We start from the raw sequence: 57,334 nt of genomic DNA, 5'->3' as shown, positions 1-57,334 counted from the left end.
AGTGGGCTTCATCCCACAGATGCGAGGCTGGTTTAACATTCGCAAATCAATGTAATACATCACATTAATAGAGCTAAGGATAAGAATCATATAATAATTTATCTGGACATGGAGAAGGCATTTGACAAAATACAACATCCATTCATGTTGAAAGCATTAGAAAAAATAGGAATAAGAGGTACATTCCTTAAAATAATTAAAGCCATATATGACAAACCTACAGCCAGTATTATACTAAATGGTGAAAGACTGGAACCATCTACCTTAAAATCAGGAACTAGACAGGGATGCCTACTCTCTCTACTTCTCTTCAATATAGTGCTGAAACCCTTGGCTAGAGCAATAAGGCAAGAGAAGGACATCAAAGGGATCCACATAGGGAAAGAAGGAATTAAACTATCCCTATTCGCAGATGTCATGATCCTCTACTTGAGTGACCCAATAAGCTCCACTCCCAAACTCCTAGAATTAATAAACCACTTTAGCAAAGTGGCAGGATACAAAATTAATATTCAAAAGTCAGTAGCCTTCTTGTACATCAACAATACATAAACAGAAGGCCAAATCAAGAAAATGATCTCATTTGCAATAGCCCACAAAAGAATAAAATACTTAGGAATTAACTTAACCAAAGATGTAAAGGAATTATTTAATGAAGACTATAAAAGCCTAACAAAAGAAATTAAAGAGGACACCATGAAATGGTGTCCCATGCTCACGAGGGTAGGAAGAATCAATATAGTGAAAACGGCCATACTGCCAAAATTGATATACAAATTCAATGCAATCCCCATCAAAATACCAAAGACATTCTTTACTGAAATAGAAGATATAATACAAAAGTTCATATGGAATAAGAAAAGACCTAGAATAGCCAAAATAATTCTAGGCAAAAAGAGCATTGCAGGTGGTATTACAATACCAGACTTCAAACACTACTATAGTGCCATACCAAAATAGCATGGTATTGGCACAACAATAGACCAGAAGATCAATGGAACAGAATAGAAGATCCAGAAATAGAACCACATACCTATAGTCAACTTGCATTTGACAAAGGAGCCAAAGATGTACAATGGAATAAACACAGCCTATTCAATTATTGGTGCTGGCAAAACTGGGCAGCCACATGCAGAAAACTAAAAATTGACCCTAGCCTTTCGCCATGCACAAGCATTGACTCAAAATGGATCAAAGACCTCAATGTCAGACCAGAAACCATGAAACTGCTACATGATAGAGTAGGAGAGACACTAGAACCCATAGGCACAGGCAAAAGACTCCTGAACAGAATCCCAGGGTCACAACAGATTGGAGAGAGACTCGATAAATGGGACTACCTAAAAATAAAGTTTCTGCACAGATAAAAGCATAGACACAAAAGTAGAGACAGCCAACTGAATGGGAAAAGATATTTACTAATAATACATCAGACAAATGCTTAATATCCAGTACCTACAGGGAACTCAAGAAACTAATCCCCCCAAACCCAACAAAGCATTCACTAAAATGGGCAAGGGAACTAACAAGAGACTTATCAAAAGAAGAGATTAAAATGGCAGAAAAGCATATGAGAAAATGTTCATCATCCATGGTCATAAATGAAATGCAAATAAAAACCTTACCCCAACAAGAATGGCCAAGATTTTGAACTCAGACAATGACAGATGCTGGTGGGGTTGTGGAGAAAAAAGAACCCTATTGCACTGCTGATGGGATTGTAAACTGTTTCAGTCACTCTGAAAAGCAGTGTGGAGGTTTCTTAAAGAACTGAAAATAGACCTTCCCTACAATCCCGCCATACCACTTCTGGGCATCTACCCTGAACATCATAACCCAAGATATGATAAGGACACCTGCTCAGCTATATTCATCTCTGCACTATTGACAATAGCCAAGTGATGGAAACAATCCAGATGCCCTACTGTAGATGAATGGATACAGAAAATGTGGTATATATATACAATGGAATTCTACATAGCCAACAGACAAGATAAAATAATGGCATTTGCAGGGAAGTGGATGAATCTAGAGCAAGTCATGTTGAGTGAGACAAGTCAAGACCTAAGGAACAAAAGGCGCATGGTATCCTTAATATGCAGCTATTAGATCCAAACAGTACAAGAGCGAGGACTCAATATTTGCATACTAGACATGGTACTAGAAATATAAACATAACTACATAGACATAAAATTATGATTCTATAGACATAGTGTTTTATTACATAGATTAATATGCATCTATGACATACAAACCCTCAGCCTAATTTTGATTATGTTCTAAAATCTGAGTGCCAGTGATTGTATAGATTCCCTTCTTGAATACTTGTTTGTTAAACATATCATTTGAAATTTGATGTAAAAATCAATGTTAATAAATTCTTTAATTAAAGAAATGAAATGAAAAAAGTGTTATCATGAATCCTTGTTTCTTTGTGTTTCAATTATAGTCTTTATAACATGGCCCCAACCATAACAAGTATTATAATTCCTCTCTGTCCATTGATCACTCACCCCCTAGAAACAAACCCATGCCACCATACCTTATTTTTTCTTGCCTTTAAAATATTTTGCCTTCACTGACTGGAATGTTACTTCTCTGTTCATAATGTATCTTCTCCCCAACTTTTCTTCTTGACTGCTCATCTTCTGTACCCCACCTTAGAAAGAATTCTTTCCATGAATCTCTCTCGAAATTTCCGATCCTGATATAATCAAGATCAGGGACCCTGACTCTTCTCCAATAAGTTAGCTCATTACAGGCTAAAGATCATTGCTTTTTAATTCCTATATTTCCTTACTACAAGAAGAATACTGAACTTTTACTAAGAACCCAGTAGGAATAAAGAAGTGAAGAGATAAATCAACACTAATAAGAAATAAATTCTCTTAAAAAGTGAACTCCATTAAAATTACAAAGCTGCCTTTCAATTGTCATTGTCCATCTCATTAATTAGAAAGTAAACATTTAAATCCAAACATAAATCATCCAGTCCAGTCTGTTCTGTTTATTGAAAGAACTGCATAATGACATGACAGTGATCATTGTCCTGATTATTTCTGCAAATAAACTACACTACCATTAACAAACTATGCTTAATCTTAGAAGGATAATGTCATTGTTACTTAAACTAACTTACATAAACTAACTTTTGTTGCTGAGGAATTTGTGTGGCTGATCTCATAGATGGGACTGTCAGATTTCCTTCAAGGCACTTGCTTTACAGGTAGGCATTTTTTTCTTTCTCTCTCCATATGGCATCTCACCCTCAGAGCATCTTAGCACAAATCAGACTTCTCACACAATGGTGTCTAAGTAGTTCTCTTCTTACCTAAGACTGGTAGTGATTGTGGCCAAGATGATTAAAATCTATCTGTATAACCAGCAGTAGACATTTCCACTGTTCAAAGAAGACCCAGCTCAGATTTGAGTAGATACTACCTCCTCACAGGATGTCACAAGATAACATGAAAGGAAAGCATGCAAGGTGGAATATAATATTGTAGCCATCTTTGAAATACACCACTAGCATTATACAGTTGATAAGATCCTTGCTTTGAAAGTTGATTAAAGTTCTAGAAATGTTCAATGCCTATCAATGAGATAAGTCATTGCCCAGTGGGAGCTTTTCGTGGCCTCTCTGCCTTAGAGATTCAATTCCTCAGGAAAAATAGAGAAATCAAGCCTACTGTCTTCATCTAGATAGTTTGACCTAAAATAATACAGAATCATCATAAGGAAGAGTCAGTTCTACTATGTTGTGAATTCAGTCATACCTATGTATTCAGAGTTTCCACATCTGTAGATTCAACAGTAGATTAAAAATGTTTGAAAAATTGTATTTGTATTAAACATGTACGGACATTATTCTTGTCATCATTTCATAAATAGTACATTATAACAATTATTTATATTGCATTGGGCATTATAAGTAAATATTATTTGAAGTTTATAGGAGAAATAATGTAGTTTATATCCAAAATACTCTTTTTTTTTTGGTGGTGGTGTTGATTGTGGCGCTTGAACTCTGGGCCTGGGCATTGATCCTAAGCTCTTTATCTCAAGGCTACTGCTCTACCCATTGACCCACAGCACTACTTCCCACTGTATCATTTTATATATTAGAACTAAGTGTCCGTAGATTTGGGTTGGTAAGGGGATCCTAGAAACAATCTCCCATGGATATATGGTACCACTGGTATTAAATATTGTGATACAACTCATTTCACCGAAAGGTGGTTTTAGGTAAATTCATGGGTGATAGATCTCATGTCTTAAAGAAAAAAAGGAGTGTTAGATGTAAGTACTAACCTTTGACACTGATAGCAAATACAGAAAAGGGTTTCAAGCCGTGAATTTCTGTCCTGTTAGTGGATCATGAAATCAGTTTAGTGGGTTGAGGACAGTATTTTAAAGAAAACAAAGCAAAACAAAAACCAAAAAAATGCAGTGTTAGTTTTGTATACATTGGTATGTACAGGTGTGCTTTCGTGCATGAGCTCAGGATGAGAATTGGATTACAATGCACTCTCCACTTCTAACAGTCACCATGAGACATGTGAAAGGGTATCAATGTATGTGAATTAATGCACCTTCTATCTGGCAAATATCATGTAATCCTTCTATTAATTACAATTAAAAATATATGAAAAAAATGTTTTAATGCCACCAAGATAGAACATCTGTGTCCTCTCATGAACTCCTCTCCTGGTGCCAGTTTCAAAGGCAAGCATAAGACTGGAGGGACCGTTGGTTTGTTCCGGCATGGCATTTCTGATGTTCTTATGAAAAATATTTTGTCTGGGACCTAGAATGACAAATAGCGCTAAGCCCAATAGAAACATCATTTTGAAAGAGAAGAGATTGCTTTACAGACAGTGCAGAGCAAAATAAAGGATCTCACCTCCACAGCTCATTCTCTTTGCTGGCTATAAAGAGTTACTGTGTAAGAGTCTTTTTCCTCTCCCTCTTTTCAAACTTACATTTGGCTGAATAGGTTTCTTGAGAACTTCATTCTTCACCAATCTAAGGTTTCTGACTCTTTGGTAGGCTGCAAGTCATGGTTCATGGTCAATGCTGAAGGACTCAGGGATGCTTAGCTCTAGAGGGACAGCTGGATCTGACAGGACTCACTGATTGCACCATCTTAAATGCCAGAGTGTGCTGTCTGTGAGAGGCAGAGTTACAGAGAGGCAATGTTTAGATCCAGATCCTGCACATGCTATTTAGTCTCCTTCCTCTATACAAAATATTTCACCAGTCCTATCTTGTTCACACCTGTAAGGCAGAAAAGCTTATTCAGTGTTTATTTTTGACCCTTTGAATCTTTAAGGTGCTATGTTGTGAACCTAAAGATAGTAAACACGTGACACTAAGTTACCTGTGACTTATACTAGCATACAATATGAAGGTTGTGTTATATTGACTTAGACAAAATTCACATGCTGTCTATCAGACATATTTTCATTTTAAATTCAGAGTAGTTGAGGCTCAAAGAGGCAAATTTGCTTGCCCACAATCATGCACAGCAGGTAAGCCTCAGACTCAAGACTTGAATTTTGACACATAACCCTATTATAATAATACAGATAAACAGTAAAAAAAAGAGGCCTGAGCTAACTTCCTGGATTTATGCAGTTTTCTCGATTTTATTTAAAGTTTCTTCCTAAGGATACCTTCAGGGCATTTATCCCTTTATTGGTCCAGCTCTCAAAATCAGGACATAGTTCAAATTTTGCCCTACTTATAGAAGTCACTATCACTGTGAAAAAATAAGAGCATTACAATGGTAAAGTATCCAGTGATAGCAAGATGTATTTAATATGGTCACCTTGTGTGTCTTGGTTCTTCCAGACTCAAATCAGTTCTTGGTCCGTTTTTGTTGTTGTTGTTGTTAGCATTTTAACTGAGCCCCTTGTGGTGTTGGAATGTGATAAAAAGAAAAGTTATTATCTACTGAGATTCATGCTATGGCATGAATAAAAGAGATAAATCCACGGTCAGCCATTTTTTTGTGCTACGCATCTTAAGAATTTGACAGCTTCATATAACTATTGTATGTTAAACATAGGTCCTCTAACAGAGTCTGCCTTGTGGGGTGAAGTATATCTAGTTAACTAAATATTGAAGGTCATTAATTATAATAACAGACTGTTGTGTTTTATACCATGTTCTAGTGGTAACATGTCCTCCTTAAGAAAATGTTGGTTGACATGACCTAGAGAAATGCCTCTGTCCTCCTTTTATATACTTTTCTATTCTTGAACAATCCAATGTGAATACACATCACATTGTTATCTTGCTATGAAAATAGGAAAACCCTTCTATTATAGCCAATAACCTAATTATAACTATAACTCACACATCCCAGCCATACATAGTAGAAATCTAGACAAACTGGCACAATTGCACTATCTAAATTGTTCTGGGGAGCTCCTATCATACTTCAGTTCAGGAGCCCTAGTCTTAGACTCACTCTAGTCTTCAAACTCAGTTGACAATAAGGACTCTGACCTCCCACAGATTGGCCTCATGCTCCCTTCCAGCCTTAGCAGTATGCAAGCCAACTTTTCATTGTTGTTGCACTGAATAAGTACTAAAATAAATTAGATTAAAGGAAAACAGGTTTATTTTGGCTCATGATTTTAAAGGTTTCAGTCTAAGGTTGGCTAGCCCCATTGTTTTCTTTCTGAAAATGTTGATGGTGGAAGTGTGTGGTAGAAGAGAATGTTCAGCTCATTTTTGGCCAGGAAGAGGACAGATATGGGAGGGAAGTGAGAGAGAGAGAAGAAGGGACAGATATAGAGAGGAGGAAAGAAGAGAAGAAAGAAGAGAGAAGAAGGAAGAAGGTAGAAGAGGGAAGAGGGAAGGGAGAGAAGGGAGAAGGGAGAAGAGAGAAGAGAGATACTATGGACAAAATATATCATTCACAAGCCCATCCTCAGTAACTTACATTTTATATCCTCCAACTTGTCATCTAATATCTCAGTCAACTATGGATTTTTCAATGATTCGGTTTATACATGAGCTTATTACTCTCATGATTCAATCAGCTCTGAACAATATCACCAGATGGCAAGCAAGCCTTCAACATGTAAGCCTTCAGGTGACATTTCAGATTCAAACTATTTGCCTGTTTGGAAGTCACTTTTTGAATTTGGGTTCCTTTGTGCTCATCAGCTCCTTCTTTAATCTCCAATCTAATGTTCCTTTGTAGGTCACTCTGCTAGTGGACAAAGGCAGTATTTTGTTCTGTCCTCCACAGAGCATCCTGAGACACTTCTTCTGATGTATGGACCAGTTTCTCCAACTACCCCAAAAATGCAATTCCTAAAGATCATATACTACAGTCATATACATATACTGAGTCTCATGGTGGTCCAGTACCTTGCTGAACTTCTTTCTCTTAACTACTCTGCAAGAATCAGATTCCATTATTCTGTTTTTTTTCCTACCAATTATGAAACATCTCCAGGGGTCTCCCCACTTAAGTATTCAGATCCATCAAAAAACTCCTGATCTAAAAAGAGAGCTATTACTATCCCAAAGAAAAATGCCCTAGCTTGCTTTCCATCTGTGTAATCAAATGGGTGGGGCACAGCACTCCTGCCCAGAATTAAAGACTTCCTGCTCCAAAGGCAAACCCCATGAGAAGAAATGTTCTTTTAAGGTACCCCCTTTTAAAACAAATGGTTCCTGCTTTGCTTTTACTGAAAGGTTTCCAAGACTGTGTGAGCTCTATTTTAGGTATGTGGATTATTTGCTTGTATCTTATATCAAAAAGTAAAGGATCCATTATTCTTAAGTAAAAAATAAAAGAAAATAAAATCCCACAGGCAAAAAAAAAGATTCCCCTTTTTAAATCTCTATCACAAAAAATAGTCATTTTAGTCTCTTGTTGGATACGTACTAATACATAGAATTCCATATCTAGCCTTTTGAAATTTCCCAGAAGTACTAGAATTTCACAGCTATTCAGGAAGTTGATTTTAGATTATTGGTACTTTCAAGCTGAGTCTTTATAGTACTAGTTTCTCTAAAATTCGAGAAGTGAAGAAATGATAGATTCCTATAAACACATATGTACCGATTCTCAGCCCCTCACAATTCTGAAAACCTATTTAAATTTTCCATTTGATTTTATTTTATGCTGGTTGCCTATGCCCTCATTCCCACCATTCCACAATGAGCTAGAGTTTTTGTCATCCTACAGCCAAGGTACATTTTTATTATTTTGTTACTTCCGTTAACATTCTGGAACCGGAAGATGAACTGAAATGTTTGTGCAGTGCTCCTGACCTTAGGTCTAGAAGTCTATCAGAGGTCCGGGAGACTTGTTCAGTTGTAGACACTGATCAGATTATCCAAATAACAGCTGAATCACCCATTCATTTCTGTCAACTTCCTATCTTTCTCAGGGTAGTATGGTGCTTGGAAAAGATCCAGATTGTCTTTCCTAATGTTGATTGGGAGGGACAGCTGTGTCTATAACTTCCAAAATCCCCTCTCACTAGCTGAGCAGGTCCTGAGCGAAACTCCCGTATGCACTTACCCTACCTAGTGTTAATTTGCTGAGAGCTGACATTCTTTCTTCCCTATAAATCACTTATCATTATTTGACTAAGTGGTAGAAGGTCTTGGGAAATGAAGGAGAAAGAGACTAAGTGAGTAAAGAAGAAATTGAAATTCTGAAATCCTAGGGAAAAAAGAGCAGTAATGGAAATGACTGAATATCTGGAAGTCAATGTTTCGGTTATATTAATATATTTTCAGTGTGCCTCTTTTATTCGCATTTCTCTACACACATTTGCATGAACACATATCCATATACAATGGATAAATGATTTAAAAACCCCATTGTTATGCAAGATCTCTAAATCCACACTTAGAGTTCAGAAGACAAATTCAATATCACCACAACATCCTTACTTCCTTCCCTGGCAAGCATCCCAAACCTCATTAAGCTTGAAGCCTTTTGCGAGACTTAATAACAGGAACAAAGACTTAAAATTTCTCCCTCCCCCTCCCTTCCCTTCTCTTCCCTTTCTTTCCCTCCATTCCTCTTTTGTCTCTTCTCCCTTTATAAAAAAAAAAAAAAAGAGGCTTTGCCCTGGTGGTTCATGCCTGTAATCCTAGCTACTCAGAAGGCTGAGATCTGAAGATAGAGATTCAAAGCCAGCCTGGGCATGAAAGTCCATGAGACTCTTATCTCCAGTTAATAAAACTGGAAATGATGCTGTGGCTCAAGTGGTAGAGTAGTAGGGTTGAGCTGAAGAGCTCAGGGACAGCGCCCAGGCCCAGACCCAGTGACCGATCCTCCAAAAAAGCCTTTATCCTCCAGTATACTGAAGCCCCGGAAATTCACAAATCCACAGATTTAAATGTCAAGGAATAATGATAGCATGGTAACAATACAATTCATTTCATAATTTAGAGTAGGAACCATTAAATATCGAGAGGGAAGTAGCAGCTACCTGTGCTCAGAGCAATGAAAGCATGAGTTTGTGAAGCATATCACAGTTGTGGTGAGACCCTGATAGAAGATTTCTGAAAACATAGATTTTGGACAGATGGAAATAAGTTAAAGGGGCACTACATAGGTAGAAAAGAGCTTCCTTTCTCTTGTTATGGAAGATCTTATGACAGCGTCAGATCAGGGACCATGACTTTTAACCTTGGATGTCCAGAAAAGGGCCTAAAACCTAAGAAAGTACATTTTAGAGTAAGTGCTGAATGCAAAGGTACAAGCACAAATCCACCTCACTGACTGAAAGATACTGTGAGCTACTATTTTAGAAGATAAATATTTTAGGGAACTCTGAATGATGAAGATAGTCATAACATATTCTGCTGTGGCCACAAACAAACAAACAAAAACACCTTTAGCCTTATGGACTCCAGTTCTCTTTTAAATGAAAGTGGATCTAGATAGTATGAATGCTCATAGGTTTTCTATAAGTAAAATTCTAACTTCCACTTTTCAAGAGCTACTCATAAACTTAGAATGCACAATCAAGGGACCATAAATTAAGATAGAGTAGTTTGTACAATTCTAATTCATACTACAGCCATGAATCTGCAAGAAGAAATGGCCACAATCCTAAATCTGTTTAAGTTCCCAAATTTAAAGTTAAAAACATTGAGAAACAACCTCTGATATATTCTATTTCAGAAAAAGATTATAGTAGCTTCAAAGGAAATCAAACAATGAAATTCTCAACCACTGAAACTTTCCTTCTTGGGATGAATTGGATTCAATTTCAATGGAAGGATTGTCTTTCCTCCTTCCTACTTGGAAATAGTAATAGATAATTTTATTGGTTCAGTTGTTGATAGTTTTGTATTTCTTCCCCCAAAGCAGAGTCACACATATACCCCAAAGTTTGAGATCTTCTTGCTAATTTGCTAGATTTATTGAGTTACATTTTTTATTACATTCTTCAGGAGCAAAAGTAGAGAAAAATCCAATTTCTGATGTAGCTTTAATCTAGTGAGTGCTGCGAGGAACTAATAGAAATGTAGCCATAAATTCAAAAGGCACACAAATGTTAGATGGGTGATGGGAGAAGAAAGAAAATATATTCATGTCACTCAGACATACCCAAATGATAAACCACACAATATAACTAGCGCCACAGGAAGAGTACAAGCACTACAGCCATTGTTAGGTGAGGTTGGCCTTATGTTCTTCATGAAACTTCAGAATGCAGAATTCCCAAGGAGTATAGTTCAGGCAGGACTTGAATCAAGTGGCAGGCTATGTCTTTCTGGCCTATGATCTTATGCAGTGAGCTCTTTTCTTTGGTCCTGGATTGAGTGTGACTGTTAGTTGAAAAGATAAGTCATTTTGCTGAGGAGGTTTGCCATATTATTTTCTGTTTTTGTGCCTACAGTACCTAGATTTATTCTGGAAAAAAGAGGCCTACTGTTCATGTTTATTGAAGAAAGAACACCTTTTTATGTCAAATAAGAGCTGTTGCTTTAGCTCTATGAATTTATTAAATACACATGGACTGCATGAACTATTAGAAAATTGAAGAATACAATGATGGTTAGTTTTCATGTACAATCCTAAGTTAAACCATACCCAGGTAGGTGGTAAAACATTATTTCAGTGGATGTATATGGCAGTGTTACAGGAAGAAATTAACTTTGATTGAATGAGGAAACTATCTCAACCAACACAGGCAGACACCCTCCAATCTGTGGAAGACCCAGATGGGGTGGGAAAAGGATAAATTCTGTCTTTCTTGACAGAGCAAGGAGCTGTACCCCAGCAAACACAGGCAGGCATCTTCCAATTTATTAAGAATGTAAATGAATGCAAATGACAGAGAAAGGGTGAATTCTCTTTCCCTCTCATGCTCTTAGCTCTTAGACATTTCTGGTTCTTGGGCCTTTGAATTCAGGAACCTGGCAGGACCTGGGAGTTTCAGTTCTGCTTCTATAGTTTTGTCTTCTGGTCTTGAACTAAATTATACTCCCAGCATTTTTTCTTCTCTAGCTTGTAAATGGCGTATTATGAGACTTCTCTGCCTCTGTAATTGTGAGACAATTTCCATACTAACTCTTATATATGTTATCACTTTTCTATTGTGCTGTTTCCCAGAGGAATCCTTATAATAATAAATACTACTATAAATAATATTTAAGCTCAGATTTTCTCTAACTGGGCTGGAAAAAGCGGGAAGAAGAAAAATCTTTGTTTTCTATATGTATCCTGATGAAATACATAATCCTTAAAAATGTTTTTTTTTTGTCAATTGTGGGCTTGAACTCTGGGCCTAGGCTTTGTCCCTGAGCTTTTCAGCTCAAGGCTAGCACTCTACCTCAGTGCCTTGAGACTCAGTACCACTTCTGGATTTTTCTGTTTTATGGTACTGAGGAAACAAGCCCAGGGCTTCATGCATGCTAGGCAAACACTCTACCATTAAGCCACATTCCTAGACCTAAAATTTGAAATTCTAAACTCTTAAACTGATGCAAAAAAGTTAAATTTCAAACTAATCTCCAAAGAAACAACCATCCCATTAAAAGATGGGGCAAAGACTTAAAGAGAGTTTTCTCTGAAGAAGAATTAAGAATGGCCTATAATCACATGAAGAAATGCTCCACATCTGGCCATAAAAGAAATGCAAATCAAAACAACTTCAAGATTCCACCTCACTCCAGTTAGAATGTCCAGGATCAAGAAATCTAACAACAACAGATGCTAGAGGGGATGTGGCCAGGAGGGATCACTACTACAATGTTGGTGGGAGTGCAAACTCATCCAACCACTATGGAAAGCAGTATAGCAGTTCCTCAAAAGACTAAACATAAAACTCCCCCATGACCCAGCAATTCCACTACTTGGCATTTACCCAGTCATCCAGAAACAAAGACACACTAAATCCACTAGCACAATGATGTTAATTGCAGCACTATTTACCATAGCAAAGATATGGAACCAACCCAGATGCCCCTCAGTTGATGAGTGGATCAACAAGATGTGGTATTTATACACAATGGAATTCTATGCTGCTATCAGAAAGAAAGACCTCGCCCCATTTGTAAGGAAATGGAAAGACTTAGAAAAAATTATATTAAGTGAAGTAAGCCAGACTCAAAGGAACATAGGCTCAATGATTTCCTTCATTTGTCATCATCAACAGAAACCTTGGACTCTCCTAGTAGAGATTTGCAATAGAGCAAATCCTAGATACTTAAGGTAATATAGAATGATGCTAAATAAACGGATCTCCAGGATATAGAAACAAAAGCCATATAATGAGTGATTGTTGTCCTTAATGTGCTATGTTATCTCTCATCTCATGTCCCTTGGTTATCTCATAGTTATAATATTTCACCTGGTTATCTGATATATTGTATAAATGCGTCTTTGGTTATTTGAAGTTGGATAGGGAAGGGAGGAAAACAAGATATGGAGCAGGGGTGGGGGGAGGGAAATGGGGACCAAGACATGAGAAAGGGTATCAATGTATGTGAAGTAATACACCTTCTATCTGGTGAATATAATGCAACCCTTCTATTAATTACAATAAAAATATATGAGGATAAAAAAAGAAAAAACAGAAAAAAAAAGAAAGTTGAATTCATAACGTTCATGTCCAGCCGTCAGTTGTAAGTGGCCAGTAATGAAAACATATGTCATAGCAAGGCAGATCTCAGGACATTCCAAAATTTCCCACACCTGTGGCCTTTAGCATAAACTCTGTCTAGAGGCATAGGCTCTACTCAATACTGTCTAATAATTCCTCATCCCTCAGTCCAGGCTCATATCTTCCAGAACCAAATACGACTTTATGTGGAGACTGGAAATATTCCCTGGACATACATTGTTTCTCACTAAGAAGAAGTGAAACTGAATTTCGGAAACATTTTAGGAAGCAAATGTGTACAAAAATTTGAGCCTTCTGAGAAATTCAATGGGTAAATAACTTGAATCAAATTTTTTTACAAGACAAGAAGGTATTCATAAAATGTCTTTAATGTCTTTTAGCTGATCACATCCCTTCATATGTCCAAAATTTCAGTTTTAGGTAGAGAAATAAGGGAGACTTTTAAAAGCAAGTAGAGCATGAGTCACACTCTTTTGCAGTGCAATTAAATCCTTAAGTGCAATGTTGCTTTGGACCAACTAATGAATTCTCTGGCCTTAGTGTATTCATAGATAATTGAGGGATTATGTCTGCGGTAAGTCAAAAGGAACAATTTACCTCCCCATTTTTTCATTGCCCCGCTTAAAGGGCTATAATTACTGAACTGACCAGACCCAAAACAAAGACTGTCTCTGATGAATCCTGTATGCACAGCAGTGGAGCTGTGGACCTAGCAGAAGGAAGCTTGAAATAGCAATAAGTACAAACGAGGTGCTGCTGAGACTCCATCTTTAGCCTCATGCATAATGCTTTTGTTTTAAAAGAAGCAGAAATCTAAGAGAAGAACTGGAACAATTTGCTCTGGGCTGCTCCAAGATCCTGTGGGCTACTTCATGGCAAACGGAGTTGCTACCTCATTGTCAATCCTCTCTTCAATTTTGTGATGTGTCAGGGCAATTCAGAGTCTTTTTTTTTTAAGTTTATGTGATTCCCTATTAAATTATGACTCAGAAACCAACAGCATGCTGGGTATAGAAGAATAAATTGGGATGATGTCTCTACACTTGGGGGGGGGGGTCAAAGAAACACGTGCACACACATGTGAGAGGTAAAATGATTGTAGGTGCTGTAACACAGGTGTAGTAAGCATGGTATGTGTATCTCTGGCATCTGTTTGGTTAACCTGTATTAGACAACATGGATGGTTAATTCCAACCTCAATAGTAGGCTTTGCTAACACTATCTACAATCTTAGTCTTCAGTGGAATTTTAATTGAGCATGATGAATGCTGTCTGTAGCTCCACAAGCATCTTCAGGCTGATGCAAGCATCTACCGTAGGTCATGGGTAAAAGCATGAAGATCACTTCCCAAATAGGTCAGTTAGCTGTCTGATTCCATGTGTTTCAGAATTATCTAGAAGCTTGTTAAGCACAGACTGTGAAATTTCTACCTTGAGCCTTTGACTTACTAGGTTTGTAGTGAGGTTGTGGAACCTGCTGTTTCTACAAGTTTCATGCGGCTTCTAAGTCTGCTAGTCCAGGATGCAAGCATTGAAAACCATTACTCTTCTCTGTAATTAACTTTCCTTCCCTTCATCAGTCCACTTACATGTCATCTCTTGAATTTCCCTCAATTGCATCTGGGTTGAAAACCTTCCAACAGAGTAAGGCATCCCACACTCCCTGTTCTACTGCTTATTGTGTTCAGGGACACCTGTCTATCTCCTGTCTCTGTTTCCCAGTGAGTGATAGGCTGGGATGATGTAACACTCCTTTCTTCAGCCAGTACCAGGGTCCAGCACAGACTCACACACAGTTATGCTCAAGAGACTTTGTTTGAACCCTATTGTGTTATATGAGTACAAAGTTTCTGCTGTCACTGAGCACTAAGAGTAGAGTGATATCGCAACAGAACTGAAGTCTTCTGTAAAAAGAAATTATATTGACTTTGGGAAGGTGAAAAAATGTAAATCTTAAAAAGGGTTATACTTTTCTCAAAAGCCACATGAGGTTAAACAGAATATATACTATAATAACATAATATATAACATGATAAACAATTCACAATATACTATATTATATATTGTGTTATATAGTATAATATATTACAATTGCATAGGGTAATATGATTAGGAAAAATGTCTAAAAGGCTCCATGTGGGTTGATAATTAAAAAGGGTTGTAAGGCAAACTGTTACAGAATACAGTTTCTGTGAAACTAGATAAGATTCTTATCTCCAGTTAACCACCACAAAGCTCAGGGATTGAGCCCACTGCCAAAAGGAGGATTGCATGCTCCACTCCAGATTTTTTGCTTTGCTCACTGTGAAGGGGACAGAGACTGGCATGTAGCAGGTGCTCAATAAATATCTACTGAATAATTCATTACTCTTTTACTGCCCAATCTTATAGAATAGTCACAACACATAGCTCCTGTATAGATTCACGGTTGTTGAGTTAGGTTTATAGTCTCCCCGAGTGTGGCATATTCATGGCACTCATTGCTCATAGAGAACCACACAGCCTGAACTGAGCACTATTTGAACAGTGGAATGCCTTCCATAATAAAGGATCAATCATGCTCACTCACTGCTGGCTTGTTGAAATGTTTAACTCAGGCCCTACTCCCAATTTCCTGTGTGAGTTGCCTCCAGTCTAGAAAGAAGACGAGAGTTCTTCCATTCTTTTTTTTCATATATTTTTATTGTAATTATTAGAAGGGTTACATTATATTTACCAGATAGAAGGTGTATTACTTCACAAACATTGATACCCTTTCTCATGTCTTGGTCCCCATTTCCCTCCCCCCAACCCCACCCCTCATCTTGTTTTCCCCCCTTCCTTATCCTATTTCAAGTAACCAAATAAGCATATATACAATATATCAGATAGCAAGGTAAAATACTGTAACAACATGAGAAAACCAAGGGACAGCAAAAGAGATGAGAGATAACATAGTACATTATGGACAACATTCATTCCTTATATCTTTTCTGTTCTTTGGTTTGTTTCTTGGTCTGAGATCCTCCCATTTAAAATTGTTATCCATTGCTTTTTCACTTACTCACTGGCACTGAGCCATGCCTCCAACCGAGAGTACTTTATTCTAACTTTAGACAGCAGACCCTGATTTTGGAAGGTCCTGTTTGCCCCATAAGCGCATTGGTGAAGGACCCCCAAGAGGCTAGAAGTTGGTCAGCCCGATCAGTTTTCTGCAGGCATTACAAACTTGTACAAATTATGAGGAGCCATTGCTGAAGGCTTCTTCCAAGATTGTCATGAAACTGTGAGCGATTTCTTTTCAATTTAAAATCCAGTTATTAATATTCCTGTCATAGGTAGTAATTTCTTCTTGCTTTTTCTCCCTTAGGTGAGTTCTTTCATCTCCTTCTTTCCTTTTTTCCTTCTGTTTTATATCTTGATCTATTTCTTTTTTTTTTCCACTCCCATTCAATGTTTGTTTGCCTTGGGCAATGGTCCTGAATTATTTAATAGTTGGTCCATTTTTTTGTATTTGTGTTTACTCCATTTTCACATTTTCTTTCCTTTTGGGGTGTCAAGTTCCCTTTCACCCATGTACACAGCTCACCCAGCAATCTTCCTGTTCTAAACTGTATGTATCATGAGGAGATTGCATCTGGACATCAACCGGGGGTCTGTATCATCAGGTGTGTATGCTATGCAGGACCGTGCTACTGTAACTTCTTTTCAGGAGGTGGCCTATTTAATTTTTCCCCCAGAGAGAATAGCAGGAATCTTATAATTGGTAATGACGATTCATCACTCGATCATTTTGCTAGATGGTACAGAACTTGGGTTACTGTGTCTGCAGTTTTCAAATATTTCCACTGAGCTTATCTCCTGGCAGCTCTGCATCAAGGTAAAAGGAAAATAATTTTGTTATTTACATGTCTACCAACAGCTTCAAGAGTAGGTTTTCAAAGGAGGAAATCCTTTTACACATAGCGCTGCACAATCTCCCCTCCCTCCTTTCCCCACAGACAGACAGACAGACAGACAGACACACACACACACACACACACACACACACACACACACACACACATTTGACAACCTTAGTCTTTGATGATATTTTGGAATCTCTGGTTTTTCCTTTTAGAAGCCACTCTGAGAATGACTCCCATAGCACTCTTCATCTGGGCAAAGTGAGGGTGAATAGGATAAAGTGGTCAGAGACACAATGAGAGAGCCTTCTGAACAAGAGGGCTGAGATTGACCAGACCAAAAGAGAAAGCCTAAACCCAAAGAAAAAGGTCTACAATCTTCAGCTTCTGGCAGTCCAGTTGGGGAAAACTTTGTGAGTCATGATAGGTCACATTCATATGTGCAGAAACAGGATGCTCTTTGTTATAGCCTTTGTCAATCACTATGTAGATTGTTCTTTGTCCTCACTTTGAGATGCCATTGCATATTTATAAGAGAGTGGAAGTTAGAAGCTACTTCTGAAAACCATCTTTATGGAATGGACCTCTAGAGCTAACATTCTGTCTGGGGTCATTTGCATCTTAGTTACTCAAGGAGAGAGCTTGTTCATTCAACTAATATTTTCTCAGTTCTCATGTGCAAAGTAATGGGTAAGTGTCATCAAGTGATACAAGGAAAATAAAATCTACTCTTTTGTGCTTGCATCTATGGCCAAGTCTCTGCCTTGTAGTAGGAAAGAGAATATACCTCAGTTGCTAAATTTGAGTCACTTTACTTTACTAGTGCTATAATATGTTAAATAGGGAAAAATGAATTCCAAGATAATATGTTGGTTTCCCTACACTGGGTAGACCTAAGTTAAGGGATGTTTATTGGGGTGGGGTACTTCACAACACAGATAGTTTCAACCTGAAGATTGGCTGAAATTTTGTGTTAGTTAAAAATATGAAAGTGAAATAATGAAACAATACACTAGAATTTACCAATGGTAGGGGAAATACTTTTGTTGAATCATTGAATATGGGAAAAAGAGTTCCTCAGATTTTGAGTTCTTAGCAAAGTGACAACTATAAAATCACAGATGCCACTTTAAAAAGTCCAGATAATCCACAGACAATAAAGCAGACCCTGAGAATAGTGTTTGCTAATTCCTATGGTATAGGAACTCCTACCATGGCTAAAAATGATTCCCACTGGTCAGATGCAAGAATGGCCTGTGATCCTCCTTCTTCCTGCCACTTCTTGCAATGTGAATGAAAGAATTTCTGCTTCAAATTTTTAGCTTACATAGGCCTCTACTGGTACCATTTTTATTTGGTGCTTGAATACCTTCCATCCTGCCTGCTTTAATCTCATCACAGCAGGTTCCACTAACAGAATTTGGCTCCTGTTTGGTGTTGTTTAGTTGTTCTTTTTTCCTTATTTGGCATCAGCATGTGTAAAATAAATGAAAGATGTATTTCACGGAGAGGCACACAATTAACCTTAGGTGAAATTTCAGAATTCTGATCATGGGGGCTACTGTGATGGCATTTAAGTTCCTAAAACAAATAGTGTGCATGGAAAACTTCATCAATTCCCAGCATTACAATTAAATGATTAACAAGTAGTAAAATTTGCGTCATCAAAATGTATCCATGATTAGCAGTCACAATTCATTCTTAGGTCCCTCCTTCTAACCCATTAAAAAAAAGTGAGCAGTATCTAGAGCATATCATTATTTCTCCAACTTTGTACTTTTCTCAAACTACTTTTAGGACATGGGAAACAACACTGTCTGCTGACCTAGCACATCCCACTGATGTGAGAGTTAATTCTAAGTTGTTTGGTTTGGCTGGTTTGAATCAGGAGTGAGAATTATCTCAGGGCCTCGGGGCTATCCCTTAGCTTTTTTTGGGGGGGTAGAAAGTATACATTTAAGGCAATCAGTTCCAACATGTAAAATACAGAAACACCTACATAGTAGGTATTTGTATATTGACACACAAACATTTATACACACATATGCACATACATATGTTCTTTTTTCTTCTAAAATTTTATGAAGTTATTGACTATAACTGAATACCTTCCATTATGGATATTTAAAACAACAAAATTGAATTGGGGCTAAGAATGGAAAGCAAAAATAAACAGAAGAGTAGACCAAATTTTGGTTTCTTTGTGGTTTTGCCTCTTTTTTTTTAATCTGTGGAGTGGAGCTCTCAGTAGCAGGATTTAGCTTAAGCTTGTGCTGTGGTGAAATTGTGGATGAAATGAGATAATGCAGATAAAATGGGAAGAATGTCATCGAATCCATATCATATTTTCTAAGCACCATAGAGTTGGTGCTAAATGTCATAATTTTTATTATTTTGCTGGGAAAAATTCCAGGATGAAATGAAACATGTTATACCTTTATAAATTTTAACACATTTTCCTCCAAGGAACCTGAATAAATTTGCAGCTGAGGGTTTTTGGTAAAGGAACTTTCAGATTTTTCAGATTTTCAAATTAATGTTTGTGTTAACGTTATCTTTTATGATTATTTATCCAGTGACTCTACTGTTTAATTCCTATTTGTCACTTACAATTCTTCATTTATAAGAAGACCTATTTTTGTCCATATTGTTTGAATTGAGGAATTCATCTTTTACTAAAATGGAATTTTTGATACTTTATGTTGAAGTAAAAATATTTTAATTTATATGTAGAAATTTTAAACAGGAAGATGTTCACATTGATTAGTCTAATTGTTATTTCTCTCATTACTCATTCCACTGATGTGACTATGATATCTTTAACACCCCATGTATATTTTAAAATACATAAAAATTATCTAAAATGAATTATATGACATTGAATTCATCATAGTTTTAAAGTGGTCATAAACCAATATAAAGACAAGCTGTATTTGCTTTTTTGATCGCCACTTAAAATATGGGAGTTCAACATAGAGCCTTTTGTTTCCCTGGCAGAAAAATCCTCTTTTCCCTTAGCTTTTGTGCTCAAGGGGGGGTGCTCTATCATTTGGGCTATAGTTCCACTTCCAAGAGTTAACTCTAATTACTAGTAAAATGTAGTGACCAACAGCAATTGAACAAATGTGTCTGTCTATATCACATTTCAGTCATCATTGCCTTATTTACAGAGCACAGCAGGAATGAATTTGCTTACCACCACATGTAGGTAGAGAAAATTAGGACAAATACATGGATTGTCCTTCATCATTTTCCAGAAAAAAAAAAAGAAATACTACATTTTCTAATGTTCCTCTGAAGACATATTGGATTTTTTTTATATTTCCACAAAATAAGTAGGCTCTGATATTAGGACTTTGACATGTGATACTTCCTGTCTGCCTGAGGCACTGTATTCTCCTTGAAATTTATATCCCTGGACTGCTCTTGTCATTGAGATCGGAGCAAAAACATGGTCTTATTTTAGGAGATTCTTCTTTATCATCCCAAATATATTTTGTTTCCAACTCATCTTTCCCACATCATCCCATTGTAATTCTCTGCATAACTCTATTATTATTTGATTGCATTTATTTTATTATTTTTGTTTACTTTTTCAGAGTTGTTTATGTCAGATTGGCTTTTCTCTGAAGAGAATATAATTCAGTGGCATAAGGGAACTCAATTTCACATCCTCAGTGAAGCGCCAAGAAAGGTAACAAAAATTTGGAAATAAACAAATGCATGCAAGAAATGTAAGAGTGCTATAAACAAAGAGATACCTTGGTGATATCATATCTCCTGCCTTGCTTTCTCTCTCTCCTAGCTCCACTCCTATCATCATGATAGACATTGCCTACATCTTCCACTGCTGCTCCTCCTTTCTCTCCTTTCAGCCATTATCCCCTGGAAAAACTGCAGTGCTGGATAAATTCTCCCATCGACTGACTCTGAGCCAGGCAGCTGAATATGAATAGAGAGAAAACACACCGTCAAGCCAGCTGCTTCTTTAAACTCATGATCAGAAAGTTCATAAGTTATCCTACTACAGCCTTTGCAATTCTTCTACATTTAACCCATTTTAATATGCACAGTATTTTATGTTTTAACACCTTCGACAATCAGGATTTCAGTTACAGTTTGTGACAACCTCTGTCATCATGATAGCAGATGTAAGATGGAAATTTGATTGTGTTCCCAGGATATGGCTCAAATGTCAGGCAACTCCTCTACTTTTCAGACAAGAAATCCTGTGAGGATCCCTGGAAGAAAGATTGTGTGTCCTGCTTCTGGCTTGAAACCCTTCCATTAACACTTTCTGGTAGAAAAACATCAGTACCAAACTTTCAGGAAGACTGTCTGTATTCACACTCTCCAGTCCTTTCCTCATTCTCTAATTGTTTCCATGGAGATCTTACCAAAATACTTTGAATAAGTAATATATTCACATAAACCCCCCACTCCAAATCAAAATGAGCATGAAGCTCACAGTGAGAAGTTTTTCTGGCCTGTCTGTCCCTTTTTCTCTGCCCACCCTCAGTAGCTAGGTAATATTTTGTCAAAAATTTTATATACATGGCTCATGAATATCCCTTACTCTGAAGGTATAGGAAATGTAAACTTGTTTTATTTTACTTTTTTCATGTAGCAATGGATGGATCCCATAGAGTTTTCTCAGTTACATCTCAAACTAAAGACATTTCATTGGACAGACATTTCATTGTTCAACCCTCCTTGCTTGTAAGAGCGTGGGTTGTTTTCACTCAATTGGTACAAAAAAATCCTGTAAGAATTTTATGTGCTAATAATTTCTTGTTTTCCATCTATTTTTATTATAATTAATAGAAGGGTTACCTTAGCTGGAAATAGTGTTAAAAGATGTAATCAAGATGAAGACATATTAAATTAAGGTGGGCATTCAGCTAATAATTAGTGTACTTTAAGAAGAGGAAATATTGGATTCAGACCAACAAGGAAGAAGACTATGTATAGCTAGAGGCAGAGACTGTATTACTACAATTATAACAACTTCTAGCAAACCTAAGAAGCAGAGCAAGCGATAGGCTGGGAGAATTCTTCCTCAGTGACAACTAAATGACTATGATTGAATAGATCTTTTTGCTTTGTTTTGTTTTTAAGCTGTTATGTTTGTAACTCTTTGCTATGGCAGCCTTTGGTAAAGAAAACTGTGAGCTTTTAATTGTGGTAAAACATAAGAAAAAAACCCCTCTAGGCTTATTTAAAACATAAGAAGTTTTAAAAAAGCCTAGAGTTTGTAATTGTGGTAAATATTCTTGGATTGCCCACTATGGATTTTGCACTGCGCCTACCTCTTACCAACAGAGTATGGCAATAATTGCTATCTTTCATTTTCACCAACAAAGTGCAATTGTTTTGTATTGTTGGCAACTTGATAAGTAACAATGTCCCTTGTAGTTATCATTTCCTTTTTATATGAGTACTTGTGCATTTAAAGGCCATTAGTATCTTTGTCTATATATCTTTTGCCACTATTCTTGTTTGTTTATTGTTATTTTGTTTCCATTTATAGTATAAATTATTGGTATGCAAATATTCTTTTCTAACAACTAACATTTGTCTTTTGAAGTGCCAATTTCCTAAATGTTGATTACATTAATTTATTACTTTTGCATGGTTTCTTGACAGTAAGTGATAGAAAGCTTTTTTTCAATCGTGGGGTTTGAACCCTGGAACTGGGCACTGTTCCTGAGCTCCTAAGCTCAAGGAAACCACCCTACCCATGGGCTGGGGCGTTGTCCTTGAGATCTTCAGCTCAAGGCTACCACTTTACCCCTTGAGCCACAGTGCTGCTCCATTTTTATAGTGGTTAATTGGAGATAAGAGTCTCAGGGACTTCAGTGCCCCATTTGGCTTTGAAACACGATCCTTAGATCTCAACCTCCTGAGTAGCTAGGATTAAAGACATGAGCCACTGCACCAGGCTAAGAAAAGTCTTAAGGACATTTATGAAAGAATTCATCCATATCTTTCAGAACTTTTCTCATTCTTCATCAAGAAGTTCATTGGAAATCTTATGTGGATAAAGTAGGATCCAACTTATCTTTCTCCAGATGGTATAGAGTTATTTCAACACCATTTATTCTTGAAATGTTACCTTTATGATATGGTGAATTTTGTGTATATTTGGATCTATTTCTGGAAATCTATTCTGTTACATTGGCCTGCTAGTCTATTCATGTGCCAAGAGAAACTTGTCTTGATATTTGAAGCTCTATAATATCTCATTATGTAGACAGATTGGTCAACTTCTTCACTTAATACAATCAAGTCTCTGTCTTCACCATTTTATCCAAAATCTTTTAATAAAGATTTCCAAGGTAAGAATGCCCACAGTCTCAGATACTAAGGGGGTGGATGCAGGCGGAGCTTGACTGTTAGGGCAAAGTTTAGCAGGACACACTCTTTCTCAAAAATATGTTCACTTATGGATTATAGGCATATTCCTATATGCCTATAATGAGGGAAGACATGTAAATTGTGCTTTTTGTGGGGTTTAGCTTAGTAGAATTTTTCTGTCTTTGCATTTCCCTACAAATGATACAATACTATTTTTTTTCTGGTGGAAAAGTAGAATTTCATTGTGTATACATACCAATGTTTCTTGAACCATTAATCCATTGATGGGCATCTGGAATGATTCCATATATTGGTTATAGTAAACAGTGCTGCAATGAACATGGTTGTGCTGGTGGCTTTACTTGTGCTATTCATCGGGTAGTTATATGGTGAGTTTTTTGATGAATCTCCATACTGTTAGAGTTGTTTGACAAGCTTACATTTTCACCAAAAGTGTAATAGAGTTACCTTTTGGCTACATGCAAGTGTATACAAATGAAGGATACAAATTAAGCTGAAGGATAATAGACTCTATGGATAGTTCTAATAGTATAATTATGTAGAAAGAATAAGTCAAATCTCAATAAAACAAGTAAGGAGTAAATGAGGCCAGGGAAAGAGTAGATGAATGAAAAGGGGAAGCAGGGGGGATGCACTCAATAATTCATTGCATCTACCATAGAATTAAGAAAAATAAGGGAAGGGATGGGTGGAATGATGTCAGAAAGATGGAAGAGATCACAGATCATCCAGCATTGTACACATAAATTGCTGTGTTCAATAGCAAAAATTTCAATAGATGTCCTAAGAATTAAGAAAAGTGAAGGAAGGGATGTGACATTGATCAAGACATTTATTTATAATCTTTCTCACTATATTTTAATTTTCTGTTTATAAAACAATCATTCCAAATCTACTACCAGTGTACTATAGATCAACTGTATAATTAGAAGTAAATTCACAATGGTTCTTTAACATCATGGTCATGTTGAATGATAAAGTAAAGGAGAAAAAATAGAGAAAGCAGGACAGCATCTAAATTTTAGTGTGATAATACTCATTTGGTTTATGTAAAAATTGACTGTTAGTAGCCTTGGAATCCAAGCCTGTGCTTGTCTTTGGATGCACTGTATTTATAAATTGCCTTGTTAGATGGCAACTCCTTTGTACAACTACTTAGAGATAATACAAATACTTAAAAAGGAATGTAACTGAATAATATGTGTGTGAGTGTGAGTGTGTGTATGTGTGTGTCTGTGCATACATATGTATATACATATAAAACGAATGAAATGCCTCTCAAATGGTAGAGCACTTGCCTAGTAAGTGTGAAGTACTGGGAAAATCTCCATTACCCCACCCAAAAAGCAGTAACAGATTCCTAACGAACTCTCTAATGCTAAGTCCAATCTAACTAGATGAGTCAGTAACAGTGGGCATGGCTGAATGGTCCTGACACTATTTTTCTCAGGCATAACCCTTTCTCTTGGTTGTCTACCTACCTCTTATTTATATAAGTGTGAACAGGGGAAAAGTACAATGGAATTCCAGTGATTAAGGTCACTTTTGCCCCAAGTATGCTTTTCTGTAACAATATTTTTCACCGTTTACAGTCTGAGACATTCTAACATGATACAGACAACTGCCTGGAGACAGAATGACATCATTGTAGAGGACACTGAGAGAAAACCCTTTGTTGAAAACCCAGGCTAAAAATAAACTCTGTTTACAATGTACAAACCCTTCTTCCTGCTTCAGTATCTCAAGATGAATCAGAATTTAATCATTCCATCCTCGGATGTGAAGGCCCCAATGGTTTAATATGCACACATCACAGCTTTCAATTTTTTTTTTTTTGCTGCTGAAATTCAGTCTTCAACAAAAACCCAGCTGTCTCTTTGACTTGAAATATATTCTAAAATGTATAATAAAGGTCTATTGAAACCCATAAAGCATCTCCAGAAAAATACTGGCTTACCACACACAGCCAATTCTCTTTTTCATAAATTCAATTTGTATTATTTGGTTGAAGAGACTGTTCTCTGAGCCCTGACATAAGCAAGTGCCAAGGCTGACACTCCATCCAGGGTTTCTAGGGTGAAAATAATCTGTGGGGGGAAAAATCATGTAATTGATCTCATTTGTTAGGTTTGTCAGCCTTTGCCTGGCTCCAAATTTCTGCACAGTTTTTCTCTCCAGAGCAGAAAGCTTGACTGTAGAATTGGCTCTTACCTGATCCCTGCTGCCAAGGGACTTGCCTCCCTCTGGCTGGAGCAAGTGTGTGGAGTAGTGAGAGGGGCGTGGCCTGAGGCTATGACTGAGCCGCAGTTCTCATAATTAGACCTTTGCTGTTTGCTTCTGAGACCCTTTTCCTCTTGCAATAATGTCGTTCTGGTACTGAATTTTTAGCTCGAAATGTTTAAGCCTGACTGCCTTCCTGCCTATTTCCTCAATTCTTCAAAGAGATTGTTACATGCTCCTTATCCACAGATCCAGAATTTTTCCACTTAGGCAATAGTAAGATTTGGTACATGCTAGCATTCTGATACTGTTTGATAATGAGAGCTGGCATGTGTATGGTAGCATAGTTAGTGGTTTCTACCCACTAGATACTAGTATCACTTTGCCCTAGTCAAAGGGGACTGGTTGAGAGCTAGAATTTAATTCCCTTTAAGGATGACCACACTGTTCTAAGAAGCCAAGTATGGTTGCTAGCAACAACCACAATGCTTCATACTGTGACATCTAAGGGAAATATAATTGAGCTTCATGTGGAGGACACCAATGGATATGTGAAAAAAGCAAAAAGAAAGAGGTGAAGTTAAACTGTGTTTTATTTAGACATCCCATATGTCTGAATTATTAGTCTTATTTCTGTTATGTCTTGGCATCTGGTGTGTATATCGGTTTTCTTTTGCTTCTTTTGTGTCTGTGTGTCAGTTATGGGGCTTGAAATCTGGGCCTGGGTGCTGTCCTTGAGCTTTTCTGCTCAAGGCTACTGCCCTACCTCTTGAGCCACAGCCCCACTTCCCATTTTCTAGTGATTAATTGGAGATAAGAGTCTCAGGGACTTCAGTGCCTGGGCTGGCTTTGAACCTTGATCCTCAGATTTCAGCCTCCTGAGTAGCTAGGATTACAGGCATGTGTCACCATGCCTGGCTTGTGTATTGCTTTTCAAGATGGCTCAGGGTAGACCAGGCTAAGTTTTCAAGGGTTCAATAAGCTGCATGTCACAAGTACTCATGGTATAGACAGCACCAATCTGTATTTCAGCCTACTCTGGGAATCAGAATTTTATTTTCATTTTATTGTTGGATATCATAGTGGAGTTCCATTTATCAGGTCATGGATATATTAGTTCTTTCTTGAACATTGATACCTCTTCCCATGTTTTTCTTCCACTTTTCTTCCCCTCATCCCCTCCCATCATCTTGCTTTTCCTCTTCCCTGCCTTATTTCAAATAAACAAACATAAATACAATATACCAGGTAACAAAGTCAAGTATAGTAACAATGTGAATAACAACAAATAGAAAAAAAGAGAAGAGAAATAGCTTTACATAGCACATTAAAAACACCAATCTCAAAAAGAAACTTTTTTTTTGCTAGTCCTGGGCTTGATCTCAGGGCTGAGCACTGTCCTTGGACTTTCTCAAGGCTACAACTCTACCACTTGAGCCTCAGCACCACTTCCAGCTTTTTCTATATATGTGATACCAAGGAATCGAACTGGGTCTTCGTGCATGCAAGGCAAGCACTTTAACCACTAGGCCAAATTCCTGGCCTCTCAAAAAAAACTTTTTGCTTCCCTATCCTGGAGTTTATTTCATTTAGCCTCATCCTTTTGGCTGTATGTACATAACTTTTGAGCTGTTGTGACCTTCTGCTAGGAGAATCCTAGATATGTACTTTACAAATGAGGGAAACTATGGAGCCTATGTTCCTTTGAGTCTGGCTTACTTCACTGAATATGATTTTTTCCAAGTCTTTCCATTTCCTTACAAATGGGGTGATGTCATTCTTTCTGATGACAACATAGAATTCCATTGTGTATAAATACCACATCTTGATTCATTCATCTACTGAGGGGCATCTAGGTTGGTCCCATATCTTAGCTATGGTAAATAATGCTGCAATGAACATTGTTGTGCTAGTAGCTTTAGTATGCCCATGTTTATGGACATTTGGGTTAATTCCCAGGAGTAGCATTTCTAGGTCATATGGGAGCTCTATGTTTAGTCTTTTGAGGAATCATCATATTGTTTTCCAGAGTGATTGAATGAATTTACACTCCCACCAACAGTATAGTTGCATTCCCTTCTGGCCACATTCTCACCAGCATAACATCTGTTGTTATTAGATTTCTTGATAATGGCCAGGAATAAGAATTTTATGGTGCTACAAGCATGGTGGGATGCATAAAAGATATGCTTACTAACATAAGAAAGCCAACTCACTTAAAAGTATATGTACAGGCTGGGTACTGGTGACTCATACTTAACACCAGCTAAACAACAGGCTGCTAGCTTGGGTAGAAAAATCTGAGATACTCTTATCTTCAGTTTACTAGAAAAGAGTCAGAAGTGGAGGTGTGCCTGCAATGGTAAAGCCCTAGCCTGAAACAAAACAGCCAAGCAAGGCTACAGGGTCTCAAGTTCAAGCCATTTACACACATACAAAATATATGTATAATATGAATAATTGTTCTATACAGAACTCATACTCAGGGACTCTGTGGCCAGTTACTTAATAGGGGAAGATTAGAGCTTTTCTGTCTAGCTATTCCTCTTACTTTTCTTATTTTTGCAGGAGAATTCCTTCTCTCTGACAATCCCATTTCACTTCCTATGAAAATGTACTGTCCGACATGCTGATAATTAAAATTCTCTTAAATGCTTGAGTTGTCATTATGAAAGCCTTAAAAGGAGTAAAGTTTATTCTGTGTGAGGTCATTGGGAGAAAGCAATCAGGAGTAGCTGAGAGACATATTCCAAGTGTCCACAGTGTGTCAGACACTGAGGGTTGCCAGATGATTAAAGGGAGCTTTCTCCTCTCAAGGACTTCACAGCCACCTAGAAAGGAGCTTGAAAATAAATGATCATGAGTTGATAATGCCATTCATAACACACAGGGCTTTGGGAGCAGTTTTTCATTCATTCATACACTTACTGAGCGCTACATATTGGTTAGATAGGCTCAGGGTAGAGAGGGTAAGTGACAGTAAAAGTAAATGAAAGAGATCAATGAAAAAGACATATATTCTGCTTTTTCTCCCTTGTATTTTTGGTCCTTTTCCCAAGAAAGCAATAGAAAAGGAAACCTTTTTATCCCTGGATTCTGTTGCGTAAGTAGGTTTTAGATGTACCTTTGTAACTACTATCTTTGATTCTAAATGCATATGAATGACCAATTAAACCAGACATATTCAAAGAAATGTCTCACAGTTTCCCTGCACATTTGAAGCTATTGTAAACATTCATTTCCCCAGCCAAATTAATGGCTTGGGGCCTTCTGGTGAACAGGGGTGCTATACATTTGCAGGATATGATTAGGTGGTCAGTTTTCAGTGAGACTATAATGCAACGAACTTAAGACTAAATTAGTTTTTATCTCTTGCTACTAATCTTGTATGATCTTAGACTTGTTACTATAAATATCCATAGCAACTGCACAATAGAAATGGAGAGTTGTATATTTTTAGAGGAGATAAAATCTTTTTATATCAAGATTTTCCTTTTCAAATTTGTTTCTAATTCAGTCTCATGATAATCTTATAAGGCTGATTATACATTATGCTATTATTTTTCTCATTTACAGGTAACAACAAAATAGGGAAAATTAAGTGACTTGCCTAGGGTTATAGAGAATAGCATCCTGAGCAAAGCCTGTGCAACGTTACTGTTCCTTCAATTCTCAGCTTTTGAGTGTAATTAGAAAATGTTTATTTGGTTTACCTAAAATGTATCTAATTTTTAATGTATTTCTGTCAACAAATATATCCTTTATCTACTGTTTCATTTTAACTTACCTCTTAACTTACCAGGTTTTCCTAAAACTTGGGAGTAGTGGTACTGCCCTGTCAACTGCTTTATTTTAGCTCAGTGCGACTTTAGCTATAGAAAATTAATATCTTTCAAAGAGTTAAAAGTAAAACATTCCTATTCTGCTCCTATGAAAGATCTTAAAGAGCTGGAAAGATGGCTGAGGTCCTGAGTTCAAAACCCCAGTATCACAAAGAGGGAAAAAAAGACACTCACTTGCATTGACTCACTCTGATATTCTATCCCTAGAGAGCTCACACAATTCCATTTCACAGCTATTCATCTTATTTCAGCTAACATGCATGTCAGGTCATGAACTCTCATAGACCATCTTTACATAGTCTTCTGTAGGCACGCTTGGCATCATACATATGCACATTTTATATATGAGGTGCTCTATACATGTTTGGTAAATTAAATTAAATGGAACCATTTATCTGCACAAGAGGTGGTGACTAGCACAGACACAATCCCTCTAATGCATTCTCTTTGCCTACTTAGCAAGCTTCCCCCTGCAAAGATGCATTAATGTTAGTGGCTCTGAATAATGAGGCTGAGGTTGTTTAAAACAGCAGGCTGGCATCAGATGAAACATTTCCATATCATTCTCGATTAAATAAAACATTTACCATTTCATGCTTTCTTCCCTGGTCATTTTGCCTTGTCCTTCACATCAGTGATTCGTTCCACATGGCCACTCATTTAGGATAATAGCAGGCCAAGAGGCGTGACAAAAAGAGACAGGGCCATACCTGATCAGCAATATTCCATTATGCGCCTTTGTGCTGGGGGCCTGGTAAAGCTGTCACTATCTTAAAACAAAGGAACTGTGCTTGAGTCTGCATATTAGGAACTCAGGGACTGTAGTAGCAGTGTTGAAATTATATAGCAAAGGGAATAGAGAGGGCTATAAAGAGAGGCCATGGCTAAAAGGAGCTGCCTGTCTGTGTCCAGTCAAACCCCAAATATTTTTCAGCACTAATTATATGTACAGTCCTATGATCCCTACTGTGGGAGTTATGAGAAAGAAAAGATACATTCCTTAGACTTCAAAGGGGAATAATAAAAAGGGGGGGATAGTTACCAAAAGCATCCTAGGAAAGGGACCAGTGAATATTCAGGCCCCTGACAGAGAGGTTTTTTCACTGAGGGCTTTGGGAAACTGGTAGAAATAAAATAAGGATAACAGAGAAGCATGCAGCTCACTCCTGTAAACCTCGCTACTCAGGAGGCTGAGATATGAGGATCGCAGTTCAAAGCCAGCCTGGGCACTAAAGACTGTGAGAGTCTTATCTCCAATTAACCACTAGAAAAAACGGAACTGGCACTGAAGTTCAGGGGGTAGGATGGAAGCCTTGAGCTGAAGAGCTCAGGCACAGCACCAGGGCCCAGGATCCAAGCCCAACAACCAACAAAAACAAAAAAGAAAAGAAGAAAAGCTGAGACCGTGGTGCTGAGTATCTTACACAGGACCCCCAGGAACAATCCCAACTGCATTTGTCTAGAGACAAATGTCTTAGTGTCCAGCCCCAATGACAAATACACTCTGCATTTCCTCATTGTGAAGTCTCTTGGGCACTGTAGGATATTTGCCCTCTAAGGGGCAAAATTACCCCTAGAACCATGTCCTAGAGCAGAGATAGGCATGTGTGAGGTGTGTGTGTGTGTGTGTGTGTGTGTGTGTGTGTGTGTGTGTGTGTGTGTGTGTAGAGGGGAGTTATCTACCATACCAATGAGTTATGACTTTGAAATTGTAATCTCTATGTAATGGAAAGTTCTGCAACACTGGTGCAGACTGGAAAGTGTTTGAAGGTAATTTGAACGATGGGAAACATGCCAGAAACAATGAAGTGGGGAGGAAAGGAAGAAAGAAATCTCAAAGCCATTACAATAGTACCCAAGCTTGATGGAGGAATAAGGGGAGGGTGAGGGAGAGAGATTGAGAAAGACAGATGAACAGATAGACAGATAGACTCACTCAGGAACTGCTCCCATTCACCATGTCCTGCAACTTCCAACAATACTATATTTCAATACTGCAGTTAATCTGGTATTTGAGTGCTGCATTCACCTCTATGGAAATCAAACAGCAGAACTCTTGCACCCAGCCTGTGGGCTTCCCTGGAGGAAAGCACAGCTACCAGCAGCAGCCAACATAATCTGTAGCTTGGGAGCCTTGGCTGAGAACACTCCACATCATGGTGGTGAGAACAACAACAAAAAAAGAAGCCATGGAACAGCCCAGAATCAGGCATGTGGTGGAAATCCTTAGGGAACATCTCTCAGGTCCTCAGACAGAGAAGGTAACAGCAACTTCCAAACCTCCAGAAGCCTCCACGGCAGCAAATGCTGCTCTCCATTCTCTCTATAAATTTAAAATTTATATCTAATTATGATAAAATATGCTAGCAAGATTTATTTTTTGCCAAGTGCATTAGCAAGAAGTGAAAAGGGAGAAAAAAAACCCCATATTTGAGGCTCTTCATTTTGAAGGCAGTTTCCGAGTTTATTGGCATGTTGGATGCAAGTTAGATAGGAAATAAATATTTTAATATTTATCAGTACGTTTGGGGATTTTTTTAAAGAATATGCTGACTATTTAAAGGTGCTCCATGGGTAATCGGGTACTATGAAGAATGAACTTCTGCTTTGTTATCAACTGGTTGTAGATAATTATGTATCGCTTTGATGGCCCAGCAACCTAGGATCCTCTGCAACTCAGTAAAGATTCAGAAAAGCCAGGTCTGGAGAGACGCCTTTTCTGGGACACACTGTCTCCATGTTACAGCCATGAAATTGGTTAAGAGAATTATTATAAATTATCTGCTTTGGGATTTGGATTGGAGAGAAGTTTTAGGGTCCCGTTTGCCTTTATCACGAACAGAAGGTTGTGTCTTGGCTCAGGTGGTAGAGCTTTTATTATGTAGGAGGCCCTTGGAGTCCTAGAACAAAAGAGACTTGCAAATGTGTGACCACTTCAAAGTGTGGAGTCATCCTAGTAAATGCAAAACCAAAGAAAAACAGAAACTTCCAGTGAAGTAGTTCTTATTCTCCAATGAAAAAACGTTTCCATCTCAGTGACAATCAATACCCAAAGCATGTCTCACAATTGCCTTCATTTTTTATTAATAACATATGTCAAATGAATGGGTCTGATTCCAGTGAGCTGCAAAGCTTGCTGGAGGAAGGAACAACCTAAACAGGAGAAAGTCATGCAGTCTAATTTTTGAGGAAGAGACATGGTTTATAAGCTCATAAAGCGCTCCCTCCCTCCCTCTCTCTCTCTCTCTCTCTCTCTCTCTCTCTCTCTCTCTCTCTCTCTCTCTCTCTCTCTCTCTCTCTCTCTCTTTCTCTCTCTCTCTCACACACACACACACACACACTATAGAATGTAGACACACTGGCAAAGGATTTAAATCGATTTTATATAATCACTTTTTCTGAGCTATCGTCACTTCAACAAGATTCATATCTGTAGCTGATTTGAAAAGAATTGTGACTAAAATATCAGAGCTGCAGCTCTTATTGAAAAATTCCTCTCCATAGATTATTATTTTTTCTGACACTTAAAAGCCTAATGCCAGAAAGAAATGAAATCCCATTTTGCATCTGCCTCTTTAAATGCATGCTTTTAACTATCATAATTCCTAAGCCTAGGTTCAAATGTATCACCTTGTTCCAAAGAGAACATTGGGATTAATGGCTCAGTATTAAAAGCAGAAACAAAAAGCAATTGCTTTGGGAGACACTTAAGTACAGTAATACCTAGCAGAGTAAAGGGTTTGATGCACGGCTGGAAAGCTAGTTTTGCATTTGTTATCAAGGCAATAATGTTGAAAAGTAAAAGATTGTTCTTCCATTTACTGGCATTTTGAAACTATGGATGTAATTTATGTGTTTAACCCTTGGTAAAGTGGATGCAGTTACTGCAACATTGAAAATCAATAGAAAAGGCCAGTTCAAGTGTCTTTCCTGCTTTGTGTTTTGCAACATACTAAACTGGCTGACAACTGTGATTCCATATTATTATCCCTTCTGAGAGTCACAGCACTCAACCCATGGCAGGTCCTCTGTGTGCTCCCCATATTGCCCAGTCACTAGAGAGTGAGATGTAATCAGCTGACAGGAAATATAGATGTCTCCAAGTACAAGTAATAAAAATTACTATCTGAGTCTAGACTAGCTGGAAAGCAAGCAGAAACTGCTTGAAACTGTGACAAAAGAGATAAGGTGGTTCATGGCTTCACAAGTTTAACAAACAATAGAGAAACATTGTGAAACCTTTTTTGGAGAGATGATTTACTCTGTGGATCTATATTTGACAGTTGAAGTAGGGGAATAAGAAAAAGTGAGTAAAAATGGGGTTTGGTATATAGCAGGAATGGTTCTTTCTTCTCCCTCCCTCCCTCCCTCCCTCCCTCCCTCCTTCCTCCCTCCCTCCCTCCTTCCTCCCTCCCTCCCTCATTCTTTCTTCCTTCCTTTCCTGACTCCCTCTTCTTTGTCCCCTCCTCTCTCTGTCTCTTGTTTCTGTCTATGTCTCTGTCTCTCTCTCTTCACACTGACTTAAAGTTACAGCCTCACAATCACACTACTTGCTTGTTCAGGATCAACACACTACCACTTGAGGCAGGCCTCCAGTCTTTTTACTGGATAATTGGAGATACACTATCATAGGTTTTCTTGTCTGGTCTGGGTTCAAACTGTGTTCTTACAGGATGCAGCTTCTTGACTGAATTAGGATTGCAGCTATGAGTCACTGATACCCAGCAAGAAATAGCTTTCTAATTATGCCCTTTCCTTTTATATTTATTTAAATGGACCATCAGCTCCTTTCAAGTTGGTACTGTAGGAGAGAGATTGATCTAGTTTAGTACTAGCCAAAGGCAGGCTGTGGTGAATGTCATCAGTGCAGTGCACACCACACATGAAAAAACACGAATTCAAGAAAAATTTCCAGGTGCCAATGGCTTAAGCCTACAATGGCTTAGCTACTCAGCAAACTAATATCCAAGAAGCTTGGCTAAAAGTCACACTGGGCAGAAAATATCTGTAAGACTGCATCTCTAATTAACCAGCAAAAGACCAAGCTGAAGGTAAGAATCTGAAGGTAAAAAAAAAACCAAACCACCAGTCAGCTAAGCAAGACTCTCAGTTCAAACTCTAATACCCAGGGAAAAAAGAAAAAAAAATCTACAAACTCAGTAAGACCAGCCAGTATAACTTTTGAGTCACATCCTCAAAACACAGTGTGCTGGAAGCCATGTGCAAAAAGATATGGCTTTCCCTACAGAGTGGGAGAAGATCTTCACTAACCATACAACAGAAAAAGGCCTCATATCTAAAATATATCAACAGCTCAAAAAAATTGAATCACTTCAAAATTCATCTTCAAAGAAACAACCATCCCATTAAAAGATGGGGCAAAGACTTAAAGAGAGTTTTCTCTGAAGAAGAATTAAGAATGGCCTATAATCACATGAAGAAATGCTCAACATCTCTGGCCATAAAAGAAATGCAAATCAAAACAATTCTAAGATTCCACCTCACTTCAGTTAGAATGGCCAGGATCAAGAAATCCAATAACAACCGATGCTGAAGGGGATGTGGCCAGGAGGGATCACTACTACACTGTTGGTGGGAGTGCAAACTCATCCAACCACTATGGAAAGCAGTATGGCAGTTCCTCAAAAGACTAAACATAGAACTCCCTGTATAACCCAGCAATTTCACTACTTGGCATTTACCCAATCATCCAGAAACAAGGATGTACTAAATCTACCAGCACAACAATGTTCATTACAGCACTATTTACCATAGCAAAGATATGGAACCAACCCAGATGCCCCTCAGTTGATGAGTGGATCAACAAGATGTGGTATTTATACACAATGGAATTCTATGCTGCTGTCAGAAAGAACATTGCCCTATTTGTTAGGAAATTGAAAGACTTAGAAAAAATCATATTAAGTGAAGTAAGCCAGACTCAAAGGAACATAGACTCAATGGTTTCCCTCATTTGTCATAATCAGTAGAAACCTTGGGCTCTCCTAGCAGAGGTTTACAATAGAGCAAAACCTAGATATATAAGGCCATATAATATGATAGTAAATTAAAGGACCTCCAGGATATTGAAACAAAAACCATATAATGAGTGATTGTTGTCCTTAATATACTATATTATCTTTCATTTCTTTTGCTGTCCTTTGGTTATCTCATATTGTTACAGTATTTCACCTTGTTATTTGATATATTGTATGTGTGCTTATTTGGTTATTTGAAATTGGGTAGGGAAGGGGAAAAACAAGATGAGAGTTGGGGTAAGGGGAGGGAAATAGGGACCAAGACATGAGAAAGAATGTGTGTGAAGTAATGCACCTTCTAGCTGGTGAATATAATGTAACCCTCCTATTAATTACAATAAAAATATATGGAAAAAAGATAAGGCTTTCTCTTCTCTCAGTTCTTAGATCTGATTTGGTCCAAGGGTTAGTATTTCTCATTGTCCCTAGCTTGATGTTTTTCCAAGTTGCAGAATTTAAGTTCCTCATAAGTTTGGTTGAGGCAGAGAGGTTAAGGTGTCCATTTTACCACTGAGCTCCAACTTGGAAAGTGGTATTCTTTCCCCAGGTTTGGTAGGCAGAGAATACTATGGACCAGTTACCTTTGTACCAGTTTGTTTGTAGGGCCTACTATACCTTTGGGGAAAAATCTGTAGAAACAAGTATGCAAGGCCCTTAACATCCCGATACTAGTGTCCTAGCTAGTAAAGTTAAGGTTCTATTCCAAGAAACCAGCAACTACATGCACTTCCAGTGCCAGAGATATGGCTCCAAGATTTCTCCCAAGTAGTATTAATACAAAGGGGTCCATATGTGATAATCAAACTACTGGAAGAAAATATTTAACCTTCAAGTCCCAAGAGGAAGATCACTCCCTGTAAATGAGAAAATCTTAATAAGCTGATGTCTCTTCAAAAGCAACATTGTCCAAATACAGTAGATGCAATGGTCAAGTTCTGAAAGAGATGCACATACTTATTTTTTAAATCTGAAGCAAGCAACCAGCCTATGGTGCCAACCTAGATATAATATAGTAGTGTTTAGAAATTGACCAACTACTAGAAAAACTCATGATTTTACATAGAAAAGAATGGATTATAACTTAACATTATGTAAGACTAAACTTGAATCAAAGACCTAGATGTGTGGCAAAAGCTGAAATATGAAACTCTTAAAATAAATCATTTGAGGTGAGCTATGTAACACTGGATTTGGTAATAATTTCTTGGGTATGACATCAAAAGCACAGGAAACAAAAGGAAAAAATAGATTGTACATCACTGAAATCTAACCATTTTCTCTATTAAAAGAAAAGATCAATAGAGTGAAAGGTAGCCTATGGTATGGGAGAAAACATTTGCAAGTCATATATCTGTTGAGAGATTACTATCTAGAAAATGCACAGACTCCTAAAATTTTCCAATAATAAACAGCCCAATTTAAAAATGGGAAAACTGTTGAACATGTATTTACTCAAAGAAGATATTAAAATGGCCAATAAGCACACTAAGAAATATGTTTAACATCTTGAAATTTAAAAATATTCTAACAAAAGCAATGAAATAACATTAGATTCCTTTAGTTGAAATGTTAGAGCTCTTGGCCACCACTGGTGAGAAATGTTGCAACCCTGTGAAAAGCAGTGTGGTGCTCCTACCAAACTAAACTTACAATTGGATCTAATAATTTTATTTCTGAATATATTCACATAAGAAAACAGGACTCAGATATTTGCACACCTACTGTTTTTAGCATGTAATCACAATAGCAAAAGCTAGAACAATGCAAATGTTTGTCAGTGGAGAGATAAAATGAAGCTTATGCATAAATGAGGTATTATTCATCCTTATAAAAAGATGAAATTCTGATACATGGTTGAACCTTGGGGACATTATGTTAAATAAAATAAACCAGACACAATAGGACAAATATGGCATGAGACAAATTCTCTGAAGTGTCTGGAGTACTCAGATTCATAGAGACAGAAAATATAATAGTGGTACTGGGGGCTGGACAAAGAAAAAATGAATAGCTATTGTTTACTGAATACTAAGCATCAGTGTGGAATGGTAAGGACTGTCTGATAAAACTATATTTGGAGAAATATAATGAAGATGGCTGCACAAATGTGAAAGTTCACAATGCTACTGAACAGTTGCCAATTTTATATGATGTACATTTTACCATATTTTTTTTTGCCAGTCCTGGAACTTGAATTCAGTGCTTGAGCATTGTACTTGGATTTTTCTCAAGATTGGTGCTCTACCACTTGAGCCATAGCACCACTTCTGGCATTTTCTACATATGTGGTACCAAAGAATTGAACTGGGGTCTTTGTGTATGCTAGGTAAGCATTCTACTATTAGATCAAATTCCTGGACCTTTACCATAATTTTTTTAAAAGAAAAAAATTATATGATTTAAAATCAATAACATATAGAACATGTTTTGTAAAGACAAAGGAAAAAGTTAATCCAAATATTTAGAACATTTAGGAAGCCGAAATATCCACATTTATAAAAACAACTGAGTAACATTTTACAATCTAATATATATTGCATTGTTATAACATTTAATACTGTAGAAAAATCATGTAAATAATATTCATGGTATTCAAACAAAATATAAATTGATCATTTAGACTGGAAGTGAAAAATGTACTTACAAAAAGATCTAAGCACAAATAACTTTTTGGTTGATAATTATAGGATTTTCAAAATAAAATCCTTTTTAATGAAGATGCTAAACAGAAAAATGAAAAAGAATGCAACCTAAATGAATTTAAATAATGACAATCCATCAAAATAAAGGTAAAGCCAATTTTAGAAATGGACATGAACAAATAAAAGTTTCAAATGAAATAGTAAGTCAGAATAGATTTTCTATGTGTATTGTAATCAAGATAGATTTATCATCAATTGTAATAATGGTTCAAATTAGCAAACGTATCAATAGTATTTCTCATTGAGAGATAAATGAGTTCCTCTCTCCGCCATCTTGGAGCCTGTGGAGGCATGCTGAGAACAGGACTTCTAAAAAGGCAACATATCCAGAAGGCTGTGGTGCAAGGCCATTTTTACTGGCTATAAGAAAGGCCATCAGAACCAAATGGAGCACACAGCTGTCCTTAAAATCAAAGATGTTTATGCTCCAAGTGATACCAATTTCTACTTGGGCAAGAGATGTATACAAACCAAAAAAACAACACAGTGACTCTTGGCGGAAAACCTAACAAAACCAGAGTTATCTGGGGAAAGGTAACTCGTGCACATGGGAACAGTGACATGATTCATGCAAAACTGCACAGCAATCTTCCTGCTAAGGCCATTGGACATAAAATCCCTGTGATGCTGTACCCCTCCAGAATTTAATGAAAATTAAATAAAGTAAATCTGTGCTCTTGTTAAAAAAGAGAGAGAGATAAATGAGAAATCCATGATTATGCCAGTAGATTCAAATAAAGCAACTGAATGTTCATCATCTTTTAAAAGCATTAAAAAAAACAAAAACCTTTAGAAAACGGGAAACCAAGCCAAGATGCTGGTGGCTCAAGCCTGTAATCATAGCTACCCAGGAGGCTGAAGTCTGAGGGTAATGGTTCAAAGTGAGCCAGAACATGAAAGTCTGTGAGACTCATCTCCTATTAACCACAGGAAAACAAGAAATGGTGTGGTGGCTCAAGTGGTCAAGTGGTAGAGCACTAGCCTTGAGCTGAAGAGCTCAGGGACAGTGCCCAGGCCTACAGTTCAAGCCCCATGACTGGCAAGAAAAGAAGACAAAAAGAGAAAAAACAGAAATCATTACAATAAAAATATATGAAAAAAGAAAACCAAAAATCAAAGGTTATTTTCTTATCTTGATAAAGCTTAACCAAGAAAAGCCTACAGAAATATCATACTTAAAGAATCTTAGGACAAATTCCCTTTAAGTTCTGAAATACAACAAGCATGCCTATCAACATTCTTACTAACTGACAGCTTGCCTTACCCTCTCTGCAAATATATTTTTATTTGTATGTATATCAACATATTTATGTGATATGTCTATCAGTCTGTCTGTCTGTCTTTATCATCATGGTCAATCGTCTATCTACCTAGGCAGGTAGGTAGACCACTTTACGTGAGATCATGTTTTTCCTGGATCACTTATTACCTGGTGATTTAGCAAGGTAGAGTATAAATGCTTTGCTATTTTGATCCCACAATTGGCTAACTTATCTGCTATCCTGCTTCCTGAGATGTCTAAGGCCTTGTTAGTTCTTCATAGCTGATTAATTTCTCCCTCTTCAGTGTGCTGGTTCCTCCTCATTCCTTTCAAAGGCCTTAATTGCTTAATGAATCTCTAATTCTATTTCAGAATCAACAATGGATATACCCAGCCAGAGACAAAAAGAATAAAGACATGATAATTGATATAAAACAAAATGGAATTCTTTTTTATTTATATATACTTTTTATTGTAATTAATAGAAGGGTTACATTATATTCACCATATAGAAGGTGCATTACTTCACACATACTGCTATACTTTCTCATATCTTGGTCCCCATTCCCCCCCCCACAACCTGCCCAACATCTTGTTTCCCCCCTTCCCTATCCTATTTCAAATAACCAAATACACATATCTACAATATATAAGATAACAAGTTAAGATACTGTAACAATATGAGATAATCAAGGGACAGCAAATGAGATGAGAAATAATATAGTACATTAAAGAACTACAATCACACATTATATGGCTTTTGTTTCTGTACTAGGAGGTCCTCTCATTTAGCCTCAACCTATATGGCCTTATGTATCTAGGTTTTGCCCTAGGTTTCTCCCCTGCTAGGAGAGACCAAGGTTTATTCCAAGGTTCCTTTGAGTCTGGCTTACTTCACTTAATATGATTTTTTCTAAGTCTTTCCATTTCCTTACAAATGGGGCAATGCCGTTCTTTCTGAAAACAGCATAGAATTCCATTGTGTATATATACCACATCTTGTTGATCCACTTTTCAACTGAGGGACATCTGGGTTGGTTCCATATCTTCACTATGGTAAATAGTGCTGCAATGAACATCGTGGTGCTAGTGGATTTAGTATGCCCTTTTTTCTGGACGATTGGGTAAATGCCAAGTAGTGGAATTGCTGGGTCATAGGGGAGCTCTATGTTTAGTCTTTTGAGGTACTGCCATACTGCTTTCCATAGTGGTTGAATGAGTTTACACTCCCACCAACAGTGTGTTAGTGATCCCTCCTGGCCACATCAACAGTTGCTAAAATGGAATTATTTAATAAGTGAACTTGAAAATTCTGCTGATTAATGGATCAATATTTTCAAAACCCAAAAAATTTCTTACAATGCCATTTTTAGCAGTTTATAAATAAAATTTCTCACCAATAAACAAGAAGACTCTATATCACATGTAAGGCATATATCTCAAATAATTCGAGATCTGAGAAACCTACCAGATTTTGGAAGTGAAGGTAAGCAACCATCCCCATGATGAACTTGGAACTTTAGTATTAGTGCAATCAGAGAAACTGAGAAGCAAGGAATCAAATAGCTGTTCAAAATTTGAGAAACTCAGCAGAAATTTTTATCATACTTTTCAGTTAAAGGCATAAATATTTACTATACAGTTGTAATTAACAACAACAGTTATGTTCCACTAACACAGTAACTAAATAACAGACACTGAAACAAAATAAAAGCTTAGAAATAGACACATGTACGATGAGGGCTATTTTATGATCTAGGAGGTATCATACATTGGTGAGATAAGGAATGGGCTTTTGAAGAAAACACATTGGAAAACTATGTTCACTATATTGAATGTTTAAAAAAATAATAATTTTACATTGCCTTCCTTCTGAACTTGAAATGGATAAGAGGCCCAAAAATGTTTGCTATAATACTAGTAGGAAAATATAATAGGAATACATTTGTTGACCTGAGATAAAGAAGAGATGATTAATGCAGAAGAGGAAAATACTGGCAAACTTACCTATAACAGACAAGTTGTCAGCTTTGTAACAGGATTTGAAGGCTCTGTTTTCTATATTTACACAGACAAGGAGGTATAGTCTTCTGTAAGTTTGGTGATATAAAAATGACCAAATAGTTCACATATGAAATTTAATAAAAATTAACAAAATTTTGATGTATGATAGCATCCAAACACACATAATCAAATCTAAATATAAATCAATACTTACAACCTGAAAGTTAAAAATAAGGAAAAACAAAGCAAAAGAAAGAAAAATAGTATGAGAATACATTAAGGATATAGGATTTTGGAAATAGTCCAAGGTCATTTGTAAGACTATTCCTGGTAATGAATCACTAGATAAAGATTAATGTATTTCATTTTGTTTAAAATTTTATTTTGTAAAAATCACTCTATTGGGCTGGGATGTGGCTTAATGTGAAGCTCTGGGTTCAATTCCTCAGTACCACATAAACAAAGAGTGCTGGAAGTGGCCTTGTGACTCAAGAGATAAAGTGGTAGCCTTGAGCAGAAGAAGCCAAGGGATAGTGCCCAGGCCTTGAGTTCAAGCCCCAGGAGTGGCAATAAAACAAACCAAAAAACAGCAAAAAAACCCTCAAAAACTCCAGTAAAGGAAGGAAATATGAATATGAAAAAATGTACATTATCTTGTATTTTCTTTCTGAATAGAAGATAATGCAAATTTCAGGGCTGGAGGTAAAGACATTCATTCTTACAGTTCTGGGGTGGTAGCAACATACTCTCTATTTTGTTTCTATTGGAAACATCTATTAGAAAAGTCTTCCAACCTTTTATACCTAACAGTAAAATAAGCAAAAAAGTACATTCAAATATTCTGTCAGCGATAAGAAAGGTCTGGTTTGTTTTTGTTATTTTTTCTTCTAGTTCAAATAGGTCTGAGGTTCTTTTTTGTAAGAATGTTAAGTGCTCATGGTCTAAACTGTAGGTAGGCTATGTCTTCTGGGGGCAGCCAGTAAGCTGCTGTGATGTATTCTGTGGTAAAATAAGGTCATTCCTGGACAGGGAGACACTAGTGTTTTTGCACACACTGCACATGGAGAAAACACCTATCTGAATGGGGATTGGAATCCACATAGCCACTCCTTGGGGTGATAAAATGGCATGGTATCTTCCAAGAACCTTCTAAAGGATATGCATAGGATTTGTCATTTTTCAAATAAGCCAGTGAGAGTCAAGCAGTTTGAATCTTTTTAAAGTTCCTTCCCAGAGGCTTGATTACACCTGGTTGTCACTCAGGGACTAAGATTAAACCTACTGGAAGAAGTACACCAACATTGTGAGTGTGTGTGTGTGCGTGTGTGTGTGTGTGTGTGTGTGTGTGTGTGTGTGTCTTTTCCAATCAAAATTGGTTCTCTACCACTTGAATCACAGCTCTATTTCAGGTATTTTTGCTAGAGATTAGAGTCTCATGGACTTTTCTGCCTAAGCTGAGTTCAAATAGATGTGACCCGCCAGTGCCTGACTTTATTTTTTTTAAATTAATATACCATTTATTATTTATTCCTCTCACTTTCCTTCCTTGTCTGCTCTATTCTTTTTTCGTTTTGTTTTTATTTGCCTTTCTTCTTTACCCACTTTCTCCACCTTTCCCCTCTTCCTTTTTGTTGTATCATTTTACAAATGATCAGCTATCGGGAAATTTTATCTCATTTTAGGTAATAACAAGTGAAAGTAATAAAAACAAAAATTTGATGTAAATTCTAGCTGGATTCACTTCTTGGCAAAACTCTAAGCCTGATTTTATTGTTCTTTCTTCAGAATGTCTTTTTTTCAAAAAGGACATTAGTAATTGTTATAATAATTTTGTAACTCCCAAAGGCATCTTGTCCTACACAGAATCAAAGGAAAAGTAATACAATTTTTTTTTACAAAAAATGTGATTCAGGGTTGGCCAATATTCCATTCATATTTTGAATTTTAATCTGTTACCAGCAGAATAGAGAAACACTAAATTAAGTGCTGTTTATATAGCTGTAGTTTCATGGATACTTGTTTGATTCTTTGGTAAATACTGAATGTGGATGTGTACCTGGCACTATTCTACATGCTTGTGGTTCAGTGGAACACAAGACAAAGTCTTCCTTCTCTTGCATAACAGTATATAAATGATGTCTGAAAATACACAAGTGAGTAAAGTAAATCAGGCTTTGATGAGGGTGAGCACTGGTGAGACAGGGGGAGGGACAGAGAGTGAACCAGGTTGAATGTGGGGCAAATAGTGTATTAGCATGTATAAATACAGAACAATAGTACTTGTTGAAATAGATTTTTAAGAAGGAAGATTTGGACAAGGGAGAGTGATAGAAGGGGTAGAGTTGACCAGGATATATGATGAACATGTGTGAACATGTCACATCATAATGAAATCCACTTGTACAAATAATGTACTGTGAGAATGAATGAATAAATAAATAAATGTGGGGCTGGATGTGTGGGTCCAGTAACTATCAAGTGGTAGAGGAGGATCATGAGTTCAAACCCTACTACTGCCAAAAAGAAAAAGAGAGTGAGAGATAGAGAAAGAAAATAAGGAAAAGAGAACAAGAGAGAGTGAGAAAGAAATAAACATATACAAGTAAATTATACATTATAAGGAAAGCAAAAGGACCAACACGTCACAGCGGATGGAGAGGAGCATGGCAGAGATGGAGACAGGGAAGGAAGAGGAACCATGAGGAGGCTAAATCCATGTGGCCTCGAGCATCTTTACAGAGTGGAATAATAGGCAGACTCCAGTTTGCCTTGATTGTCCAACATCTCTCATCCTTATTCCTCTCCTTTTACTGGCATTCTTATCTCATTCCTCCTCTGATAGTTTGCAATTTTAATTATTGATATCCCATGAAATCTTGCTTTCTGACATAGATCTGAAAAACATAGCCCTGATAATGTAAGGTTCTTCTGAGGGGCATTTCTTTAATGTACCTCCTCTCCTGATGGATTATGCCAGAGTTAGGTCACTGCTACGCTTTCATAGCCTACTGCAGAGTCAGGAAGAACAAAACACTTTTGCAATTTCTATTTTACATACCCACATTTGGGTGCATGGGTTAGTTATCTAACCAGAAGGAGGAGGGGGGGAAACTGTAAAGCAAAATATGCAGAAAAGGCACATTAAAATAGCTCCAAAATTTATGCAGAAATATAAACTAGGTGAAACTATATAAGATGAGTCAGAGCAGAGCAATAAACTTTGTGATTTCTAGGTTGGGAAGTACAAGAGCCTTGAAGACTGGGAGGAATGAGATTCTTGCAAATACTTGTGTTTCTTAGACTTGGGGAGTAGATATGCTGCTTGTTGTGGTGGTTTGAGGAGAGTTAAAAGGCTTCCTTGGTTGCCAAATACATCCTATATTTATAGTTCAGAGAGCTTGTATAGAAGGAATTATGAAATGTAGACTGCCCAGGAGTAGTGACTTAATAGTTTATAATAAGTAATTCATCCCATAGCTAGACTTAATCCATTTGATTGGTTAATTTCCCAGAGGGGGAATATGACCCTCTATGACCCAATATTAGTCCAGGTATAAAGGAAAGATCTAGAACATAGGGCTATATATAGGTCAACCTAGGCCTACTAGGAACTCATGACTACAGCAAGTGTGTAAGCATGTATGTAGGAATGTATGTGTATGTGTGTGCATTTTCTTATGTAAAAGGGAAGATAATATCAAAACTTACATCATGGGATTGGTAGGAGAATTAATGCATTATCGTGGCTGGCACAGAGAGCTCAAACTTTGTGTTCACTTCTGTTGCTTTGGCATTCCGAATGAGAATTCCTGTGTGGGATGAAATTCTGTTGTAGATACTAAAAGAGCATGAAACAAAAGAAAGAAGCCAGTGGAGAAGGTGTGGAGATAATTTTAAGAAGGTATAGCAAACAGTTTCTGAAGATGTTCTGTCCTAGGTCAGTAGTTTGGAGAGAAGGAGGGTTGGCCATGCATTTGAATATAACTAGCTTTTAATCAAGACCTGGGAAGAAATCCTCAAAGATCTATTCAGAATAATGGAATATTAAAGCTGCAACTTTTAGAAATCAAGGTCAAATAACTTGCCTGGTTAAATAACTTGCCTGAGGAATCTGGTAGACTTAAAACGAGCTGAATTCTAATAGGGTACAGAGATATTTCAGCTAGTTCACATGAGTAAGGAAAATGATTGCAAAAGTCATTATTGAAAATAGCCACATTTGTGTGCCTGATAACCTGCTACCATGTACCAGTCTGGTCCCAGTGTTTGGTTAGTTACATTGACAGTGATTAAAATATGGAGGAGAGGTCTCCTCGTAGAGATTTATCTAAAGCAAAAGGTATATCCTCTAATCATTTGTTCAAAAAGAAAACAAAATGTTGAAAGCCACTGTATTATTCCTGGATTTTCCTTGATTTCTTTTTGCTCTCTTCTTTCAAATTTTCTTCTATAATATCTTACTATATAATAATATTATTGTTCAAATTAAATATTAATATTAAATATTAAAATTAAATGGCTATAATTAAAATATAATTTCTTCTATAATATATTATTCTTTTTTTCATATATTTTTATTGCATTAATAAAAGGGTTACATTATATTTGCCAGATAGAAGGTACATTAATTCACGTACACTGATACCCTTTCTCATGTCTTGGTCCCCATTTCCCTCCCCCCAACCCCCACTCCTTATCTTGCTTTCCCCCCTTCCCTATCCAATTTCAAATAACCAAATACAAATATATCCAATATATCACAGAACAAAGTAAGATATTGTAACAATATGAGATAATCAAGGGAGAGCAAAAGAGATGAGAGATAACATAGTACATTAAGGACAACAATCACTCATATGGCTTTTGTTTCTATATCCTAGAGGTTCTTTCATTTAGCGTCATACTATATGGCCTTATGTATCTAGGTTTTGCTCTATATCTTATATCTTCTATATATCTTATTATGTATCTTTTATGTTTGGTTTTTTGATAAAGTAATTATCTGACATTGTCACCAGAACAATCATCATGGGGTTGAGAAACAAGGGTGATGGTTATTAAGAGTGTTGAGATGCATAATTCAAGCTCAGATTTGGAGAAAAGCAAGAAGTCTATAAGGATGGTCCCTGATATTCACTACCTCAACTCTCCACACTGGGAAGAGAGAAGAACAGGGGTCCTGTGTGTGGCTTTGGAAGCAGCTGTTAGCAAATAAGTTGGAAAACCAGTCCTGAAGAGACGATCCTATCTGTCCTATCTGTATCTGTTGCCAGCTGTTTTCAGCTAAGATGAAAGGTGTGGAGAACCACTCCTAAAATGAAGGGCCAAAGTCAAACCGAAACCACAATAACTCAGCCACAGAGGGTTGTGGGAAGCACTTTTGAACAACCCACATAAACCAAACCAAACATGGTGAAAGCTACCTATACAAAGAATAATACACTGAACAATGAATAGGCTTGAATTCATGAGGGCACTTTTTTAGCCTCCATTCTCCTTTCCCAAACCTATTTAACACCGTTATTTCCCAAGGAATCAATTAACAGCACTAAGGTGAGCAGCTAACAAATGTTCACAATTGCTGTGTGTTAGACATGGAACTGAGCCCTGAGCACGCAGGCTTCCCCGAGAGCTCCCTTAGAACACCCCCGTTCTAACCTCCATTCACACATGAAGAAACAAAGACTCCAGTGGGTTGACATTCTTCCTCAAAGTAGGTAGGCTGTAGGGACAGGGAATGAGTTTGAGGTCTGAACACAGAAGAGGAATATTTTGTAAATGTAAAATTGTTCTAAAACATAAAGTATGTCTACACACCAAAGCAAGCAGTTAAAGCATGAGGCCTGATTTCATACAATCTACTTAGAAGGACACAATTGGCTGGTGAGAGGAAGTAGATGGAGCCAGCGAGTAGGCTGTTCAATTCTACTGTATGAGAAGGTAACTGAGGATGGGGTGGTAGTGCTATAGATTAGGCAAAGACGTATTTTAAAATGTATTGAGGGGGCAACCTTTGGAAATAACATTGTCTCAGGCTTGCACAGACTGATGTCTGGTGGTTATGTGGGACACACAATCCTCCTTTGAAGTTTTCAAGAGAGAATTTTGAATTTTAGGCCTGTTTCATTTATGTTGCTTGAAATCAAGGTTGAGATGACATTTGGAGGCAGCAATGCTTTACATGTTGAGGTCATATGGATAGTAATATAACATATCAGCAGGCATTGAATCCACAAGAAGAGCTCAGATAAAGAAAAAGTAGAGAAAAGTAAGAGTGTCTCAAACAAGGTGTTGAACAACTCCAGTACTTTGGTAAAAATGAGTTTGATGATGTAATCAAGGGCTGCTAACAAAGATGGGAAGTCAGTCAAGAAAGTTGAGTGTCAGTATCAAGAAGAGATGGTTTCAAGGAGATGTTTCAAGAATATTTCTGAGGAATAAAGGAAAATGCCAGGCAGCCATGTCTCAGGATTTAAAGAACCAAGACCTAGGCTGGGCAAAATTGCTTCTGTGTTCCTACTCCCTGGGGTACCCCCACAGCTTTTTACCAGTCATGTAGCTCTCTTTTGATAGCAACTCCTTTAGCAACTCACACCTAAAACTCTCCTTGAGGGGATCATCTATTTACAGCTGCAGAATGCCCCTCACTTCAACATGAATCCCCACTGTGAGGTCTGATTGGAGGAAACCAGCCCAAGACAAATCTTAATCAGAAGAATAAGAGCTTCATTTAAAAAAGGATAAGTGGGGCTGGGCAGGCAAGGTGGCTCACACCTGTAATCCTAGCTACTCAGGAGGCTGAGATCTGAGGATCAAAGTTCAAAGCCATCCAGGGCACAAAAGTACCTAAGACTATTATCTCCAATTAACCTCTAGAAAGTGGGGCTGTGGCTCAAGGGTAGGGCAGTAGCCTTGAGCTGAAGAGCTCAGAGACAGCAGCATGCTCAGGCCGAGTTCAAGCCCATGACCCATTTAAAAAAAAAAAAAAAGATAAGTGGAGAGACACTTTTTTTTTCCCTAGAGATGATTTTTTTTCCAAGTGCTACAAAACTGCAAATCTAAGGTCACAATGTGTAAATGACAGGACTATAAATCACTTCTCCAGAAGTGTTTGAACCCTTATTACTAAGAACAGCCACGGCGCTCCAGGACAACCTTCTCGTGGAAGTGGTGCATATACAGAGCCTATTCACAAATGTATTTTGGGTGGCTGGAAGATCAGTGAATCCTGGTGGATCCCAAACTGAAGGGTCCACAGAAACAGAAAAGGGACATGGAGGACTGGATGGAAGCAAATGTGACTCTTGTTACTTCTGTTACATGATGGGGAGAGAGATGTGGGGGCTTGCACTGGCCATGTGGCACTTACATAAGCCCACCTACTTTCCTGAATACCATGTGATATATTGGAGTGCCATTTTTAAAAGGAGAGACTTAAAAAAAGAGAGAGAATGATCTCATTTCAGAGACAAATAAGTGAGCTGGAAAGCATTTGAAAGATAAAGTTCACCCAGCAGAAACACAGGTTTCGACCCAATTTCTCAAAATATTGCAGCTTTGCAAGACAAAGATCCAACCATTAGCATTTTCAGATTTATGATATTCATTTACTTCTAAGAGCAGAATGAATCAAAGACAGCTTTCAGGCAAAGACAATGCAAACATATTAGTCTAAAACAACAATGGTACCCTATGGCAACAGATAAATCCATGAAAATATTTCAGGATTAATTCTTTTATGTTATGCTTAATTAGCTCATATTTTTTAAAATGTCAATATATCATGGATATAGTAAACATGCTTTAAATGTAAGCATGATTTAAAGGGCTCTAGGGTGAGAAATAACAGAAGGTAGCAAGCAAAGACAAGGGGTCATCCATTAACCTACTTAAACAATCAACCAGCCTGGAGCATTCCCAGAGCAGGGTAGCTGTGTTTGCCCTTGAGGTCAGGGACCCAGAAGTGTCAGATGCTCTGTCTTTTTCTAGTGGATGCTAACATTTTAGTTTACACAGCCATGACAGTTCTCACTGTGCCTGTTTTCAGCAAGAACAATTTTATGAATAACCTCTTCAACACAAATCACCTTCTAAGGGGCTTCCATTGACTGGACCAAGAGTGGCTACTTTTGTTAAGAATGGCTCACCAGTTGCTAGTCAGTGAGTCACTACGTGTCCTGGTGCAAAAATCACTACATGAATGTAGTGATGAGGATTTGGTTTATTAGTCAGGTGCTATAGAATTTTGATGAAAGAATTTTGGAATTTTTTCTAATGAGGACTAACTGTGGAAAAAGAAGACATGAAATAAAGGAAATTATGGAGTCCATGAGAGAGATGGTGAAAACTGCTCTCCACAGTGATTTTATACTCCATTCTAATGTCTTAAATTTGAATCCTATATTCTAAGCTATTTTGATTCTCTGATCTTTGCAAATAAGAGATACTTGAATCCTAATAGAAGTATGTGGTTGGAATGACAACATACTGAAAGACCCGCGGAGACCCACACCCAAGGACGCACACACGGACCACTGGATGCAACAGGCAAGAGGATTTTATTCGGGCATATGCTCGGGCTCCCAAGTCCACTTGACCATGAGATCCACAAGGTTCGGGTCAGTGTTCGGGCTCGGGCTCTCAGGTACACGTGACCTCGAGATCCATGAGGTTCGGGTCAGTGGCTGAGAGCCCCCATCTGTCTCGGGTGTGACTTTTATACAGTTCTACAGTCCGTTATAGCAGAGCCCGCGCTTTTACAGCCAATAAGTGTAAAGCATTACAGCAAGGTCTGCACGCAGGCAGCCAATCCTTGTGAAACAAATTATACATTTTGACCAATAATTGCTCAGACAGGGCCCGCGGGGAGTATGTGCTGAGTTGTATCCTTCTGGCCCTTGGATGGGGAAGCGACCCTTATCTGAGTTAGCACATGTTGTTTGTTAGGTAGGATGGCCAGCTGCGGAGACTGGTCAGCAGGACGTGGGCTAAGCTTGTGAAACTACTACCATGGGGAAGGGGTAGGGTTGGATTTTACACAAGTTCCTGCCCAGTGATGAGAGGTACGGGCATTAGTAAGGCATGCATACAAACTATTCTATGACCTCCCGGCTCTGATTAATTTCGAGTGGCCAAGTACAAGTGACTCTAGGATCTGTCATCATCTCTGCCATCCAAGCAGAGGCTTACTGCATCGTATAAATGTCCTATTGGCATTTCGCTTGCTTGGTTGCTGGACTTCAACTTAGGGCCTGGGCACTGTCCCTCAACTCTCCAGCTTAAGGCTAGAACCCTGCCACTTAAGTCCCGAACTCAGGGCCTGAGTGCCGCTCCTTAGCTCTGCAGCTCAAGGCTGGCATTCTGCCACTGTGAGTCCCGAGCTCAGGGCCTGAGTGCTGTCCCTCAGCTTTTCAGCTCAGAGCTAGCACTCTGCCACTTCGAGCTCCAAAGCAACTTTCAATAGTACTCTGACAGGTTAGACTCCACAGTCTCCCAGGGACTTGGCTTTGCCCGGGCTGGCTCAAAACTGCAGCTTTCAAATCAATGAGTCCTACAAAAGGCCACTTTACTCCAATTAGAAGCAACAAGGTGGTCAACTCAGAAATAGTCTCTAAGCATGATCTTACCTGGAACTTGGTGAGGGCCAAAATTACATAAGAGTCATTTTGGGCAGGGATGCATGTCTAATATGCGCTGAGTTGTCTAGCGGGCCCAGGGTCTGGGGGAAGTGACCCCCATCCTGGTATGGAGTCAGCATGCATTGTTTGTTCTTCTCAAGGCTCAGATACTGGCCAGCTGTAAGGTTTAGATAACAGGACGCGGGCTGTTGCCCTTTGCCCTAGTCCCAGGCCTCGGGGAGGGAGTGGAGGTCCTCCCAGCAGCCTTCCAGGTGAAGCATTACATAGCGGGGGGGTTGAGCAATTTTCCATTTCTTTAGCAAAGTAATTTGTACAGAAGCCAGAAACAGCTTAGTTAGACACAGAATTCTGCTTTCTTACATTTGATATTAGAACTTGGGACTTCTCGTTCCCCTTTGTTAACTTGTTTTGCTACTTGTTGGCTCCCTTAATCTATGGTCAGCTGGCCACAGTTCCTTAGTTAGCAAAAACTGGATATAAGCATGAGTTAAACTTTAAGATGGCAGTACTATGGTTCTGACCTGGGGTCCTTCAATACAGGTTTGGGTCCAAATTTTCTCATTGAATAAAAAAAAGGGGTTGAACAATTTGGTTTCAATGAGGTTTTATTTTCTGTATGATAATGCCATAGAAGATGCTGTGAAGATTAAACAAGCTAATATATATGTCAGGAGAGGCGAATGATAGTGTTTTCCCTTGTCACGATTTTAAAAGATGGATCTATGTTAAGAGAAAACATCCTTAAAAGAGTAACCCTGGGGGGCCAGGAGTTTTGCCTAGTGGTTAAAGTGCTTGCCTAGCATGCATGAAGACCCGGGTTCGATTCCTCGGTACCACATACATAGAAAAAAGTTGGAAGTGGTGCTGAGGCTCAAGTGGTAGAGCTCTAGCCTTGAGAAAGTCCAAGGACAGTGCTCAGGCCCTGAGCTCAAGCCCAGGACTGGCAAAAAAAAAAAAAAAAAAAAAGAGTAACCCTGGGTGTTCAGTAAGAAGTTAAAAAAAATGCAATCCCAGTATCAAAGTCTCAGAAGGATGGAGAGGGTGAAAGATCAATGTGGACCAAGACCCTGAGTTCTTGGTAAACAAATTTAATTTATATTCTTATTTTCCATGGACTTGAGGCAAGTCTATTCTAAATTTTCTGAGCCAGTGAGCTGGCTAAATTCCCAGGGCTAATATATGGGGTGTGTTTGAGACACTTCAGGAGACAAAAGAAATATCAAACTAAATGCGGGGTGCTGTTCATTGCTATAAATTCAACACAAACCCACAGCTGGGAGAATTTCTCCAGTTATCTAAGGACATTCTTCTACTTTAAAGAAAAATTCTAATGTCATGTGTCATGTTTTGTGAAAACAAAAAGATGTAAGTTTTTCTTATTTCTTGTACAGAAGTGGAAAACTTCAAAACGAGTTGTTATTGCTGGGAGAAGAATTGATATAATGTTTCCATTGATGTCGTACTTAAGACCAATGTATTTCAAAGAAACCAACTTTACTTTCTTTCCAGTTAGCCAAAACTTAACATAGATTCCTTTAAACTGATAACTTGATATGTTTTTATTACCTTATATTCTTCTCAGTCTTATTTAAGGCAGGCTGAATTGTACATGTACCCTATGATGCTACCTTTCTTCCATTCTCCATGTTGAAATGATCATGATCACTGAAGGAGATCAATGGAATGTTCTTCTAAGGGGAAAAGAAAGGAGGTGTGAGGGCTCTTTATCAACAGTGGTGTTGAATATAAATTGTAGGCCTCAGGCAAATTTATGCAAAGGTTCAACTCCTTGGCATAAAGGTTCTCTCCATGGCTTGAATGTTCCTTTGTGCATATCGTGTATGTATGAATAATAGAACTTAGTGATCATCTAACTCTTCTATTCTCATTTCAATGAGTAACTAAGACATACACACACAGCAGATGTCATCATGGGAACTTTTGGAGGTATAAGTTAAACTACCCTCCGGTATTTCTAACTCTATAAGATGGGCATGGGTATGTTTTCTACCACATTAATATCCCTAAGGCTTCCTCCACAGTTCTACAGTGGACCATGCATCTACTCCATCATACCCTACCTCACTGCACAGGCTTGGAACCATCCCTGCTTCATTTCACATGAATTTTTCCATTAGACAAAGGATAGTAACTTAGAAAATTCTCTTAGGCTTTCTGTGATGCAATTGAACGTGAGATTCTTATTTTTTTTTTTTTGCCAGTCTTGGGCCTAGAACTCAGGGCCTGAGCACTGTCCTTGGGCTTTCTCAAGACTAGAGATCTACCACTTGAGCCTCAGCACCACTTCTGACTTTTTTCTATGTATATGGTTCCGAGGAATCGAACCGGGGTCTTCGTGCATGCTAGGCAAAACTCCCGGCCCTGAATATGAGATTCTTTTTTTTTTTTTTTTTGCCAGTCCTGGGCTTGAGCTCAGGGCCTGAGCACTGTCCTTGGACTTTCTCAAGGCTAGAGCTCTACCACTTGAGCCTCAGCACCACTTCTGGCTTTTTTCTATGTATGTGGTACCGAGGAATCGAACCCGGGTCTTCATGCAAGCTAGGCAAGCACTTTAACCACTAGGCCAAACTCCTGGCCCCGAATATGAGATTCTTTAACCTGAATTGCCTATTGAATTTTTCATATAAAGAACCTTTAAAATTTTTCATGCAGTTTCTGCCTAAGTGTCTCTGTAGCAAGGGACCATTATTTTTTTCTCCTCCAAGTGATTAAGATGTCTTTTAAAGAATTACTCATAAGCTAAAGTCTTGGGTCTACTGTAGCTAATGAATGACATTTCTCCCACTATCTGGAGGATTCTGTGTTACCAGTACAATATGATGAAACAATCATAGAGAAGTACAGACATTATTAGGTGATGTATCATGTGCCATTGAAGTATCTAGCTCCACAAGTTCTTGTAACTATAAGCTACTGCTAGAATCTCATGGCAGATATTACCTTTTTTCCTGAAGGCGATAGATATCAAGCCTAGGACATAACAAGGAAGTAATGTCAGATGTGCAGACATCTGCAAACCTTGGATGATGTGTGTCACCATGAAGACTTTTCTTTTTTTTTTTTTTTTTTTGCCAGCCCTGGGCTTGGGCTCAGGGCCTGAGCACTGTCCTTGGACTTTCTCAAGGCTAGCACTCTACCACTTGAGCCTCAGCACCACTTCCGGCTTTTTACTATGTATGTGGTACCGAGGAATCGAACCCGGGTCTTCGTGCATGCTAGGCAAGCACTCTACCACTAGGCCAAACTCCCAGCCCCATGAAGACTTTTCTTAAGCCAAAAAATATAACTACTTCCTATTACTACAAGATAATTGGTATTTGAAGGCAAAACAATCACCCTTTTTAAGGTTTTTACCTACAAAACCAACATCATCCGCACAAACATTGAATATCAATATACATGGCAGCTTTGATCGTAATTGTCGAGAAGAGAAAGCATGCTAGATGTGCAACAATTGGTGAATAGTTAAAAAATTGTGGCACACATTTTTTCCAGTGGGATACTGTTTAGCAACTGTGTGTGTGTATGTGTGAGTGTGTATGTGTGTGTGTGTCTGTGTGTGTGTGTGTGTGTGTGTGTGTGTTTCTGTGTATGTGTGTTGATGCACCAGCTCCAGTCCTGGGGCTTAAACCCAGGGACTGGGCACTGTCCCTGAAATTTTGTTCAAGGCTAGTGTTCTTCCATTGGATCCATAGCTCTATTTCTAGATTTTTGGTGGTTAAAGATAAGAATCTCATGGACTTACCTGCTTTTGTGGGTTAAAACCTCAGTCCTCAGATCAAACCTTCTGAGTAGCTAGGATCACGGCATGAGTCATGTGTGTCTGCCTAGGAATTTTATTTTTAAGGAATGAAAAAGAGCATGCCAGTGAGACATGAGTAACATAGTGTCTAAAAACATCATGAAAGAAGTCAGACACACAAGATTGTGTGATGTTGTATGCTTTCATATATATGACCTAGAAAAGGCAAAAATATAAGAACAGGACAAAATAAGTCTATTGTTAGAAGTGGCTGGGAGCCTGGGAAATATCTTGTTTCCAAAGGACATAAAGGAATAGTATGATGTGACGGTAGTGCACTGTACTCAATTGTTATGTTTACATGAACATGACTTCGCATATTTGAGAGTGGATGCTATGACCGACTTAGGCAGTGTTAATATGATCAGAGCCCCAGAACTGTATATTTCATAAGAGAGCTGGAGCTGGAATTATTCAGCTAGGCCACCTCCAGATTCTTGACCAAGATAAACTGTAAGATTAATTGTTTAAAGCTGAAAATGTAGAACTGATTTCTAGATTGATATAAGAAGCATTATATGCTAAATATATTCACATAGCATATTCATGTTTTGTCATATTAATTAGGTAATATACATTATTGTTATGCTTTCCTCTCCATTTATCTTTTTCTCTATTTTGCCATTTTTCTGTATTTCTCTCTGAATATTTTTTTCTCCCTGTTTCTCTATTTTTCCTTTTCTAGTTCTCTCTCTCCTATCTATCTATATTCCAATATAACTGGCATGAGCTTATATCCCCTGAAAGATGTATCTACTCTTCTTTTCAGACAAAATACTTACATTTTGAGTCTCAAAGGTTAACATTTATGTACTTTAGTTTTCTTCTTCCCTAAGATTGCCTTTTATCTAACTGAAAGGGCTTGTCAAAATGATTCTCTATATGAGAGAGGAACTTTTTTTTTTCAAAATAAATTACAGTATTTGTCATAAAAGGCTATAGCTTGGAACTTGTTCTAATTTTTAAAATGGCAGTTCATTCATTCCGATCTTAAAAGATATCAGTCCAGTCCTGAAAGTTATATCAATGTGTGATAAAATGAGATCACCAACATTTTATAACATGCAGTCTCACATGGAAAAGAAACGTTGAATGATTAACCCACCAATTGAGTATAATGGTAATAAAAAGCCCTGGAAATATTTTATTATGCTATAATAAAATACAGTGAAAGATAGACATGTAGAATTTGAGTTTTCAAGTTAAAAAATATCATGATGTCCCATTAGGGGTGTGGCACTGATTCCTGATTAGAAAAACATATTTATGTACATTTTGAGATAGAGGAAAAAATGAAATAGAATAGATTTGGTGCCCTTCCAAGTCTTTTTTAGCCACTGAGACTTTCCTCTGTTTCCCATAATGGAAGAGAACTGGATCTGTGGCTCCCCCTTGCATAGGAGAATTCTCATAAACACCAGCTGCTGCATTGTGACCTACATCCTGTCCATACATTGAACAGAATGAAGTAGGTATGTTGATCCTGCTGTTTATAGTCACAGGGGCCTACTAACAGCAACCAGCAGTCATTGTAAAGGGCCCTGAATGGCCTTCAAGTTGTTAATGGGTTAGGTGAGAGCTGATACAGGATGATGAGAAATCAAAAGGGGCAGAGAGGGGGAAGGGTGGCGCTGGGACTGAGCTGCTGTTGTGTAGGCAACTTTACTAAGAACCTTCTGCTCCTCAGAAAATTAAACCTAAATTAACTCTTTGAGTTCTTTTAGCTTAGACCATTTATATTCTGAATTTGTTTTTGGACACTTTCTCGACTTTTTCTAAATGAGTCATTTGTACTTTTCTGAGAACCTTAAAGTATCTATCAAGTGACATGCATTTAGAAAAGGTGTCTTAATTCTTCATTATAAATTATACAATTTGAAATTCTTTCACTATTTACATGTCAGTCATTCTATTTTGAGAAGGTGGTCCAGCCCTTAATCTTCTAGTTCTAAGAGCTCCTTCCTCTAAAAACAAAACCATTGAGTAGATTTGTTTTTCAGTTGTGGGGCTTGAACTCTGGGCCTAGGTACTGTCCCTGAGCTCTTCAGCTCAAGGCTATGCCTCTACCACTTGAACCACAGTGCCACTTCTGGTTTTCTGGTGGTTAATAGGAGATAAGAGTCTCAGGGACTTTTGTGTCCTGGATGGCTTTGAACTGTGATGCTTAGATCTCAGCCTCCTGAGTAGCTAGGCATGAGCCACCTGTGCCCAGCTTGAGTAGAATTTTTTTAAAAAGATGTTTCTTCATCTAAGCATGGTGTAAAAAAGCCATGTGTATATGCTGAGTTGTAGTAGAGACTTTCTTGTGTCTAGTAATTACAGCCCAAATTGACTGGTGTGCTGTGTTTGGGATCAATGCCCTGTCTTTCAGTCTAGTAAGTTTCTTCTTCAGTATTGGAAGAGGTAGCTATATTTGTTTAAC

The 57,334-nt window shown here is 37.8% G+C and overlaps 1 long non-coding RNA gene and 1 pseudogene across 1 annotated transcript; one reads left to right on the top strand and one right to left on the bottom strand.

Moving 5' to 3' along the window:
* Positions 1 to 16,178: 16,178 nt before the first annotated feature.
* LOC150060764 (uncharacterized) lies at positions 16,179 to 25,979 on the bottom strand. The gene is made up of 3 exons (XR_016536157.1): positions 25,596 to 25,979; positions 20,768 to 20,948; positions 16,179 to 16,971 (listed from the first exon to the last, which is right to left on the bottom strand). It is a non-coding gene; the product is annotated as an uncharacterized LOC150060764 (long non-coding RNA).
* Positions 25,980 to 36,052: 10,073 nt separating this feature from the next.
* LOC150060763 (large ribosomal subunit protein eL33 pseudogene) lies at positions 36,053 to 38,834 on the top strand (annotated as a pseudogene).
* Positions 38,835 to 57,334: the final 18,500 nt, after the last annotated feature.

Source organism: Megascapheus bottae, chromosome 7 (assembly GCF_031878675.1).
Source record: "Megascapheus bottae isolate mThoBot1 chromosome 7, mThoBot2.hap1, whole genome shotgun sequence".
Classification (NCBI taxonomy): Eukaryota; Metazoa; Chordata; class Mammalia; order Rodentia; family Geomyidae; genus Megascapheus; species Megascapheus bottae.
Note: the sequence above shows the minus strand (reverse complement) of the source record. Positions and strands in the feature narration are given on the sequence as shown.